General features: G+C 53.6%; 1 protein-coding gene across 4 annotated transcripts; it reads left to right on the plus strand.

Annotated features, from left to right (window-relative positions):
• Positions 1 to 20,112: 20,112 nt before the first annotated feature.
• TTLL1 (tubulin tyrosine ligase like 1) lies at positions 20,113 to 50,153 on the plus strand. 4 transcript variants are annotated; one of them, XR_004958406.1, is made up of 13 exons: positions 20,113 to 20,169; positions 24,837 to 24,913; positions 29,053 to 29,169; positions 33,820 to 34,028; positions 34,721 to 34,901; positions 36,269 to 36,403; positions 37,833 to 37,941; positions 39,160 to 39,303; positions 43,726 to 43,812; positions 46,200 to 46,363; positions 47,139 to 47,278; positions 49,147 to 49,247; positions 49,869 to 50,153. XR_004958406.1 is itself a non-coding variant. In XM_036253074.1 (11 exons), exons 3-11 carry the CDS (start codon positions 29,057 to 29,059, stop codon positions 47,266 to 47,268), a joined length of 1,272 nt encoding a protein of 423 aa, XP_036108967.1. In that variant the 5' UTR covers positions 20,151 to 20,189; positions 24,837 to 24,913; positions 29,053 to 29,056; the 3' UTR covers positions 47,269 to 47,373. The 4 variants fall into 4 exon arrangements, 1 of the variants encoding a protein (XP_036108967.1); XR_004958405.1 differs by having other exon boundaries at positions 20,151 to 20,189; XR_004958407.1 differs by lacking the exon at positions 20,113 to 20,169 and adding an exon at positions 24,156 to 24,180.
• Positions 50,154 to 69,897: the final 19,744 nt, after the last annotated feature.

Genomic DNA, 69,897 nt, shown 5'->3' on the forward strand with positions numbered 1-69,897 from the left:
TTACCATCTTAACCATTTTTTTCATCCTCACCCAAGGATATTTTTCCATTGTGGAAGGGAAGGAGGGAGAGAGAGAGAAACATCGGAGATCGAACCTGCAACTGAGGTATGTGCCCTTGACTGGGAACTGAACCTGAGCCTCCGGTCTGCAGGCTGACGCTCTAACCACTGACCTAAACTAGCCAGGGCCCATCTTGATGTTCAGTGGCATTAATAAATACATCCAAAATGTGCAACCATCACCACCATCCATCTCCATAACTTTCCATCTGGTAAAAGAAACCCCATACCCATGAAACAACCTCCTTTCCCACCTGCCCCCGCCCCATTCCCCTCTCTCCCTGCTGCCCCCTACCCTTCCTGTGGCACCACTCACAGCACCCCCATTTTCCTGCCTCCCACAGTGTGGTCTACCAGGCCTACTCTGGGGATCCTGGGCCCAGGGGAAAGTGGGGGGCAGAGACCACCCCTAAAGGCCCTGGAGGGGGAGAAGAAATCAGAAGGTTCCAGGTGGGGCGGGAGGCCCTGGGGCAGGTTTGGGAGGGGCGGGCTCTGGAGGGGTGGGTAGGTCTGTGTTGGAGGTGGAGGGCGGTTAAGTTACAAAGTAACCTTGTCCCAGGAACACAACAACAAGGCTTGTTTACCTCAGTCCTGCAGCTTCTGAGGACAGGGGAGCAGCAGGGCCCCAGGGGGTTCCCCTGCTCCTAGTTCTGTCACTTGCTACCAGTTGGGTCCCTCCACCCTTTCCCACCTCTGGAGCGGTGACAGTGTTACCCACTTTTCCCTCTGTGTCCTCATCTGAGAAATGGGATGACCGCCGCGACATCCCCTCCCACCTCCCACCCCGACCCATGCCCATCCCAAACTGGGAGAGGGAGAGTCAGAGGAGATAATCCTAAATGTTTACTAAACTCTGAAAATTTAAGCTCCAAGTCCCCTCCCTTCCTGGGGGCTCTTCTGGCCTCCTATGATTTTCTAATCCTTTCTTTGAGGGTCTCCCCCAAATCCCACTATCTCCCAGCCTCACAAAGCCAGGACAGCACTGACCTTCCCTAGTAGCCACAGGGTGTCTTCCAGGCAGGAGTGAGAAGCTAAAAATAGGGGGCTGTCTCCAAATTCACTCTGCAGATGAAAAAACAGATGGAGGAGGCAATGACACAGGATCTCCTGGGCCAAGAAGACCCCAGGGTGGGAGAAGCTTCCAGAGCCGTCGGAGGCTGAAGGCACAGTGCCGGCACACAGTAGGTGTTCAGTAAACACTAGCAAAACTGATGGACGAAGGACAGCTTGGGACAGATGAGGCACAGGAAGGCCCAAGGTAGGGGTGGGTGAGAATATTTGCCTTGCAAGGCCTCAAGATAACAAGATAACACGTGCTGATCAAATGGACAGGAGGAGGAAAACACCTTTTGAATAAGAACTGGGCTTGTAGAAGACCCTGGTTTCTTATCAGTCCACAATAAGCCTTGGGGTAGATGGCCAATGATAACAGCAATAGCAGTAATATGGCAGCCACCACCATCTGTTCAAGTCCCCCTGTCTCAGGACTAAACACTTTCTAGGATCCCCTGTAATCCTCACACCTGCTGCACGGGGATGGCCATCCTGTGTGACAGACACCGGAGCACCCACAGGGCTCTGGGCACAGGCAACAGAGAAGTTGTAGCCCCATTTTACAGATGAGGAAACTGAGGCTCTGAGAAAGGAGGCCACTTGCCGGCGCTCACCCAGCCTGTGGCAGACTCAAGCCCAGGTCTCCCTACACCTCCTACCCTTTCCGCCCCTCCGCAGCAGGCCCCCGACGCCCTGCTGGAGTTCCCCTTTCTCCACTGGGAGTTGCTGGCCTGTCCCGGGCCATCGGGCTGTGTGGATCCTGCCCTCTAAGAGGAGGCCTTGACCCCATGGGACAGCCCCTTTCTTCCCTGGGGACCTCCATCCCCAGCGGCCTCCATGACACCAATGTAGGGTTGAGTTTTGTCCTTGATATGATTATTTTTATCACTCATATAACAAATATTGATTGGCACCTATAATATGCCAGGCAGGTGGGTAGATGATGGGGACCTAGAGATGGCACATTCTAGTAGGGGGCTTGTATCAAAGTGAGGGAGACAATGGAGCCAGGGTGCTGGGCAGCCTGGCACACTGCCAGCACTCCAGGGAGAGTAAAGCCAGGCAGTGAGGGGACAGTTGGGGAAGGAAGAGGCTGTTAGCCAGGTGGTCAAGGGGAGCCTCCTGAGGATATGACCGCCTGCAGACTCGAGGGAAGGGAGGAGCTGGGCTTTCTGGGGTGAACAGCCCCCGTCCCCCGAGGGCAAGGAGGGGAGCAGCAGGCTGGAGAGCTGGCCACTGTGTGCCAAGGGCTGGCCTCAGCATCCAGGGCCCCCCAGGGGACCAGGCAGCAGCTCAGGCTTTCAATGGCCCTGTTTTCCCACTTGCCATCGCAGACTTTTGTCCTCAGCCTTTGGGACACCTTCTCTGGAAAGTCCTCCAGCTTTGAGACAGGCCTTGTAAGACCCGGAAGGACCCATCCAAGGGCTTTGCTGTCTCTCCAGAGTGGGTCTGAGCTTGCCAGGCTCTAGAGCAGCCCGACAGCCATCTCCACGGCAGCACCTCTGACCGCCCGGTGGGCGGCTCGTGGGGGCACCTTCCCAGGTGAGGCCATCGAGAGCCTCGCGTCACTGGTGACTCCTCGTGCCCCTGCTGGCCCCCTGCAGGGAAGGTCTCCCCGCTACACAGGTGAGGCAACTGGACCTCAGAAAGGGGTCCTAACAGGTCCAAGGCCACACAGCCAAGCAACTGGACGGTGGGGCTTGAACCCAGGTCTCTCTGGCCCATCTGACTTGGGGTCTGTGGCTGGGCTTCAGGGAAGTATGTGAACCCCTAAAGTGAAGCAAGATTGTGATGGGGCATCAGCCTTTTCTGGAGGGGAAACCTGCAGCCCGGCAGAGGGCGGGCTCACTCAGCCCTGGGTTTGGAGCTTGTCTTTGCCTCGCCCCATCCTCGGGGGACGCCCCACCTCCCAGGGCTGCTGGACCGATGCGAGGCCGGAGTCTCAGCCCCGTGCCTGGCACGCAGGAGGTGGTGAGGCGTTTAACACTTTCACAAAAGAAACTGTATCTTAGGGATGTGTCATCTAGTAAATAAAATAACACACTTCACAAATCAATGTGTCCGGTACTGTTATAGGAAAGGGGACCTGTCCCTGAGCGGGTCTGCCTAGGGCCCAGCGGTGGCGTGTGAGTTCTTGACTTGGTGCAGGAAAAACTTCACAGCACGAGCCCAGGTGAATTTTAGAGGACATTTATGAAAGCTGGGGACAGCCCTGGCTGGTTTGGCTCAGTGCTGAGAGGGTCGGCCCGTGGACCAAGGAGTGGTGGGTTCATTTCCGGCCAAGGGCACATACCTTGGTTGCTGTTTGTCCCCAGCCCCGGTTATGTCTCTCTCACATCGATGTTTCTCTCTCTCTCTTCCTCCTTCCCTCCCTCCCACTCTGTCTCAAGATAAATGGAAAAATATCCCTGGGTGAGGATAAAATAAAAAAAGCTGGGGGTGCCCAGCCGGTGTGGCTCAGTGGTGGAGCGTTGACCCATGCTCTAAGAGGTCGCCGGTTCGATTCCTGGTCAGGGCACATGCCCAGGTGGTGGGCCCAATCCCCAGTGGGGGGCATGCAGGAGGCGGCCAGTCGATGTTCTCTCTCATCGATGTTTCTCTCTTCCTCTCCCTTCCTCTTTCTCTAAAAATCAATAAAGAAAAATACATTTAAAAAATAAATAAAGCTGGGGACAGTGAAGCAAGGAAGGCTTAGCATAGAAGCAGCAGGAGAGAGCCAGGTGGGGCTGCTTTCACTCACTAAGAGGCAACAGGAGAGTTCGCGCAATGGTTAGAACCTGGCCCCAAGTCTCGGGTTCGATTCCTAGTCAAGGGCATGTACCTGGGTTGCAGGCTCTGTGGGAGGCAACAAATCGATGTATGTCTCTCTGCCTCCCTCCCTCCCTCCCTTCCACTCTAGCTAAAAATAAATGGAAAAATATCCTCGGGTGAGGACTAACAAAAAAAAATTATTATTAAGAAATATATAAAAAGAAGCCACAGGAGAGACCTGGGGGGGGGCTGCTTTGGCTCACTGAGAAGTCAGAGAAAAGGGGGGCCTTGGGGACAGGTCCAGGGGGTTTGCCTGAGATGAAGGGCAGCTGCCCTCTTGGCAAGTCTCTGGGGTCCCTTAGGGCTTAGGAGATGGGGCAAGAAGGGGTGGGGGAGGTGCTGGTGTGCTCCTGAGAGGGACAGCCCATCCTCGATCTTCCTTTTGAGGGGTTTTAAGATGGCATTTAGGGGAGGATTTCAATAGAATATCCATCCACTTTATGCTGATATCCCAAAATAGATTTATTCTCCACATCATCTGTCCTTGGGTGTGGTTGGCAAATGGCACTATTAGATTTCTGTTATCTGTCTCCCTGAGTAGGGTGATTGAAACTACTTACCCTCTGGTTGGGGAGAAGTGCAAACCATTTACTCTTAAGTGTCCCTGGTTTCGGGAAGGTGGGATTTACTAGATGGCTGCAAACTATTTAATTATCTCAGTTTCCCTATGCCGCTTGTCCTGGCTTACTGGCCTGTCTCAATACCATGTCACATGTTTTTTAAAAATCCATGTCTAACCCGTCCGGTGTGGCTCAGTGGTTGAACATCGACCCAGGTACCAAGAGGTTGCCGGTTCGATTCCCGGTCAGGGCACATGCCCAGGTTGTGGGCCAAATCCCCAGTGGGGGGCATGCAGGAGGCGGCCAATCAATGTTCTCTCTTATCAGTGTTTCTCTTCCTCTCCCTTCCCCTCTCTCTCTAACATCGATAAAGAAAAATAAAAATTAAATTAAATTAAGTTTTAAAATCCATGTCTAAAAAGCTTGGAAGGAAATACAAAATAGGAATAGTGGTCATCTCTGAGCATAAACGTGATACGTGTGTTAGTTTTTCTCCTTTTGTTTGTTTGTGTTTTCCAAATTTTCTGAATAGATGTGTTTTAACTTGATAAACAAAAAAACTTTTTTTTAATCCTCACCCGGGGATACTTTTCCATTTTTGTTCAGACAGAGAGGGAGGGAGAAAGAGGATGAGAGGGAGAGAGAGGGAAACATCGATGTGAGAGAGACGCATCGACTGGTCACCTCCCGCAGGACCCCAACCAGGGCAGGGACAAACCGCAACCAAGTACATGCCCTTGACCAGAATCAAACCCGCGACTCCTTGGTCCGCGGGCCAATGCTCTAACTGCTGAGCCAAACGGGCCAGGGTTTTTTTTATTTTAATTTTTTTCTTTATTGATTTTAGAGAGAGAGAAAGGGAGAGGGAGAGAGAGATAGAAACATCGATTGGCCTCCTCCTGCATGTCCCCCATTAGGGATCGGGCCCACAACCTGGATGTGTGCCCTGACCTGGAATCGAACTGGTGACCTCTTGGTGCATGGGTCAAGGCTCAACCACTGAACCACACCGGCCAGGCCCACCAAGGCTTATTTTAAGAAGAGGAAGAAAACCATGTTTGGTCTTGCCCAGACCAGAGCTGAGCCAGAGACAATGGCAAATGCCTAGCTCCAAGTGAGACAAAACCAGGACGAGAGGACATACCGGGTCTCAGACAGAACATGTCGGGTCTCCAGGAGAGGGAAAACAAAGAACCAGCTTCTACAGAGGCCAAAACATATCAGGAACGGCTTCCTGGAGGAGGAGGTATTTGAGGGCACCTGGGCTTTCTATGGGATCAGAAAGGGTTTGGCCCTGTTGTCCTGTGGGTACGAGGGAGCCATGTGGAGGGATATTGGGGAGGCGATGATTCCCAGAATCTCTGAGAGTGCCCAGGGCTCCTGAACGGGGCATCCCAGCCTCCGTGCAACTGGCAGAAGTGCCCAGGCTGCCCCCTCCCCTCGCTCGGGCCAGCAGCACCTTCTTCCCTTTGCGCTCTGCACATCTGGCCCTACTGCAGCACATCTGGCCCTACTACAGCAATCGGGGCCCTCTGGAGGCTGAGCTGTTGGGAAGCCTCTGGGAACACTATCACATTCCTATGTCACAGTCCAGGAGACTGAGCTCGAAGAGGCCAGCTGAGCTGCGGGGTGGAGAGGCGTCGATGCTGGGGGTGAGGGCGGGGGCTTCCCTTCCCAGCACGGCTTAATGCATCGAGGCCTCAGTTTCTCTCCCTTGCTGGGGAACGGGGAGGGCAGCACCCAACTCAAGCGGTCGTGGTCAGGATGGCAGACAGTATGATCGTCATTTCTGTCCGAGGTCACTCAGGAGTTGGGGGCCATTGGGTCCCTCTCCCCTCGCCCCTGAAGCACCTACTGACCTCCTCACTTGTGTGTCTGACTCCCGCCCCGCACTGAGACCGGCTTGTTTGCTCCCCACATAGCAGGTGTGCCCTCGGCATCTGCTGAGCAAATAAACGCGTAGGTAGTTTCCTCCCTCCGTCCACCCCTCCTGTCTCCAGCACCCAGACCCTTCTCCCCTTGAAGGACATTTCAGATAGCTTGGTGGGGGCTCAGCTTCCCCTTCTGTGAGGAGCACGGGGAGGGGAGGTTCGACCCGGAGAGCGTGGGCACATTCACACTCTCATCTGGGGAGCTCTGGGCTGGGGGCACTCACGAGAAACTCGGGGCTTGGTCCCCCTCGGACCACGTGGTCGTCCGGGCTGAGCGAGCGGAACCTGGGTGTGGTGCGGGCACCGGGTTCTGAGAGCCGACCAGGCCAGCTCGGCCTAGAAGTGCTGCCGGTCAGGTGCAGGCCGACCCGCTCACGAGGGCCTGAGGTTCGGGAACTCGTTTCTCATGAACAGGTTGTGGCAGAAAAGGCTGCTCTGACATCTCCAAAGCCAGACGCTGAAAGGATGGTTCTGACCCGGTTCTCGTCCTCTGGGATCACTCACTCGGTCTGGGGGCAGCTGACCGCCAGTCCTGAGGACACTCAAACAGCCCAGCGGAGGGACCCTGTGGGGGGAGCAGCTGGCACATGTGAAGGCGGGAAGGGTCCTCCAGCCCCAGTCAAGCCTTCAGGGGACCCCAGCAGCCTCATGGAGACCCTGAGCCAAAACCACCCAGCTACTCTGCTCCTCAATTCCTGACTCATTTCAACTGTGACAGATAATACATGTTTACTATGGTTGTTTTTTTAATTATTTTTTTTGTTTGCTTTTTCATTTTTTTTTTCCTTACTGATTTTCAGAGAGAGAGGAAGTGAGAGGGAGAGAGAGAGAGAGAAACATCGATGAGAGTGAACATCGACTGGCTGCCTCCTGCATGCCCCCCACTGGGGATCGGGCCCACAACCTGGGCATGTGCCCTGACCAGGAATTGAACCGGCAACCTCTTGGTGCAGGGGTCAACGCTCACCACTGAACAACACTGGCCGGACTGTTTACTGTTGTTTTAAGTCACTAGACTTGGCTGTAATTTGTTATGCAGTGATGGAAAACTAATGTGCACCATACCTCATTCTTCAGCAAACCCTGTGGCACCATCTGTAAAATGCATCTGGAATTCGACCGCTTCTGGCTCGTTTCTCACCTGCGTCGTCGTAAGTCTCCTCGCTGGCCTCTAGGCTTCTAGTCCTGCCCCGCTAGGCTCAGCATAGCAGCCAGACTGATTTTAATTTTTTTTGTTGTTTTTTTTAAAATATGTTTTTATTGATTTTTTTTTTTCTAGAGAGAGAGATAGAAACATGGATATGGGAGAGAAACATGGATCGGCTGCCTCCTGCACGCCCCCTACTGGGGATCGAACCACAACCCAGGCATGTGCCCTGGCCCAGAGTCGAACCGTCACCTCTCAGTCCATGGGACGATGCTCAATCCACTGAGCCACGCCAGCAGGGCCAGAGTAATATTTAAAATAAAACTCTGATGGATTCCTCCGTTGTTTACATCCCCCCAGGGCTCTCTATCTTACACAGAGTAAAGGCCAAAGTCCTGCCCTAGCGGGGTAGCTCAGTTGGTTAGAATGTTGCCAAGGTTGCAGGTTTGATTCCTGGTCAAGGTACATACAAAGAAACAACTGGTGAATGGATAAATAAGTGGAACAACAAATCAATGTTTCTCTCTCTCTAAAATCAATAAAAATACAAATTAAAAGTAATAAATAAGCTCGGCTGGTGTGGCTCAGTGGTTGAACGTTGACCCATGCACCAAGAGGTTGCCAGGTCGATTCCTGTTCAGAACACATGCCCAGGTTGTGGGCCAATCCCCCGTGGGGGGCATGCAGGAGGCGGCCAGTCGATGTTCTCTCTCATTGATGTTTCCATCTCTCTCTCCCTCTCCCTTCCTCTCTCTCTAAAATCAATAAAGAAAAAAAAACATTTTTTATTTATTTTTTTATCCTCACCCAAGGACATTTTTTTGATATTTTGTTCAGATAGAGTGGGAGGGAAAGAGAGAGAGAGAGAAACATCAATGTGAAAGGGACACATCGAGTGGCTTCCACCCTCACGACCCAACCAAGGCCAGGGACAAACTGCAACCGAGGTACATGCCCTTAGCGGGAACCAAATCCAGGTCTCTCCAGACCGCAGGCCAACACTCTAACCGCTGAGCCAAACCGGCCAGGGCAAAAAAACAACAACAACATTTTAAAAAATAACAGATAAATAAAAGCCAAAGTCCTGAAGGTCATACATAATCTAGCCTCATTTTTACCTTTCTGTCCTCATTTTCTATAACTATCCTCATTGCTCATTCCATTCTGGCACACTGGCCTCCCTGCTATTCCTCAAATACAGGTCCATGGCTGCCTCAGGGCCTTTGCACCTGCTGTTTCCTCTGCCTGATTGTTCTTCCATCAGATATCTGCAAGTTTTTTCTCATCTCCCTAAGCCTTGGCTCAAATATCACCTTCTCAGGGAGGCCTTCCCTGACAATCCCATTTAACTGTGCAGTACTTGGCCCCTGGGTTCTTTATTTTCTTCCCCTGTTATTACCTCTCATACACACAATAGTTTACTTCTTAACTTTGTTTAGTGTCTGCTCCCCCATGTGGCATACAAGCTCCACCAGGGCAGGGATCTTTGTCTATCCCCCACCCCCTTTTTTCCTGCTGTACCCTGCAGAGCCTAGAACAATGCCTGACATAGGGTCAACATTAAAAAAAAAGACATGCCCTGGCTGGTTTGGCTCAGCGGTTAGAGCGTCGGCCCACGGACCAAAAAGTCACAGGTTCGATTCTGGTCAAGGGCATGTACCTTGGTTGCAGTTCGGACCCTGGCCCTAGTCAGGGTCGTGTGGGAGGCGACCAGTCAATGTGTCGCTCTCCCATTCTGTCTGAAGATAATTGGAAAAGTGTCCTCAGGTGAGGATTTAAAAAAAAAGACATGTTGGCCCTGGCTGTGTAGCTCCGTGGGTTAGAGTACCGTCCGGATACACCAAGGTTTCGGGTTCAATCTCCGGTCAGGGCATGTGCCAGAATCAACCAATGAATGTATAAAGAAGTGGAAAAACAGATCCCTCTCTCTCTAAAAATCAATAAACAAAAAATGTGCTGAAGAAAGTAATACAATACAAAGGCTAGACAATGAATAAAACGATATTTTCCTTCGAGGATAATTACAGAAATGTAACTGAAAACATTGATGAGCTGTCCCTTCTCAGCCAAAGGAAGGGCACAAGAGCTCATGGTACCAGTGCCAGGCCGGGCAGTGGCCTTGGCCCTTCCAGCCACAAGGGCGTGCGCAGGGGCTCCGCGAGGACACGGACCTCTTTCCCCAGGGTCCCCAGCCCCTGGAGCAGTGCCCGGCACTGAGCATGTGTTCAGTATCCATTGGCGGAATGAACACGTGAATAAATGAGTCTTTCTGGAAGATAGTTTGGCAATTTCTAACGAAAAAAATTAAGAATGGGCATTTCTCTGGGGCCAACAATCCCAGTTTTAGGACTTTTCTTGCAAATGGAACCAAAGTGGTTTGCACAGAAGGGTGTCCATTGCAACTTATCTATCCACTGACTCACACACCCCTTATGTGCTGGGGAGACAGTAGCGGACAGTCAAGATTTATGCTCCTATAAAGCCTACTGTCTAGGGACCCAGAGAGACGGATAAACAAAAAATCAAATATGAGAAAAGACCTCACTCCATCGGCAGGGAATGAGCACTGTCACGCTACGCAGAGGAAGACGCACCTGTGTGGACACAGGGAGATGCGTGTGCCTGTGCCACGTTCAGTGAGGAAAAGATGATAGAATAATAGGTACAATCGGAGTTGGTTCAAGTGGAAAAATATTTTTCACCTGCCTTGAAAGGTCTGTAAGGAACACCCTAGAAGGTCAAGAGTGATTAACAGGTGTGGATCTTAAGTGGTCTTTTCTTTCTCTTGTAAATTATGTGCAATTTCGCAACGGACATGTATTCTGTTTCTGGTCATAAACAATAACTTTTATAGACGTTATGTTCAGTGAAAGAAGCCAGACGTTTATATGAGGTTCAAGAACAGCACAACTAATCTCTGGTGATAGAGGTGAGACTGGTAGCTACCTCTCGAGGCGGGGGTGCGCCCTGGCTGGGCAGGGCCATGAGGGAGCTTTCTGGGGTGATGTGGGTGGTCGTCACAGGGGCCTGTAAATAGGTCAACGTGCACTGAGCTGAATGCTTACGATTTGGGCATTTTTTGCAAATTAAAACTCAACGAGATACTACAAACTAAAATTAAACAAAGCACAGCAAATCAGACCTGAAACAGACAAGAGGGAGGATTTTAATTAAGACCCAGATTTACGGCTGCCAGGGGCACTTGGCACGCGGAGCCCAGGTGGAACGCGAGAGGCCAGTTTTGCTGGTGACAAGGGTCGTATCACAATTGAAAACAGGACCAGCGCGTTGCAGAGCAGATTACGGAGGCTTAACCAGCCTGGCCACTCAAGTCAGTGCCACAACAATTTAATAGACACACGCTCGGGCCAAAAAACCAAATGGCCTGTGTGACCAAAATAACCTAATCTCCTGCAGCCTGTCAGGGGGACAGAGAACAGGCCTCCAGTCCATCAGACAATTGCAGGAATCCGGGTCAGAGGGGAGGTGGTATCTGCCCCCAAAGCATTGTGGAGCCCCGGGCAGCAGGCCGTGAACATTCTGCAGTGACGGCCACAGCTGTCCCCTCCTGAGCAGGCGCGAGGCCCCAGGTTATCGTGAGAGGGACCAGGCCCATGTGGGTGCGGGCAGGAAGGAGCCCCAGTCCTGCAGAACCTCCTTTCATCCAGAAATAACATCCCTTCTGACAGCTGAGTTTATCAGTGTGATAGCAGATTTGTTCTAAACAATGACAGGGTCCGAGCGCCTCAGGCAGCCCGCACGTGGTGTCAGCAGCCGCTGCTGTCCACACTTCTGCTCTGGGGGTGGGGACACCCCGGGAAGACCTGGTCCATAAGCCCCGACAGGGCTGGGTCTGCGTGCCATCTCACTCCCTGGCACGCCACCAGGGGGCCCCTCCATAGATGCTGCTTCTCGGGTGGGTGAGTGTTCCCCTCACCATCCCTTTCATCCCACAACAGCCTCACGGGTTCTCACTTTACAGAGGAGGAAACTGAGGCCAGGCAGGTGAGGTGGTGCAGGGAAGCTTCTCATTAGGCCCACAGGCCTCTTGTCTCATGGCTGCTAATCACCTTCGCCCCAACGCCCCTCTTCCTGCCTTGAAGAATGAAGAGGGCCTGGTACACCACAGCATTTGGGGATTTTTATTTCTCATGGGAACTCATTTCTTAAAAAAAACACAAAACCCAAACAGCCTGGCCAATGTGGCTCAGTGGTTGAGTGTCGACCCACACACCAAGAGGTCGCCGGTTCGATTCCCAATCAGGGCACATGCCCAGGTTGTGGGCCCATTCCCCAGGGAGGGGCGTGCAGGAGGCGGCCAGTTGATGTTCTCTCTCATCGATGTTTCTCTCTCTCCCTCTCCCTTCCTCTCTCTCTCAAATCAATAAAGAAAAAATTAAAAAAAAAAAAAAAACCCAAACAGCCTTGGCTGGTTTGGCTTAGTGGTTAAAGTGTCGGCCTGTGGACCAATGAGTCGCGGGTTTGATTCTGGTCAAGGGCATGTACCTCAGTTGCGGTTCAGTCCTGGTCCAGGTCGTGTGGGAGGCAACCAATTGATGTGTCCCTCTCATATCGATGATGTTTCTCTCTCTCTCTCTCTCTCTCCCCTTTCCACTCTATCTGAAGATAAGTAGAAAAGTGTCCTCGCGTGAGGATTAAAACAAAAGAAGAAGAACCTGGAGGGCCCAGGGATTCAGACCTTCGAAAGAGAGAGACAGAGGAGCCCCAGGCCTGGGAGGAGTCTTTGTTCCGTCCTTTCCAGTCCTTACTGGTCACCTTCCAGGGACAGGCCTCTGGGGCACAGAGATGAGCAGACCCAGGAAGGGACGGGAGGGGAGGGGAGGAGAAAGGTGACTGGCCAGGCCCATAATATGGGCTTCCTGAGCCTCTATTCACTGTCCACAGCACCCCCACACCACCCTCACCCGGACCTCTGCCCCCACCCCCCTGCCCATCCACAGCCCAGTTGCCTCCAGCTGATACAGAAGAAAGAACATCCAACCTGGAGCCCCCCAGACCTGGGCTCAAATCCCCACAGGCACCTGACGCTCGCCCGGTCCTGCAGCGGGCAGCGGGCAGACGCTGGGGCGAAGGGTATGCAGTTGGCTCAAGAGCTCCATTCCTGAGCCCCACTGGGCACTGGGGGGGCCTGCAGGACCCTGGCTCTGGGAAGACTAGCCCCGTCTCCCCTGCAGTCTTCTGGGTCTGTGCTGGGGGCCTCTAGCAGGGGGAGGGGGCGAGGGCAGATTTCCCCCAGGGATCTGAGATCTGTCTGATAGAGAAAATTGGACTCTAGTCCCTCCCTTTCCAACCACTCATCACACACGCGCGCACACACACACACACACACACACGCTCACACACACACGGCTGTGGTTCTCATCAGTGCTTCTCTTTCATGAATAATGTATAATAATAACAACGATACTACTACTACTAATGGAAACTGCCTCTGTGCCCGGCTCCCTGCTGCACTGTCCCCTGTGTCACCTCACTGAGCCTCCCCACCCCCTCGAAGCTGGTTCTGTTATGAACCCCCTTTGCAAGAGGAGGAACTGGGCACCAGGAGGTTTCAAAGTCACAGTTCGTGGGCGGCTCTCCGGCTAGAAATTCATCCTCTTGCCATTGTCCTTCCGCCACCGCCCACTGAACAAGGTACCTCCTCCGCTTTACTGGTGGAGGGTCTGAACACCTGGGAGCCCCCAGGGCTTGGGGACAGCAGGTGGGGGAGGGAGGGAGCCCAGCATGAGGGCAAAAGGGTGGGGTTCCTGTGGGCGCAGAGATGGGGAGAAGGGAAGCAGAGGGGACAGGATGGAAAGCTGGGCCCCCACGGAAGCAGCCCACACAGCCGGCTGGTCCTTCTAGGAACAACAGGTGGGGAGCGGCCCTTGCCTCCCACCAGCTCTGGGCCTGGAAAGATTCTTTTACGGTCGCACGGAAGTTGTAGGCCTGCCTCTCAGCCTCTCAGCCTTGGTGAATTATCTCCACTCTGCCTTAGCGCCACCCCAGGTGTCCCCAAGCCCCTGCTCGTATTCCCCATTCAGCTGCTCGTGCCTGCCCTGGCTTGGGGCCTGGAGGGGAGGGCCTCCCCGCAGCCCAGGCTCCTGGCCAGGACACATGGCATTCTAGGCCCCTCCAGGCCTGGGATGAGGGACATGAGCTGGGAGACCAAGGTGTTCAGGGCTTGCGTTGTCTGCCCAGGGTCACACAGCCAGCAGCAGGGTGGAGATTCGAACCCAGGCCTGTGGGGCTCCCAATCCAGTGCTCCTTCTGCTGCACCATATTGAAGGTGAGGAGGACTCGTCCTGTGGGAGGTGGATGGAAACGCCCCTGGGAGCAGCTCGGCGGAGGGGGACCGTCCTCAGGGGTCCGGCCCGAAGACACAACCGATTTCGAAGGAAAATAAGGAAGAAAGAGGTTGTGACAGAAACTTGTAGACAAAAAGGAGTGGGATGAAGGAGGCCCGTAGCAGGCCTGGGGGCAGCGATGGCTGGCCCATGGGCCTGTGTTCTGTTACACAGGACGCAGTACAGATGGACTCAGGAATGTGTGTTCCCGCTGGGGCCCAGCATGGGATGGGCGCTCGGTGATTATTTGTTGAGTGAATTACTGTTTGCTTATACTGCTGGTCACTACCCTCTGAACCAGTGGTTCTCAACCTTCCCGATGCCGCGACCCTTTCATACAGTTCCTCATGCTGTGGCGAACCCCCAACCATGACATTATTTTCGTTGCTACTTCATAACTGTACTTTTGCTACTGTAATGTCTTAGGTGACCCCTGTGAAAGGGTCGTTTGAACCCCAAAGGGGTCGCAACCCACAGGCTGAGAACCGCCCACCAAGGGGCTTTCTTTACTCTTGGGCAACCATGGTATCAAGGAAAGACTATTCCTGAGAGGGCTCTTTCCCCCCGGGGCCAGCTTTCAATTTTCAGTTTTCTCCCCAGGGCTCTGTTTTCACCCGTTTCCAAGCCCACAAGGTCTCTCTCCTCTCCTTTGGCCCCAGGCCAGGCAGCTTGCCCTCTGGGTCTCAGCTGTGCCCCCCACTCCCCACCTGCCTGGACAGAAACAGGCTTGGCAAAGCCAGAGCTGGGTCCTAGTGTCCAGCCTCTCCCTGACCCTCAGTGGATGCTCAGTCTGAACCCTGGTTCCCTCGTGTATGAGATGAGGATGGGGGTGGGGTGGGTGCTAGAGACCCTGGGAAGCCAGGGCCTGAGGGCAGCCCTGAGGCTGCTGGAGGCTCCGAGGTGGAGGTGGGGCAGCGCCTGGGTGGGGCACACGGTCCCTACACACTGCGGGGCGGGCCAGGTGCTGGGTTCCCATTGTAGCATGGAATGCCACTTGGGGTTCATGATAGCCTCAGGGAGCAACAGGCTGGGGTCCATCAATGTCCTTGAGTGTGCTTTTGGCTGGCACCTTGATTATAGCTACCAGGCCTCTCGGTGGCAGCATGACTCGGGTAGGGCATTCAGCAGGTCACAGTCAATTAATGATATTAATAGGATGCATGGCCTCAGGCAAGTTATTTACTTGTTTAAAAAGTGGATATAGCCCTGGCCGGTTTGGCTCAGCGGTTAGAGCGTTGGCCTGCGGTCCAGAGACACCCAGGTTATAGTACCTTGGTTGCAGTTTGTCCCCGGCCCTGGTTGGGTCGTGCAGTGGCAGCCACTCGATGTGTCCCTTTCACATCGATGTTTCTCTCTCTCTCTCTGTTCCTCTCTCTCCCTCCCACTCTACCTGAACAAAGATGGAAAAATGTCCTCGGGTGAGGATAAAGAAAAAAAAAGTGGCTATAGCCCTGGCCGGTTTGGCTCAGTGGTTAGAGCGTCGGCCTGCGGTCCAGAGAGACCCAGGTTCGGTTCCCGCTAAGGGCAGGCACCTCGGTTGCAGTTTGTCCCCGGCCCTGGTTGGGTTGTGTGGGTGGCAGCCACTTGATTTGTCCCTTTCACGTCGATGTTTCTCTCTCTCTCTCTCCCTCCCACTCTATCTGAACAAAATATGGAAAAATGTCCACGGGTGAGGATTAAAAAAAAAAAAAAAGTGGATATAGCCCTGGCCAAGTTTGGCTCAGCGGTTAGATCTTCGGCCCTGGGATCAAAGGGTCGCGGGTTCAATTTCCAGTCAAGGGCACATACCTGGGTTGCAGGTTTGATCCTGGTCCTGGTTGGGGTCATACAGGAGGCGAATAATTGATGTGTCTCTCTCACATTGATCTTTCTCTTTCTCTCCCTTCCTCCCTCTCACTCTATCTAAAAATCAGTGGAAAAACCCGGCTGGTGTGGCTCAGTGAACTGAAAGGTCCCAGTTAGATTCTCAGTCAGGGCACTTGCCCAGGGTTGTGGGCTCGATCCCCAGTAGGGGGTGTGCAGGAGGCCGCCAGTTGATGTTTCTCACATAGATGTTTCTGTCTTTCTTTCCCTTCCTCTCTCTTTAAACAATAAATAAACAAAATACATTTAAAGTGTGGGCTAACACCACTCCCTGGGCAGGTTCCTGCGAGGGCCCAGCGAGTGGCGTTCTGGCCAGGTTCTCAGGGCAGCGTCCTGCACACGGCAGGGCCCGCTTCACGGAGCTGCAACCTGGGCAGCGGCACAGGTGCCTCGTGCTCAGACCGGCCCTGCAACGCGTGTAATGCTGCTGGAGCTAAGTTAAAATTCTTAATAATATATATTTTTTTATCCTCACCCCAAGGACATTTTTCCATTTTTTGTTCAGATAGAGTGGAAGGGAGAGAGAGGGAGAGAAAGAGAGGCGTGAAAGGGACACATCGAGTGGCTGCCACCCACACAACCCAACCAGGGCCGGGGACAAACTGCAACCGAGGTGCCTGCCCTTAGCGGGAACCGAACCTGGGTCTCTCTGGACCGCAGGCCAATGCTCTAACCGCTGAGCCAAACCGGCCAGAGCTCTTAATAATTTTTTAACAAGGGTATCTGCATTTTTGTTTTGCATGGGGCCCCTTAAATTATGTAGCTGGTTCTGGCCATCAGCCAACGTGAAACTGGTAGTTCTTAGTAAAAAAGACCCTTGGGCCCTGGCTGGTTTGGTTCAGCGGTTAGAGCGTCGGCCTGCGGTCCTGAGAGACCCAGGTTCGGTTCCCGCTGGGGGCGCGGACCTCGGTTGCAGTTTGTCCCCGGCCCTGGTCGGTTGTGTGGGTGGCAGCCACTCGATGTGTTCCTTTCACATCGATGTTTCTCTCTCTCTCTCTGTTCCTCTCTCTCCCTCCCACTCTACCTGAACAAAAAATGGAAAAATGTCCTCGGGTGAGGATTAAAATAATAATAATAATAATAATAATAATAATAAAGACCCTTGGACAGGCTTTGTCACCAACTTTGGGCAGGACAAGTTTGGTGAAGGGACGCACTCTAGTGGGGGTGGAGAAGGGCCACGTGAGGACAGCACCCCTCTCTGGGGGCAGAGGGGCAGGGAACACAGGCTGAGAGCCATGGAGGCACAGCGGTAGCTGTGGGGTGTGACTTCGGCCAGTCAGACTCCAGATTAGTGCTGGTTCCACTAGATGGTGCTAAAAGGTAAACGATGAACGAAAATAGTCTTGGAGAGGCTTGTGGGAGGTTTCAGGACTCCCTGTAAGTACAGCTCAGAACATCACCCAGAAAATGCAATCTTTCCAGAAGGCAACTCGCTACATACTTTCCAGGGAGGCAGCGGTGTGAATGGGCAGGTTTTCTTGGTTCAAATCCAGGCTCTGCCACTTACACATTCCACAAAATTTTATAACTTTTCAGATGAAATAAAAAATATAATAATAATTGAGTATAACTGGCTCTGGCCGCTTTATCTCAGTGGTTAGAGCATTCGCCCAAGGGTGGACTGAAGACTCTTGGGTTCGATTACTGGACAAGGGCACGCACCTTGGTTTTGGGTTCCATCCCCGGTCCCGGTCAGGGTGGTGTGGGAGGCAACCAATCGATGTTTCTTTCTCTCTCTCTCTCTCTCCCGGCCTCCCTCCCACTCTGTCTAGAAATCAATGGAAAAATATCCTAGGGTGAGGATTAAAAAAAATTGAGTATAATTCTTTTGTAATACAGGTCTACTAATGAGAAAATGGACCTGTTTTTGAGGAGGAGGTGGGATAAATTTCACTTAATTGGGGTTAAAAGTTAGTGTTCGCTATCATCAATTGATTGCAAATGGTCATTGGTATAGACCAGTCTTAGCTTTGAGTTACAAAAAATAGGTGGAAGGCTGGATGTGGCCAGTGATTTGCTGACTTCTGATCTAGAAGTTTCTTTGGCGCTCAGTTTTCCTTTGCTGATTTGTGTGCCTTTCTTTCTTTTTTAAAAAAATATGTTCTTATTGATTTTTTATAGGTTTATTTATTTATTTAAATCCTCACCCAAGGATATTTTTCTATTTATCTTCAGATAGAGTGGGAGGGAGAAAGGGAGAGAGAAACATTGATATGAGAAAGACACATTGGCTGCCTCCTGCATGTCCCCCACTGGGGATTTGGCCCACAACCTGGGCATGTGTCCTGACCAGGAACCAAACTGGTGACCTCTTGGTGCATGGGTCAACGCTCAACCGCTGAGCCACTCTGGCTGGACTGTGTGTCTTTCTCGAATGTTGTTGGTCTTTAATATTTTTGGTTGGATGTCTAAACTCTCTCTTTATGAACTACTCTCACAGTACAATGACCAGGTTTAGGCCTCCTCAAATTCATGTGGTGAAATTCTAATCCCCAGTGCGATGGTATCAGGAAGTGGGACATTTGGATGGTGGGTAGGTCATGAGGGTGGAGCCCTCATAAACAGGATTAGTGCCCTAATAAGAGAGACCCCAGGGAGCGCCCTCACTCCTTCTGCATGGGGGACCCAGCAAGACAATCATTTATGACCAGGTAGCAGGCAGGCCCTCATCAGACACCAATCTTCTGGTGCCAGAACTGTGAAAAATTAATTTCTGGAGTTTAGAAAGTACTCTGTCTCTGGTGTGTGTTGTTATAGCGGCCTGAACAGACTAAGACACAGGGCTTCAGCTTAAACGCCACAGTGAGGATTCAATCAGGTCTGGCTTCAGTTTTGTTTCTCATTATATCGGGCTACTTATTCCTAACAGAGGGAGATTTATTTATTTATTTATTTATTTATTTATTTATTTATTTATTTATTTTTATCCTCATCGAAGGACATTTTGGCATTTTTCTTCAGATAGAGCAGGACAGAGAGAGGGAGGAAGAGAGAGAAACACTGACGTGAGACACATGGAGTAGCCCCACCCACACAACCCCAACCGGTGGGTGGGGAGGACAAACTGCAACCGATGTTCGTGACCTTAGCGAGAACCGAACCCCAGGACTCCCCGGTCCGCAGGCCGACGCTCCAACCGCTGAGCCAGACTGGCCGGGGCACAGAGTGAGTTTTAAAAATACTGTATATAGTTTGAACTCTGGCTGTTTCGGCTCAGTGGTTAGAGTGTTGGCCGCAGACCAGAGTCGCAGGTTCAACTCCAGCCAAGGGCACATACCTCGGTTGTGGTTCCTCCCCAGCCCTGGTCAGGGTCGTGTGGGAGGCAACCTGTCGATGTGTCCCTCTCACATTGATGTTTCACTCTCTCTCTCTCTTTCTCCCTCCCTCCCACTCTATCGGAAGATAAATAGAAAAATATCCTCTGGTGAGGGTTTAAAAACATAATATATAAAGAACTAGACCTGTCCCATACTCAAGGGAACACTTCACAAATGGGCTGACCTTTGAGTGGGCCATTTATGTACTTAGTATTTTTTTTAAATATTTTTAATTGCCCTGGCCAGTTTGGCTCAGCGGTTAGAGCGTCGGCCTGCGGTCTGGAGAAACCCGGGTTCGGTTCCCGCTAAGGGCACGTACTTCGGTTGCAGTTTGTCCCCGGCCCTGGTTGGTCGTGCGGGTGGCAGCCACTCGATGTGTCCCTTTCACGTCGATGTTTCTCTCTCTCTCTCCCTCCCACTCTATCTGTACAAAAAATGGAAAAATATCCTCTGGTGAGGATTAAAAAATAATTTTTTTTTTAATATTTTTAATTGATTTTAGAGAGGGGGGGGAGAGAGACATTGATTTGTGTTCCACTTATTTATGCATTCACTGGTTGCTTCTAGGATGGACCTTATAACCAACTGGGCTGCCAGGCCAGGGCTGAGTGGGCCATTCGCTGACTGTTATTAAGCAGCATGTCCAAGGAGGTGGAGCACAGTCCCAGTTTCACAGAGAAGCCGAGCAGCAGGGGTACAGGGCGGACTCAGTGCACAACCATCACGCCGCTCCGCCTGTGGCCGTCAGCCTCAGCCCCGCGCCCACCCTCCTCGACCTCATCTGCGGGCCCTGAGCTTGCGCGGGCCGGGGGCTAACCGACAGGCACACCCCGCTCTCGGCCCTGGGGGGCCTGGAGACGGCCGGGCCGGTCTGACCCCGGAAGCAGTTGCAGCGCCGGGGGTCGCGTCTTGGTTGCCAGGACGCCGCCCCGGAAGTAGGGCGCGGCGGGCCGGTCCGCCGGGCAGCGGGCGGCGTCCTCCGGCGAGCGCGGGGAAGGCTGGAGGCGGGGCCGGGGCGCGGTGCGGGGCCGCCCTGCTCTGTGCCCCTCGGCGCTGCTCCGCGCTCTGCGCCCACAGGTGAGGCCCCGCGCCCACAGGTGAGGCCCCGCGCCCGGGCTGCCGCCTCCCGGGGCCGAGGGTGTGGCTGGCTGGGTGGAGGACTGCGCATGCGCGAGGGAGCGTGCGCGCCCGGGCTACCCCGCAGCTGCCGAGAGGCGCAGCTGCTGCGAGTCGGGCCCGCGCCCTCCAGGAACGGTGCTGACCGCTGTGCCCCTCTTCCTCCCCCGAGTTCCTGTGGCTTACCTGGTGCCGCCCGATCCTTTCATTCATTGCATTCTTCATATGCTGGGTTTTCCCAGCACTTTATCGTTCCCGGGCTTCTGCTGCCAGCGTAAGGTTTCTGCTGGCATGTTGCAGCGCGCGGTGCACCTGCGGCGAGAGGGCTGCGCGGCGGGCAGGAGACGTGTGTTCCCCGCGCTGCGCCCCTCTCTCTGGGTCTGGACCTAGGCATCTCCCTGCCCCGTGTCCCCATCAGTTAGAGTGGGTGTGGGCAGAGGTGGCCGTCCGCCTCGTCGAGTGGCTGGGGCATTACAGGGGATCCCTTCTAGAAGTAAAAGTGTCGTGCCGGGATAAGCCGTGCAGGGTTCGCAAAGCGGTTCTTTGTTCCGGAAACATCTGTTGAGCACGTTTCAGTGCTAGGCTGCGGCAGTGCAAAAGATCGGCCCTGCCCTGCCCTCAGTTCCAGGCACGGGTGCACAGTCGCGTGGAGCGTGGCGCTGTCAACCGATGAGGGTGAGGAGGTGCAGGGTGGCCATGCAGCTACCAACGAATACACTGTGCTGATGCGAAGTCATTCACCTTACTTTATTATTGTTAGAGATGGCACTTTTGGCCCTGGCCGGTGTGGATGGCTCAGTTAGTTGGGTGCCCTCCCATGCACCAAGAGGTTGCCAGTTCGATTCCTGGTCAGGGCACATGCCCAGGTTGCGGGTTTGAGCTCTGGTGGGCATGCAGTTGATGTTTCTCTCTCACATCGATGTTTCTCTCTCTCCTTCCTTCCTCTCTAACAATCAATAAAAATACTTTAAAAATAAAATTAAAACAAAAATAAAGATGGCACTCTTTCCTTTTCAAAGAAGGCTAGCTGGAGACAAATCCAGATGCCCTAGACTCCTGGCCTTGTGGGGACTTCATGAAAGCGCCGGTGATGGTCTGGGGTAGTGGGTTGAGGGCAGAGAGAGCTCTGGTTTTAGATGGCTGGACCAGAGGAGCGAGATGAAGCCTGCCCTGCTCGCTGTTTCTCCTGGAAGGTTGTTCCGGCTTTGCCTGAGAGTAGTCATAATTCCAGGATATGAAAGGCCTCTTGGCAAAGTTCTGTCCTGTGGGGTTGTAGGCATGGATGTTCCCTGCGGTGGTCCCTTACTCAGCGGAAACCAACCAAGCTCTCAGCCCCCACTTCATGCGCTGGTAAAGCTGTGGCACTTTGTGGGTGATGGTGTTCAGGTTTCCCTCCCCAGCAGGGCCAGGTCGGGCCCATTCACTGCTTGGTCCGAGCGGCTCTTGTCTGATGGTGTGTGCTGGGAATTCACAGCTTTATTTGTGTTAATTCACTGAATGTTGGTTGAGTGTGTGCTTTTACTAGACACTGTTCTGGGGACTGGGGATTCAGCAGGAGATAAAAGTGGAACCGCATTCCTGCTCTTATGATATGACAGGTCTGTGTTGAAGACAGGTAATGCCCAAGGACCGAATGCATGAACTAGACCCATGCCTTTTAAACTCCAACATGTGTAAGTAAATCACCTGAGAGCTTAAGACACGTTGCTGCGTCCCATTCTTGGAGTCTGAAGCAGCGCATCATAGGCAGGGGGGGGTGTCAAGAATTCACACTTCCAACAAGTTCCAGGTGATGCCCATGCCGCAGATTCACGGACTTTGCCTTGAGTTGGCACCAGCCCAAACACCTGCAATGTGAGTGCTGCAGAGTAGGGACAGTGCCGTGGTAGGGAGGGTTGAGGTGGAGATTGGAAAGCCGCTCCGAGGAGTTGACCTTTGAGAAGGGCAGACATTCTGGAAGAGCAAAGCCCAAGACAGGATGCAGCTTGGTGGGTATGAGAAGCTGCAGGAAGGCTCAGGGCTGGCGAGGGGTGGTGATGGGTGGGGAGGGTGCCAGGAGACAAGGCCCGAGAAGTGATGGGGACCCAGATCACTCAGGGTGGCCTTTTAGGTCGTGGACAGATTGCTAGGTTTTCTTGTGTGTTTTTTTAAATCCTCACTCGAGCATATTTTTTCATTTATCTTCAGTTAGAGTGGGAGGGAGGGAGAGAAACATCGATGTGAGAGAGACGCATCGATTGGTTGGATTCTGCATGACCCCAACCAGGGCTGGGAACCGAACCACAACTGAGGTATATGCCCTTGACTGGAATCGCACCCGCGACTCTTTGGTCCTCAGGCCAACGCTCTAACCGCTGAGCCAAACTGGCCAGGGCCAGACCGCTAGCTTTATTCTGAGTGCAGTGGGAAGCCGTTGTAAGAGCAGAGTGACCTGATTTGCTTTGTGTAGAAAGAGCAGTCTGCTGCTGGGTGGAGAAAGGGGTGCAGGGGGTGCGGACGGCACTAAGGAGACCAGATCCTGTGCTTGTCCAGGATCTCCGGGGTGCTGGGGAGAGGCGCAGAAGGATCTGGAATCTTCTGGAGTAGAACTGATATGATTTGGTGCTTGATTGAATTCCTAGTCACTGCCTCCTCAGGGCCACAGTGACTGGCTGGGTGGTCAAAGCACCCACTGAATACTTCTGTCTAGCTCCTCAGCCCTGACAGCCACGAAACGCCGTCTGGGGTGTGGTGCTCCTGAACGGTTCTGACCCAGGAAAGGAGGCAAGAGACGCAATCAACATGCTAAGTAAAGGGCTTAGTATGCCCTGGCCAGTCTGGCTCAGCAGTTAGAGCATTGGCCCAAGGACCGAAGAGTCTCAGGTTCGATTCTGGTCAAGGGCATGTACTTCGGTTGCAGTTTGGTTCCAGCCCTGGTCGGGGTCCTGCAGGAGGCAGGCAATCGATGTGTCTCTCTCATATCGATGTTTCTCTCCCTCCCTCCCTCCCACTCTATCTTAAGATAAATGGAAAAGTATCCTTGGTTGAGGACTTAAAAGGGGTGGGGGGGTGCTTAGTATGTCTTAGGGTTGGGAAGGCGTTTGCCCTGGCTTCTGTACTATGGGATTGGCCCACTGGTTCCTTTGTTCTGCAGATTTCTGAGCCAACTCACTGGCTGGGTGCTGAGGACAGAGTCAACGCACCCCCTGGCCTGCGGGGGGTCGAAGTCTGACATGGGACAGTTGACACCCAGTGTGGGAGGGAGGCAGGGTGGGTTGACAGCAGGTTGCAGTCTCTCCTCTGCCTCTTACTGTCGAACTCCCCTTCCTCCATCGTCCCCATAAATGGAGAGAATGCCTGCTCTGGGGCATCATGGGAGCCATAAATGAGGTACCTAGAAGAGAAGAAAAGGACAAGCTGCCCAACCCAGTGCCCCCCACTTCCTAGCACTTGATAAGTGGGAGCTGTTATTTCTAGCGATAATACAGATGTGTAATTAGTGCTTAACCCTGGGAGGCGGGTGGGTATCTCCAGCACCTGCCCAGAGCCCGGCAGGCTCAAGGTGTTGGCAGGGCTATGCTCTCTGAAGAGTATGGAGGAGGGAGTTCTTGCCCCTTCTGCCCTCTGGTAGCCTGGGCATCGGTGGCTTGTGGAGCCTAACTCTGCTCTCCGCCTCCGTGTTCACATGCCCGTCTTCCTGTGCCTGTGCTCCTGTGTGTGCATGGTGTTCTCCACCTGTGTGTCTGGGTCCCAGTTCCTTATAGGCACACCTGTCATTACTTAGGGCCCACCTGAATGACCTCATCTTAACCACATAGACCTTACTTCCAAGTAAGGTCACATTGACAGGTGCCAGGGTTAGGGCTTCAGCGTATGTTTTGGGTGGCACAGTTGAGCCCATAACACATCTCCGGAAGTGACCACTGAAAGCGAAGAGTCAGGTTCAAAGGACTGACCGACCCTGAGCACCTGCCCACAGTTCGCTCCCTCGCAGTGAGTAGTCACGGGGCGCTGCTCCCCTGCCAGTGGCCGAGGTGCTGGAGGTGGCAGGGTCGGGCAAAGGGACCGCGGGCTTTGCTGCAGGCGCCACACTTCAATCTAGACTCGATGGGATGAGGGGAACAGGTGACTGAGAGAGTCCCCGCCTTCTGCCCTTACAGGAGGAGTGCACACAGAACTAAAATGCAAGTAGGAAGTTCCGAGTACCCACAGAGGTGGCAGGGGAGGGATACAGATTTCAGGGCCGGAATATTCGTCCCCTGAAGGCGCTGAGGGCGGCCCCCTGGGGGGGGTGCCTTGTGTATGTGACTGGCCGGAGTTAAGATGAGGAGCAGTGGAGAGAAGGGCACCAGCACAGGCTGGCGGGTAGGAGAGTCACGCAGGTGAATGGACCGGCCAGAAGGAGCAGCGTGCGTGTCGGGGTGGGGTGGTGGCTCAGAAGGGTCAGCGGGAGCCAGTAAGGAGTAGCATTCAGGAATACTCATCGCGGCCAGAGAAGGACCTAAAGGCGTCCTTGGTGCACTTGTTAAACAGAAGACGCTTTCCACTGAGTGCTCTGCTCAGTCACAGTCCTGCTGTGTTCACAACTGTCAGCGTGTCTGATGATCTTGTACCATGTGCATTTCACCTGCGTGTTCATTTTATTTTAGGTACGAACACAAGGCGAGCGAGGCAAGAGTCGGTGAAACTGAAGAGAACTGGACGTTTGGCTCCATAAGGACCTATGGTAGGTCCAGCCTGAGATGTTCTCCCTGGGTGACTGCTTGTCACGATAGAGGGAGCAGGGCCGGGAAGAGGGCCTCACCTCCTCGGAGGCTCCACCTCCTGCTCAGTGAAGTCACAGCGCGTGCCTTCGTGATTTTCCGTTGTTGCTCTCCCTCTGCGTCATCCCCGGGGGTCAGTGGATGTGGGGAGGCCATCCAGGGAGATTTGATAAAGTGAGCGAAGGAATTGTGTGGCTGGGGTGGTGGTGGTGTGAGTGCTGCCTGGCTGGGGGTGATTCTCACCTGAAACCCGGCTTCTGCAGTTGGACTGCAGGGGGCAGGACAGGAGCAGGATTCGTCAGGACTGCAGGGCTGTGCTGGCTGAAATTGAATCCAGAGGTAGACTCTCTTCTGTGGTGGTGCTGACACCTGTGCGAATGGGTGTGCGAGGCGTGGGTTTTGCTCAGTGCTGGGACTCCGGGAACAGCATGCAGTGAGGAGTCCCTGTGATGCTGCCGCCGTCACTGCTGTGCGGGTACCGCTGATCCTGCACGTGGACCGTGACCCGTCGGCTAATAACCTTATATGGTTGTTAGATGGTGCCTTGTAGTTTGCAGAGAGGTTCCATTTATTCCTTACTTTGACCCTGTGGGTGTTGTCAACCTGGTGAAGGTCAAGTTCACAGAGGGAAGGGAAGGGCTGTGTTGAAACAGGTAGCACTTTAATGTAGGGTCTCTTGCCCAGTGGTGTGGCTCAGTGGATTGAGCATCATCCCATGGACTAAGAGGTCCCAGTTCGATTCCCAGTCAGGGAATATGCCCGGGTTGTGGGCTCCATCCCCAGTGGGGAGTGTGCAGGAGGTGGCCGATCGATGTTTCTCTCTTACATCGATGTTTCTATCTCTCCCTTCTTCTCTCTCAAAGAAATCAATAAAAACATATTTATAAATAAATAAAGTAGGGTCTCTTGGGTTTGAATCAAGGCACCATGACTCCCTTTGATCTGGTTCTTTTTTTTTTTTAAATCCTCACCCGAGGACATTTTTTGCTCTTCAGATAGAGCAGGAGGGAGAGAGAGAGAAACATTGATGTGAGAGAGACACATTGACTGGTTGCCACCCACACCCCCATCTGGGGCTGGGGACAAACTGCAACTGAGGTACATGTTCTTAGCGGGAACCGAACCCGGGTCTCTCTGGACCACGGCTGACGCTCTAACTGCTGAGCCAAACCAGCCAGGGCGGTTCTTTCTTTTTCTTTTTTTTTAATCCTCACCCTAGGATATTTTTTTTCCATTTATATTCAGATAGAGTGGGAAGGAGAGAGAGAAGCATCGATGTAAAAGAGACACCCATCGACTGGTTGCCTCCCACATGACCCCAACCAGGGCCAGGGACTGAACCGCAACTGAGGTACGTGCCCTTGGCCAGAATCGAACTCGTGATTCTTTGGTCCATAGGCTAATGCTCTAACTCCTGAGCCAAACCAGCCAGGGCTGGTCTGGTACTTTACACAGGCTCGTAACCTTTGAACCTCAGCTTCCTCATCCATAAAGTGAGGACAGTGATGATATTAATGTCAAATATTTCTTGAGTGTTTTCCCTGTGTCAGGCCCGCCCTGTTCTCAGTGCATTATGTGTGTTCACTCATTGAATCTTTTTTTTTTATCCTCACCCGAGGACATTTTTCCATTTTTTGTTCAGGTAGAGGGAGAGAGAGGAAGAGAGAGAGAGAGAGAGAGAAACATCAATGTGAAGGGACACATCGAGTGGCTGCCACCCGCACAACCAACCAGGGCCGGGGACAAACTGTAACCAAGGTACGCGCCCTTAGTGGGAACCAAACCCAGGTCTCTCTGTACTGCAGGCCGACGCTCCAACTGCTGAGCCAAACCGGCCAGGGCCACTCATTGAATCTTCACAGTCACCAATGAGGTGTGTAGATACAGTTGTTACCCTCATTTTACCAGGGACCCAGAAGTTTCAGAAAGGTTAGGTAACTTGCCCAAAGTCACACAGCTAGTGAGTGGTGGAGCTGGGCCTCGAACCCCAGCTCAGAGGCCCATGCTCTGCCACAGTCTCACCTCTGTGACACGCCCAGTGCTGGGAGGTGACGAGGGCCTGTGCTGCCCTGCGTGAGCACTGCGAGCTCGGACTGTGTCACCGGAGTGCCTGCTCTGTCCTCTCGAGCAGGCCCCCTTGGGTCCCCATGTCACCTCACGTGCCTTTTCTGCCCTGCTATTGTAAGTCCTCGGCGGAGGTGCCTCCGTTCACAAAGGCCCCCTAGGCCCCTGGCTTTCGAGCCCGCTTTCCGAGGAACCCTTCAGATGCAGTTGCGCACAGAAGAGGAACAAGTGCAGCCTCCTCCGGCTGGCGCTGGGCTCCTGCACTGCCGAGCAGTTTGAAAGCCAGACTCCTCATAGCAGGACACCGGTCCAGACAGGTTAAGGAACTTGCTCAAAGACGCATGGTGGTGTCCGGCCGGTGCGGCTCACTGGTTAAGCATCGACCCTGCACCAAGAGGTCGCCGGTTCAGTTCCCGGTCAGGGCACATGCCCAGGTTGTGGGCCCAATCCCCAGTGGGGGGCGTGCAGGAGGTTCTCTCTCATCGATGTTTCTCTCTCTCTCTCTCTAAAAAAAAAAATCATAAAGGAAAAAAAAGATACACGGTGGTGCTGGTAGTTGTGGGGCCACAGTCAGCCAGTCTGAATGGAGCGTCACCACGTGCCAGGCATGGTGCTAGGTCTGGGCACAAAGCAGTGAGGAGGAAAGCCAGTCCCCTGTCCTCCAGGAGGTTCAGAACTGCAGGGGGCCCAGGGGCTGTGTGTCTGGTCTGAAGAGTCAGGGAGGCTGTGGAGCAAGTGACATTCACCTGTGCTGGCAGATGAGTGGCAGGTGGCTTGGCCAGGCAGAGAGGGAGGCGGGACTTCTGCAGGCAGAGACATCCGGCATGTGCCAAGGTCCTGAGGTAGAGGAAAGCTTGCCAGAGAAGCCCAGTATGGCAAGAACAGGGAGGGTGGAGGGGAAGGGGCACAAGGTGTGCCTGGACAAGCAGGGGCCAGGGGTCTGTGTTGTCAAGGGTACTGGAGGGCCATGGAGGTTATTAAACACAGGGGTGATGACTGTGTCAGTGGAAGTCTCCTTCAGGCCCCGTTACATTAATTTTTTCCTAAAGAAAAACAGGGTAGTAGATCTTTCTATTAGAGAAATAATGAAAAAAATACGTAGGCAAAGGGAAGAGAGAATGGAGTTGCCCTTAAGCAACTTTCTGCACTCTTTTATGTCAAAGAAGATCAGTCATTCAACAAAACAGGCCACATGCGTGCCTTTATGTCTTCTATTCATGTTGAAAAGTAGAATCATATGTAGGGCCCGTGCTCAGTTCTACTGATGAAGGGAGACGAGTCCGTCAGTGTGTACACCCTGACAGTGCAGTGTTAATTGTCTGCACACAGATCGTGGGGACACAGAGAAGGGCATCTAAATTGATTTCGAAATTAGGGAGGACCTTCTGAAGAAGTCAAAGGTGGCATTTGAATGTGAATATTACGATCTGTTCATTTTTGTAAGCCAGGAAAATGGGCTGGTTGGAGGGAGAATAAACAAACAAACAAACAAACAGGGGTGATGATACCTCAAGGTCCCGCCCATAGAGAGAACTGAAGTCGGGCAGGGGAGGAAGCAGGGGGCTAGGCTGCCCTGAGGTGGGTGCTTGCACTGGGATAGGTGCTGCCCCCACCAGCGGAAGTCAGCTCCTGGCCGTCCTCCTGCCCCCTGCCCCCTGCCCCCTGCCCCGGGGCCTCTCCTTTGGGCTCCTGTCACAATTGCAATAGAACTTTTAGTGGTGATTAGTTGCTGCCTTTATCTCCCACAGGACCAGAATTTCTCAGTTTTGGCACAGTTGACATTTGGGCTGGATAGTTGGTTGTGGCGGGGGGAGGGGGCGTCCTGCACATTGCAGTGTGTTGGGCAGCATCTCTGGCTTCTATCAGTAGATGCCAGAAGCATCCTTACCCCCAGCTGTGGCCAACAAAATGCCTCCTGACAGTGCCCAGTGTCCCAGGGGGCTGCACTGGGGGCAGTGTAAGCCCCGAACGTGAAGGGTCCCTGGGGTGAGGGGAACTTGGTGAAGTGTCACAGCCCTGAAAAGTTGATCTCTTCCAGGATTATGGCAGGAAAGGTGAAGTGGGTCACTGATATCGAGAAGTCCGTGCTGATCAATAACTTTGAAAAGAGAGGATGGGTCCAGGTGACAGAAAGCGAGGACTGGAATTTTTACTGGTGAGTATGAAAAGCAGGACGATGGTTTCCTGGTTATCGGTGTCATGAACTCAAGGCCAGTCGCAGTTCGTGGAGGGCCGTGTCCCAGGGGAGGGTGTCTCCAGGCGGCCGTGGGCTCATCACACTTCTCTTTCCGCGGCACCTCCCCAGCACGAGAGCCCTGGGCCCGTGTGTGCTGTTTCCCCCAGTCCCGTTCATCAGACAGCCGAACAGCCCACCGCACCCGGGTTAGTGTTTCTCAGAGCAGCTTGCTGCCCAGCGCCCAGGGTCTGTCTGGGGTGGGGGCGGGCGGGTTCGAGGTTCTGTGCTTCCGTAGACCTCCCTCTCAAATGGCAAGAGGGTGCTATTTGTTCTGGGTTAAAAACGCCACCTGGAAGGTGCGTCGGTCTGGGAAAGCAAGAGCAGTGATCCGGCATCGCCTCCTGGTGGTACTCCGCCCACCCAGGAGCCTGGCAGTTGTCCTGGCCTCCTCCACCTCTGCCTTCCTGGGTCCCGCCGGTCTGCCCCTGCCCTCACGGTGACAGCTCCCTGCCTCGGCGGCCCCTCCTTCGGGCAGGGCCCCTCCAGTCGGTCGTTGCCCCTGCCGTCCCTGACCCTCTGCAGACCTGGGTCAGCATGGCAGGGGATCGTTGAGGTGGGGGCACGTCAGGGTCTCTGGGGCCTGTTCACCCTGCACACCCCTCCCCAAGGCTCACTCTGCTGCGGGTGCCTTGAGCGATGTTAGGGCCTGTTAGCCACCTCCCTTCCAGTTCCTGGCCCTGCAGCAGCCACATTTCCCCTGTCGTTCTTGTCTTGGGGCGCGCTGTGCTCTCCACCCCGTCAGCCCCTCTTGGAGACACACACTGGGCACCCAAGAGTTAGAGTAGGTGTGATCTGGCTCCACCCAGCTCCTCTTCTGCTGTCTGTGTGGCCGTTCACAAGGGGCTTGACTTGTGTCCACAGGTTCGGTTGTTGAGGTTGAACTGAGTCAGTAGAGCCGAGTTTGGAGCCGTGCCTGGCCTGTGGCAGCTGCTCCGTGGGCAGGTGCCATGCTGTCCCTTATGCACCGTCCCGCGTGCCGCCTGCCCACACCCTCCGGTCGGGGTCGTGCAGCACATGCTGTGTGCTGTGGTTCCCTGCCTGTCCCCTCGTGCGTCTGCTGTCACCTGGCAGGTCCCTGGGGCTTGGCTCGTCTGGGCCGCCCATGGCTAGGACAACAGGCTTCTCTGCACACACCCCTCACCTCGCTCCAGCCGGCTCGCCTGGGCTTGTTCCTGTGATGGTGGCAGGGCCCAGGAGGGAGGGTGGGAGCTCTCGGCCTTCGGGCTCGTCTCAGAAGGGTGTGCCGTCGCTTCTGCCACTCTCTTTGGCCAAAGCAAGGCCGGGGGGATAGGTGTCTGGGCCCAGGCCTTACAAAACGAGCAGCTTCCACTTCCCCCGCGGGAACCCGTGCAGGCGCCCTGAGCTGCCGTCAGGGAGGGGGAGGGGTGTTACCTGGCAGTGTCTCCTTGGAGGAGCTGCCTGTCGGTGCTGCGTGTGCCCAGCCCTGCCTGCCAAGGTGCCAGCACATGAATGAGCCTTCCTGTGCCCTCCAGACCAGCTCATCCGCTGGCTGAACACCGCCCAGTGACACTCGGCTGAGCCCTGTCCACATTCTTGACCCACACGACCATGAGATGTAATCCAGGGGTTGTTGTCGTAAGTTGCTGCCACTGGGCAGTTTATTTTGCAGGAACAAGTACTCAGAACAGAGCTGGTCACACACCTGGCGATGGTGGGGGAGCAGCTCGTATGTGAACGGCCAGTGAAGGGAAAGAATCACATAGGTTCAGTCAGTCTTTCCTGTACGGACTCTTTTTGTTGACGAAGGGAAGTTTCTTCTTGTAGAAACATTCCCGCTAATAATGGAAGGAGTGAGAGTAGAATGTCACCATTCTGTAACCCGATGAAATACGGATGCAGGCCCTGGTGGTGTGGCTCAGCGGTTAGAGCCACAGGTTCCATCCCTGGCCCCGGCCGGGGTTGTGCGGGAGGCAACCAACCGATGTGTCTCCCTTCCAGCGACATCTCTCTCCCTCCCTCCCTCCCTCCCTCCCACTCTATCTAATACTCCATGGGAAAATATCCTCAGGTGAGGATTAACAAAAATAAAATAAAGAAATAAGGATCCGGGCCTGTCCCAACAGGAGCCACTGACCACAGGGCTACTGAGCTCTGAGCCGTGCTGGTCCCAGTGGGCTGCATGACACGTGTGACACACACGCCCTGCTTCGGAGACGTGGCGTGAAGAAACCAACAAGGTTTATAAGGTTTCTCGTCACTAATTTTTATGTTGCTTATGTATCAAAATGGTAATATTTCTGATATATTAGGTTAGATAAGATATGTTATTAAAATGATCTTCACCAATTTCTTTTCACCTTTTTTTTTAATGTGACCACCAGAAGAGTCACAGTTACCTATGAGTCTCATTATGTTCACTGCCCTGGCCAGTGCTCATCGGTCACTCACCGGCCAGTGGCCATATCCACCACCGAAGACTCGGCCCTGCCCCAGAATTGACCTACAGCTCCTGACGATTTTAGGTCTGACTCCCAGTGTAGGAATCCCAGACCAGGGGAGCACACCAAACAAGGAACGTGCGAGAACCCAACAGGACAGCCAGCCCAGCGTCGTCAACAAAGTTAATGGGAAAAAAGCAAAGGAGGGAGAATGCGTGAATTTAAAGAGATACGGGGCCCGGCCGGTGTGGCTCAGTGGACTGAGCGTTGTCCCATGGCCTGAGAGGTCCTGGTTCGACTCCCGGTCAGGGCACATGGGCAGGTTTCGGGCTTAATCCCCATTAGGGGGCGTGCAGGAGGCAGCTGATCAATGCTTTTATTTCTCTGTCCCTTCATTTCTCTGTAAAAAAAAATCAATAAAAACATATTTAAAAGAAAGAAAGAAAGAGACCTGGCCGGTTTGGCTCAGCGGTTAGAGCGTCGGCCTGCGGTCCAGAGAGACCTGGGCTCAGTTCCCGCTAAGGGCACGTACCTCGGTTGCAGTTTGTCCCTGGCCCTGGTTGGGTCGTGTGGGTGGCAGCCACTCGATGTGTCCCTTTCATGTCAATGTTTCTCTCTCTCTCTCTCCCTCCCACTCTATCTGAACAAAATATGGAAATATGTCCTTGGGTGAGGATTAAAAAAAAAAAGAAAGAAAGAGATGTGAGAGCCCCGGCCGGTGTGACCAGTCGATCCCGTCAGAGCACATGCCCAGGTCGCGGGCTCCATCCCGGTTGAGGGTGTGCAGAGGGCAGCCAATCAATGTTTCTCTCGTGCATAGACGTTTCTCTCTCTTCCCCTCTCCCTTTCTCTCTCTCTCTAATCAATTTTTAAAAAAAGATGTGAGAGAAAGAACAACTGATTTGCACAGCTGTAGGAAATAACAGACAGTTAGGGAAATTTAAACACTGGTTCATATTTGATGATATTCAGGAATTGCTGCTGCTTTTTTAGTTGTGATAACAATATAAAATGGGATATTGTATGATGTAAAAAGGAGTCCTTAGCTGCTAGAGGTTCCTACAGGAACATAGTTTGTTTTGTTTTTTGTTTATTTTTAGAGAGAGCGAGAGAGAAGGGAGAGGGAGAGAGAGAGAAACATCGATGAGAGAGAAACATTGATCGGCCGAGCCCACAACCTGGGCATGTGCCCTGACCGAGAATCAGACCGACGACCTCTTGGCGCATGGGTCAACACTCAACCACTGGGCCACACTGGCCAGGCTTACAGGAACATTTTGGATGAAATAATATGATGTCTAAGAATTGCTTCAGAACAAGACAGTGCTGTCAACTATAATTAAGAAATAAATGAAGGAGACAAAACAGCAGGTGGGTGTGTGGGGAGCTGGGTGGAGTACAGGCCGGCTGGGTACTGACAGCTGCCGGCTGGGTCTGGCGTTCTGTTAGACTTTTCTCCCTACTTTCATGTAAGGTTGAGTTTTTTCATAATAAAAAGTAAGAAAAAAAATCTGTCCTAATGATCATGGGTGCTCCAGACCTTCTCTCTAGGTTAGTGCCCTGGGTGGCGGCAGGGGGTGGGACCACAGAGTGAGGGGCACCAGCTGCCTTGTCTCGTGCCTCTGGTTCCCGTGTGGGGGCCAGCCCTTCCTTCCTCCTCTCTCCCTGCCTCGGGCTGTGGCAGGGACACTGGCTTTCCTGGAGGGTTAGAAGGATTCATTTCTCTTCCTGCTTCTCCTCACGTCAGTAGGCCGCAGCCCAGCTTAGTGCCGACGCGGGGTCGTAACCCCTGGGGTTCTGTGTGTAAGGGGTCCCTGTCCTTCCTGATTTGAGGGGAAATATTGTGTAGATGCCTTTCCTGACTTCAGAGTCTGTTTTCCGTTAGTTTGTTATTAATAATCAATGTTATCGCTGATTGATAAACAGTTACAGAGAGTGAAAGCATTCAGGGCAGTCAAAACAGCTCCTGCCTCAACAGTTGATGTCACTGCTGGTCCCTGGACATGTTTCCTGTGCCACTGTGGGCCGTGGGCTGTGGGCTGGGCGCCCCTGGCCCAGGTGCTGGGGGGGCGGGTAAGGGCTCTGGGGGAGCTCCCGGCGTAATGAGGACCCTCCACGTGGACAAACGCGAGCGTCCGCCCTGCACGTCCCTCCTGTGCTTCCCTTTCAGGATGAGCGTGCAGACCATCCGAAACATCTTCAGTGTCGAAACAGGCTATCGGCTCTCAGACGATCAAATAGTCAACCACTTTCCCAACCACTACGAACTGACGCGGAAGGACCTGATGGTGAAGAACATTAAAAGATACAGGAAAGAGCTGGAGAAAGAAGGGAGTCCTCTGGCAGAGAAAGATGAGAATGGAAAATACCTCTATCTGGGTGTGTGCCTTTCGCTGGCCTCGTTTAAATATAAATAGTTGAGGTTTCTAACTCCAGCCACACACAGCACCTAAGCGGCACCTGCCGGCTTTGCGGGGCGAATGTGTTTATGCTCAGGGCGCTGGGCCTGCCGGCTTTGCGGGGCGAATGTGTTTATGCTCAGGGCGCTGGGCGCCTCTTTCCAGCCAGTCTGGGGTGGGGGGCTCAAGTTCAGAATCCGAGTGATGGCCTTAGGAGTGTGCTTTGTGTGGGGGAGAGAATGTCCCCAGCGCTCAGCATGTGTGACCACTTCCTGAGCTACAAAGGGCCGTGAGGGATCCAGCGGCAACCAGGGAGAAGTGTCCCTGTCCTAGGGTAAAAAGCTGGACTGTCGGGTAGTTTCAGAATCCCTTCGCATACCTGGGCACAGTCATGTAAGGGACCTCTCTGGGCCTCAGTTTCCACATCTGAGCAGTGGGAATGTGGTCAGTCTGCAGCTCACAGGTGCTGTGAGGAGTAGAGGACACAGCTTGCAAAGTGCTTAGCGCGCAGGTACTACAGGTAAGTTAACTGCACAGGAATTGAACTGCAGAGGTCCCCGTTCCGTTAGATGCTGGGTTGGGTGGGGGTGGGTAATGACACAGGCCCCCGGAAAGGCAGTGGCAGTATTTTCTGTTCGTGGCTCACCGTGTCCTCTTTCCTTGACCTTTCAGACTTTGTCCCAGTCACCTACATGCTGCCTGCCGACTACAACCTGTTCGTGGAGGAGTTCAGGAAAAGTCCCTCCAGCACCTGGATCATGAAGCCTTGTGGCAAAGCCCAGGGCAAGGGCATCTTTCTGATCAACAAGCTCTCGCAAATCAAAAAGTGGTCCCGGGACAGCAAAACATCCTCGTGAGTGAGGGAACCACCCCCATTCCGTGTGCCTGCTCGCTGGCCGTTTCCTGTCATCCGTCGTCTGTCGGCCACGGGCTGGGTGGCCCTCGCTGGCGTTCACAGGACAACAGCATTTGTCTTGTGGCATCAGGGCGAGGCCCTGTGGCTCGAGAGTGTCATTAGTCATAGACTGTCCCCCGAGGAGAGAGGCGGTGGGAAATTACGTGAGAACCAGCACAAGGTCGCAGAGCAGGAGCCTCTGTCTGGGAGCTGGGGTGCGACCAGTGCAGTCATCGTATTTCTAGGTGGTGAAGCGTCTGCTTAAGACCTAGGACTTGACTCCCTGACACTTACTGTCCTCGTCTAGGTGCAGCGAGGACACCGACAGCACTGCCCTCACAGGGCGGGTTGGGGGTGGGCCGGGTGGATCCGCACCTGAGCTTCAGTCAGTGGGAGGAGTTGCATTGGGTCAGATCCAGCCTCCTCCCTGGGTTTGGGGGTCTCCTTGGAACTGAGGATACCAGGGCATTTCGTCCAAGGCTCACTCTCTGCCTCTGTGAAGCCCTCCACTGCTGTCACTGTGATCCTTTCCCGTGGGCGGTGGCTCACCTGTCAGTCCCCAGGACTGGCGGGGACGCCTTCCTGTGTAGTACATTTAAATTGGTGACAGCCCGGCTGGTGTGGCTCAGTGGCTGAGTGTCGACCCATGCACCAGGAGGTCGCCGGTTCGATTCCTGGTCGGGGCACATTCCCAGGTTGTGGGCCTGATCCCCAGTGGGGGGCTTGTAGGAGACGGCCAATCTATGTTCTCTCTCATTGATGTTTCTCTCTCTTCCTCTGTCTCTCCAATATATCAATAAAGAAAAAAATGTTAAAAAAATAAATAAATAAATTGGTGACAGCCCTGGCCGGTTTGGCTCAGCGGTTAGAGCGTTGACCTGCGGTCCGGAGAGACCCGGGTTCAGTTCCCGCTAAGGGCACGTACCTCGGTTGCAGTTTGTCCCCGGCCCTGGTTGGTCGTGCGGGTGGCAGCCAGTTGATGTGTCCCTTTCACGTCGATGTTTCTCTCTCTCTCTCTTCCTCTCTCTCCCTCCCACTCTTTCTGAACAAAAAATGGAAAAAAATGTCCTCAGGTGAGGATTAAAAAAAAAATTAAAAATAATAAATCGGTGACACGTTGCTAGCCCCCAGGTGGGTCAGCCAGCACTCACCTGATGGGCTCCTAAGAGCTGCTGCCATGCCACTGTCCCCTGGGGCAGGGCTGGGGGGGCTCCTCCTGGGAGCATCTCACCCCTGCTTTCTCACTTAGAGGGAGTTGGTTCCCAACCGACTAAACGCACCTTTGGTCTTTGCCGTCTAAGTCTGGCTTTCTCTGCCACATTCAGGTTTGTGTCTCAGTCCACGAAGGAAGCCTACGTGATCTCTCTCTACATCAACAACCCGTTACTAATCGGCGGGAGGAAGTTCGACCTGCGCTTGTACGTCCTGGTGTCCACGTACCGCCCGCTGCGCTGTTACATGTGAGAGCCCTGGGGTCCTGTTTCCATCGCAGGTGGTGCGGCCACGCGCTGCTTGTCCCCTTGCGCCGGGAGAAGGGGGTGGGGCACAGCGGGCACAGCACCTGGCACGCGGCAATGTGAGCGAAGCCGGCAACCTTGGCGCTCACGTGAGTCTGCCCAGAAAAGGCAGCTCCTTCCCTTGCAGACGCCTCAGGGGAAGAAGCAGATGCAGACAGCCACGTGGTCCCTGTTCTGGGTGTATGAGGTGCCCGGAGTAGGCCATCTGTAGAGACGGAAGGTGGATGGTGTCTGCCTCCCACTGGGGTGGGGGTGACTGCTAGTGGTCACGGGCTTTCTGTTTGGGGTGATGCACATGCTGTAAAATTGACAGTGGTGGTGGTCAGTCGCACCGCTCTGGGTTTACCAGAAACCGTGGGCTCGCGTACTTCGGGTGGGTGAGTTACACGGTGTATATGGATATGTGTTCAAAGCAGTCTTTTATTTTATTTACTTATTTACTTATTTATGTTGGTTAATCCTCACCTCAGGATATTTTTCCATTGATTTTTTTACATAGAGTGGAAGGGAGGGAAGGAGGAAGGGGAGAGAGAAACATCAATGTGAGATACATCGATGGGTTGCCTCTTGCATGACCCTGACTGGGGCCAGGGATCAAACCTGCAACCTAGGTACGTGCCCTTGACTGGGAATCGCACCCATGTCCCTTTGGTCCACAGGCTGGTGCTCTAATCACTGAGCCAAACCAGCCAGGGCCAAAGAAGTGCTTTTAAAAGTTTAAAACAGCCTGGTCGGTTTGGCTCAGTGGTTGAAGTGTTGGCCCATGGACCAGAGAGGCCTGGGTTCGGTTCCTGCTAAGGGCACGTACCTTGGTTACAGTTTGTCCCTGGCCCTGGTTGGGGCTGTGTGGGTGGCAACCACTCGATGTGTCTCTCTCGCATCGATGTTTCTCTCTCTCTCTTCCTCTCTCCCTCCCTCCCACTTTATCTGATGATAAATGTAAAAATGTCCTCGAGTGGGGATAAAAAAAAAAAAAGATATTCCGCTTTCCACAATGCATACATAAATCAAAAAAATAATAATAAAAAATAAATAAAAGTTTAAAACAACAGCCCTGGCTGGTTTGGCTCAGCAGACCGGAGTGTCCTGGATTCGGTTCCCGCTAAGGGCACGTACCTTGGTTGAAGTTTGTCCCTGGCCCTGGTTGGGGTCATGTGGGTGGCAGCCACTCGATGTGTCACTCTTACATCAATGTTTCTCTCTCTCTCTCTCCCTCCCACTCTATCTGAAGATAAATGCAAAAATGTCCTCGGGTGAGGATAAAAAGAAAAGTTTAAAACAACAAAACATTCACAGCTCCTTTTAGAGAAGGAAGTGTTGCGTTTTGCGAGCTTCTCCTCAGAGCTCTGAGCTGATCTGAATTCCCACCCAGGTACAAGCTCGGCTTCTGCCGCTTCTGCACAGTGAAGTACACCCCCAGCACCAGCGAGCTGGACAACATGTTCGTGCACCTCACCAACGTGGCCATTCAGAAACACGGGGTGAGTGTGTGTCCCCTCGAGCCCAAGGAAGCAGGTTGATTGTGTGGGTGTCTTTCTGTTTCTGTTTCTGCAGGAGAGTGTGAGGTGGGTGTGGGGGTGATGGCAAGAGGCCCTGGCACCGACCGGGAGTGGGAGCCCTGGGAGTCCAGTCTGGGGTGGACGAGGGGGACACGGGGACCAAGGGAGCCAGGGGCAAGCCCTCCCCTTCTGGTTCTGTGGCCTTGGGCAAGTTAATTTGGCTCTCAGAGCCTCAGTTTCCCCAACCGTAAAAGGGGATGCTGTTATTGCCTTAGAGGGTTGTTGGGAGGATTACGTGAGAACACTCATGCCTAGTCATTCATTCATTCAACAAATGCACTGAGCACCTACCTGGGTCGGTCCCCGCTAAGTGCTGGGGCTATACAGTGATGGGCAGTTACTACCTTGGTCCCTACTCGTGGAGCTCAGAGCCTGTGGGGGGAGACAGCCATCAAATGATCTCATTGAGCCCTGGCCGGTTTGGTTCAGCAGTTAGAGCGTCGGCCTGCGGTCCTGAGAGACCCGGGTTCGGTTCCCGCTAAGGGCACGTACCTCGGTTGCAGTTTGTCCCCGGCCCTGGTCGGTTGTGCGGGTGTTCCTTTCACATCAATGTTTCTCTCTCTCTCTCTGTTCCTCTCTCTCCCTCCCACTCTACCTGAACAAAAAATGGAAAAATGTCCTCGGGTGAGGATAAAAAAAAAAAAAAAAGATCTCATTGAAGAGCATGTAGTCAGACTGAGACGTGTGCTCTGAGGTACAGAATGCGCTTCTGGAAGAGCGTGGAATGGCAGGGTCCCCTTGTCCTGATGGTTGGAGAAGGCTTCCCTGCAGGAGCTTGAGCAGGGGTTACCCAGGGGTCGGTGGGGAAAGAGCCTTCTAGCAGAGGGTGAGGCATGTGCCAAGGCCCTGTGGCAGGAAGGAGCATTGCAGGAGCTGAAAGGAGGTCAGGGTGGTTGGAGCCCCCAGTGCATAGGTGTGGAGTAGAGGTGCCTTGGTCTTAATGGGGGGGTCTGGGTGGCCTCCACAGCATGCACTACAAGGTATACATGATTAATTGTGAGAATATTCCAGAGCTGAGTATTTAAAAAATGTGCACATGAAGGAGGCCCAGACACCCTGGGCCAGGTCCACCTGGAGGGGGAAGGGCACTCAGTTCTCTGGGGGGCATTGCCTGAAGCCCGCCCCCTTTCCCATGGCCAGGAGGACTACAACCACATCCACGGGGGCAAGTGGACAGTGAGCAACCTGCGGCTGTACCTGGAGAGCACCCGAGGCAAGGAGGTGACCAGCAAGCTGTTCGACGAGATCCACTGGATCATCGTGCAGTCGCTGAAGGCCGTGGCGGTGAGTACAGGGCACGGGGGCGGGGTGCCCAGAGCAGAGAGAGAGAGGGGGGAAGACAGCCCAGCAGGTGCTTGGGAGCCGGGGGTGCTTGTTCTTTGCCAGAAATACCTGTTTTCAGGGTCTCACGTAGTTATCTGCTCAAGGCTGAGGCAGGTTCCAGAACGAGGAGGGGCCACTTCCAGCCAGGTGCTGCCCAGGGTGGGCCTGGAGCCATGCCCTCTGCTGTAGCCAGGGGCCTGAGAACGTCCCCTTGACGTCATAGTCATCAGCTCTTCTGCGCCCATTGAGTTGATAAGGACTGTTTTGGCATAAACTGATGTTTTGGAGGTGGACTTTCAGCAACCTCCTTGTCTTTAGGCTTCTTGCTTTGCTATTTCATAGACATTTAGGGGTGGAGATATCCTGTCTTTCTTCAGCTCAAACCTCCTATTTGTTGCTGGTGTGGTTTTTCTGTTTGTTTGCTGCTCTGCAGCAGGCGCGGGCTCTCCAGGGCCGGGAAGGGATGAGCCCTGGAGCCCAGCCTCAGACTGCCGTGTCCAGTGGTTCCTGTGAGGCTCTCTGAGGTGTCTGTCACCCCCAGTGGCTCAGAAGCAAAATGGGGGCTCAGGACTCGGAGCCAGGATGTGGAGGGACAGGTGTCAGGGCCCTGGCCTGCTGAGGGGGCTCCTGAAAGACTGGCCACTGGGTGCAGGACCTGAGGACCACAGCCTGGGCCAGAGTTGGGGACAGGTCCAGTGGAGTGCATGTGCGTGTGGTGGGAGCTTCCTGTCCTTTTTTTTTATCCTCACCCGAGAACATTTTTCCATTTTTCGTTCAGATAGAGTGGGAAGGAGAGAGAGAGAAACATCGATGTGAAAAGGACACATCAAGTGGCTGCCACCTGCAGGACCCAACCAGGGCCGGGGACAAACTGCAACCGAGGTACGTGCCCTTAGCGAGAACCGAACCCAGGTCTCTCTGGACCGCAGGCTGATGCTCCAGCTGCTGAGCCAAACCGGCCAGGGCTTTCCTGTCCTTTTCATAAAACTTCAGACGCGTCCCCATGGCCAGGTGGCAGTGGGCGTCCCACATGCTGTCAGGGAAGGGCTCCCCAGCCCTCTGCCCCACACCCCGGGTCAGGAATGCGTGGACAGCTGCTCTGGAGAACGTGGTACGGCTTTGGCAGCCGTGTGAAATATTTGTGTGAAGTATTTACGTGAAGCCTTCTCGTGAAAGATTAAGACCTTCTCTCTCATTTTTACCTTTGAAAATGCCAACTAGCCCAGGCCGGTTTGGCTCAGTGCTTAGAGCGTCAGCCCGCGGACCAGAGTCCTGGGTTCGGTTCCCGCTAAGGGCACGTACCTCAGTAGCAGTTTGTCCCTGGCCTCGGTCGGGGTCGTATGGGTGGCAGCCACTCGAATCAATGTTTCTCTCTCTCTTCCTTCCTCTCTCCCTCCTGCTCTATCTGAAGATAAATGCAAAAATGTGCTTGGGTAAGGATTAAAAAAAAAAGAAAACGCCAACTATACTGATACCCCGTGTGTGAAAAGCTTTGTTGGAACAACCACATAAAGGAAATTACGGACAGCCAGAGGCGACACATCTGGTGGGCACCCCGCCTTTCTCATGTCCCGAGCTGAGCGCTTCCCGTTTCGCAGAGTGCTGCAAAGCACCTCGTGAGTTCCTCTGTGTCTGGTTTACAGGAGGGCTGATGGGAAAGGACAGCCAGGACCTAGTGCATCCAGTCCACTGCTGGAGACGTCCTGGGGCCTGTGCCACCTCTCCTGCCCCACACGGGAGCCTTCCTGTACCTTGAAGACCTGGGGGTGGGGGGCCGCATGGGGGGTGAGTGCGGAGCTCTGGGCTCTGGAGAGATTTCTGGCTGGGCCCCAGCATGCGCTTGCTGACTCTTGGCCTGCCAGGGCTCGTCGCAACGCAATGGACTCCAGGCAGACGCTGCTGGGAGTGATGGTGAACATCACACGGGAGCAGATGCTCCAGATCTCTGGATGCAGCCCAGTTTATTTGCAGAGTGGTTCCCTAGGTTGCATGGTGTTGTAGGTATCGCGTCTCTGCTGACCTTACAGGCAAGCCCAGCATACTCCCTGTTCCAGCTGTCTCTGCTGTTTTCAGCGGAGACACATAACAAACACATTCACGCTTGGGCGATAAGCCCATTGGCGCTTTCAGGGCGGCTTTCCGAACCCAGCATGCACCCTCATCTGTTCTCATGCATGTCGTACATTCAGGGCAGGTTCTGGCCTTATCATGCATGCTTTGATCATACTTACAGGGTGGCTTTCTGAACCCAGCATGCACCCTCCTCTGTTCTCATGCATGTCGTACATTCAGAGCAGGTTCTGGCCTTATCATGCATGCTTGGATCATACTTACAGGGCGGCTTTCCGAACCCAGCATGCATCCTCATCTGTTCTCATGCATGTCGTACATTCAGGGCAGGTTCTGGCCTTATTATGCATGCTTGGATCATACTTACAGGGCGGCTTTCCGAACCCAGCATGCACCCTCATCTGTTCTCATGCATGTCGTACATTCAGGGCAGGTTCTGGCCTTATCATGCATGCTTGGATCATACTTACAGGGCGGCTTTCCGAACATGCACACCTGGTCTGTTCACGGGTATACTTTGATCCCTGGCTGGCCAGGCCGCCAGAATGCATACCTCAAGGTTACATTTTGTTCGTCCACTAAACCCCCAACCCTACATGTGCTGACAAGCAGCTTTGCACTGGTGCCCACCCTCTCGGAGCCTCAGAGGCCGCCTCTGTGAAACGGGGTCCCAGGCACTGATGTCACGGGGTTGTCGTGTGACCATGCTCTGCAGATGTGGCCTTAATGGTTGGGACAGAGGTGTAGCCGGCAGTCTGTCCATCCAGGCGACAGGGCTCTTTGTGCTTGATTCAGCCAGGTTTTCCGTCCCTTTGGGGCCCCTGCTCTGGCAGAGCTGTGTGCTGGCCCAGCCGTCACCTGTCACAGCTGGGGCCTCTGGCCGGGCCTCTCCATGTCGCCTCCTGGGCCTCGGCTTCCAGAGCCCAGAAGCTGTTGGATTTCTGAGGCTCCAAGGGTTTTGGGAGCAGGGGTTTATTCTTTCAGTTTTTCTTCATTTACCAAATATTTAGTTGCCCTGTTATTTTTTTTTACAGAGAGGGAGAGATAGAAACATTGATGTGAGAGAGAAACATCGATCGGCTGCCTCCTGCACGCCCCCTACTGGGGATCAAACCTGCAACCTGGGCACGTGCCCTGACTGGGAATCAAACCGGGACCTCTCCGTCCACGGGATGATGCTCAATCCACTGAGCCTCAGCGGCCGGGCTAGTTGCCCTGTTTTTACCAGATGTGTTGCCTTTGGAGAATCTAGGAGATGGCAGTTGGCTGCCATGACTCGTGAAGTAGGCCTGGTGCAGAGCAGGAGGTGGGCTCCTGGCCCACGTGGGAGGGCCCCAGACCCTGAACATGGGACAGGACAGAGGAGCTGGGAGCCACAGCTTGGGGGACAGAGTGCTCAGAGAGCCAGAGACAGCAGGGTTGGAGGATGAAGAAGGGTCAGTAACTCCCTGTCCTGCGGAGGCTTTCTGGGGCTATGGTGCCAGCCCTGGACCGGCGGGGACACCAGGCTCTCAGTGGGAGTGCAGTTCCACCCAGTCACGGGGTGGGACAGCCCACTGAGCCTGGTTTTCCTCTGGCAGGGAGTGAGGGCTGGACGGGGCCCTCTCCCACCTTAGGGGTCTCCTGTGTTACATGCAGTCAAGTCCACGTGTCCACTGGCGTATCAGATGGCCTCACTGCCGTGTCCATGTCCTCCCTCGTGTATCACACTGCCACTGGCTGGGCTCTGCCGCAGCTTTAATCCAGGCAGCCCGGGGAGGCCCGAGTCTGCATTGTAAGCAAGCACACGTGGGGGTTTTTGTGCACCTGGAGACCCGTTTATGAAATGGAACTGAACATTGAAAACCCCCAAATTTAAGTAAACAGACTGACTTGTCACAGGGAATGGAGGTTCATAACCTGGCTCCTTGCATCCCTGAGGCCCGAGAGGGGACTGATAGCCAGGTGGACAGTGTTGGTTGGTTTGTGACACGGCTGCTCAGCCTTCACTGCGGGTGCCCAGGCTGCAGCTGGACTTCTGCTTACTCCAATGACAGTCTCATGCCGACAGACACGTTCAGTGCTGGTCACTGAGCCTCTGATGAATGGGAGCTGGGGACACTGATTGCTTCACAAATCCCTCTCTGGGGTTGTGGAAAGCGTCCACTTCTGAGCCCCAGAGGGGGATCGAAGGAAGGAGATGGGGTGAGGTTGGAGGTTGGGACCCACTGGTCACAGAAGAGAGACATGGCACGTCACAGCTGTGCAGGGTTTTGCCACTGTCACGTCCTGCGTCTCAGATGCTGGCCGTGTAACCGGCTTCTCTCTCTGCAGCCGGTGATGAACAACGACAAGCACTGCTTTGAGTGCTACGGCTACGACATCATCATAGACGACAGGCTGAAGCCCTGGCTGATCGAGGTAACTGCAGACCGAGACCTGCTGGCCGCAGCCCGCCCCGAGGCCGCTGCCCCGCTTCAGGTCCACTGCCCCAGCCTCACGGCGCTCAGGCCGGGCGGCAGCACTGGGCCTTGGATGAGTTTCTAATGTGGTGGGGATAGAGGGCCAGGTGTGTCCGTCTGCTGATGGTTGAAGATGAGCCCATTCCAGGGCTGTCACCTCTGGTGGCCCAGGCAGGAGCTCCGTGGCCCGGATGCCCGGTGCTCCAGGGTGCTCCCGGACCCGTCCATGCTCGGAGGCCTGCCGCGTTCCCTGGGGGATGCCGCTCCCATTCAGGAACGAGCCCACGGATCCGGAAGCCCTTGGGAGGTGGTGGCATACTGTCCAGAGATAAGGAACCTATCTTCTTTGGATGAAGGCAGAGTTTAGAAGTAGATTTGTCTCCCTGTTTCAAGGCATTGACAGATGTGGTGGCTATTCTAGAAAGTTCTAGAAAGGGCAAGGTGCATACACCCCTTTTTCCATGACAAGCCTGGGTGATGCTGCCTCAGCGGCCGTGGGCACTGGCGCACCCCTGAGGCCCAGACCTGGAGCCCGCCTGCTGGGCTGTCCTGCTTTGCTTTGCAGCCAGGAAGAGGAGCTCAGGCCTCTGAGGGGACACAGGGTCAGACGTGCCGCAAGGATGAAGGCCGTCCACTCGGCTCCCCTCCCTGTGCCCCTGAACACATGTCTTCTCACCGTGCTCACTGACAGGCGGGCAGCCCGAGCCCACTTTGAGCCAGGCACGCCAAGTTCCAGAGCAAGTTGTGGCAAGTGGTCTGTGGAGGGAGTCTGAGGGGACCCTGCAGGAAGCTGCCAGCAGAGCCAGGCTGTCACAGAGCGAGTGTGCTCCACACCGCTGCTTTCCAGGCTGCTAGTTACACTGCCAAAGCTGTGCATGTGTCTATGTGAGCATGTGTGCACGTGTGTGCGTGCATGTGTGCACTGTGTACATGTGAGTGTGTGTGCACGTGAGCATGTGTGTGCGCACGCATGAGTGTGTGAGCATGTGAGTGTGCGCATGTGTGCATGGGAGCGTTGTGCACGTCTGTACGTGTGTGCATGTGAACGTGTGTGCACATGTGTGCATTGTGCATATGAGTGTATGTGCATTGTGCATGTGAGTGTGTGTGCGTGTGTGTGTGGACATTGAGGTGGGGAGATACGCGTACAATATTTGTTTTCTTTCCTTCCATCTTAAACAGAGTATTGAATGGAAATCAAGCTTTCCTTGATGAGCTAGGATCTTAACTGAGAGTATTACTTCTGGCATAGTAACATCTGGATTTTAGCACATTTGTAATAAGAATCGTGTCTGATGCTGTGGTACAGGAGCCGTTTGAGGGATACCTGAGGCCCACACAGTCCCTTGCACGGTGCGCAGCCGACACCCTGCCAGCAGCACAGACAGTCTGGCTGTTGGGAGCCCCTGAGCAGCGTGCGTTGTGCTGTCTCTGCTCTCCCGGGTCCCTGCCACTGGGCCTGCACAGGAGTATGGAGGTGGAGACTGAGGGCCGGGGACTCTCCACGGAGTCCATGTCTGCTTTGAACGTGTGGATTTTGTGACATTGCTTAGCTCCTCGGAGGCCTTATGAGACTAACTTCCCATATAGCAGGTGGGTTCCTCATTTGATCAGAGTGTTGCTTTATGGGTGAGGTATTACTCTCCCAGCAAAACAGGGCCCATTACTGTTTACTTCAACCGCACGATGCTACTTGTTCAGGGTCATTTGGTTCGCTGGTCTAGCAAAGCTCTGGGTGGCATTTGGTACTTAGGACAGAGCTCATCACACAGGTAGACAGACACTCATGTGTTTGTGATATCCATTGGCCTAAACGTTTTATTTGTATGGTGACCAATTTGTAGATCACAATCCTAATCCTGCCTTTAAGTATTATTTATGTTTCATCTAACCGCTAATAAAAGTAGATCATAAAATGCTTCCTCTGAAGGTGCCCTGAAGATACTGGATATTAACAGTACGAGACACGCCCTGGCCAGTTTGGCTCAGCGGTTAGAGCGTCGGCCTGCGGTCCGGAGAGACCCGGGTTCGGTTCCCGCTAAGGGCACGTACCTCGGTTGCAGTTTGTCCCCGGCCCTGGTTGGTCGTGCGGGTGGCAGCCACTCGATGTGTCCCTTCACGTCGATGTTTCTCTCTCTCTCTCCCTTCCTCTCTCTCCCTCCCACTCTATCTGTAAAAAAAAATGGAAAAATATCCTCGGGTGAGGATAAAAAAAAAAAAAAAAAAAACAGTACGAGACACAACCTGACCTCAGTGCCTGGTAGCTGTGTTCTCTTCTGCACTGTGCACTTTCGTTCCACAGGAGTAAGCGATGCAAGTGAGGGACGTGGTTCTTTCCTCTCGTAGGTTAACGCGTCCCCGTCGCTCACCTCCAGCACGGCCAACGATCGGATCCTTAAGTATAACCTGATCAACGACACCCTCAACATCGCAGTCCCTAACGGCGAGATTCCAGACTGTAAATGGAACAAGTCCCCCCCGAAGGAGGTCCTGGGCAATTACGAAGTTCTGTGAGTCTGCGCACGGCTGTGCCCTCATCCTGGGTGTTTCAGACTGAGTGGCCATGGCCCCGCTTGGACTTCTGGCCATATGTGGACTTACCTCATGTGGGCAGAGCATCTCATTTATCAGTGATGTTATTTTTTTTTTTAAGCAGGAGGGAGAGCTGGAGGAAGAGAGAGAGAGAAACATCAATGTGAGAGAGACACATCGAGTGGTTGCCACCCATATGACCCCAACCGGGGCCGGGGACAAACTGCAGCCGAGGTACATGTCCTTAGCGGGAACCGAACCCGGGACTCTCTGGTCTGCAGGCTGACGCTCTAACCGCTGAGCCAAACCGGCCAGGGCATCAGTGATGTTACGGGATAGATCATATCATCGCAGAAAAGGCCAGGCCTTTGTGTGGTCTTAGTGTCATAAATGTTAATGAAGCACTTACCACATGCCAGGCCCTGGGTACCCCTGAGCCTTGTAAAAGTGGGGTTAGTCATACCTGCCCCGCAGGTGCTGCGGGCAAAGTGTCCCCAGACATCACTCTCTCCTTCACTCCCCTGATGTCTCATCCATGTTTCTATGTGGTCATTGCCGAATTCCATATGGTGGCCTGTGTGAAATTAACTGTGGGGCAGGGATGTCCACAGTAGTACTTTAATTAAGTTGTACCCCGTGCCCCATGGCCACTGGGCTGCCAGGACCTTCTCTGGGTGACGTGGGATTTGCCACACTGCAGCCCAATGACCTTGACACCAGGTCCTGGACATTTTGTTTTCTTTGTGTTTCCAGGTACGACGAAGAGCTGGCGCAGGGTGACGGGGCTGACCGTGAGCTGAGAAGTCGTTCGGGCCAGTCGGTAGGGCCCCGAGGGGGCCGCTCGAGAGACTCGGGGAGAGCGGTCCTCACCACCTGGAAGTGAGCGCAGGAGGGTGAGGCTCCACCCGGCCCAGCACCTGCTGCACCCAGGCCCTCACCCAAGACCTACTTTGAAATTTCCTTTTTCTAGAGCTTTTTTTTTTTTTTTCCTAAGCCCTGTAAATAAAGACATTTCTTTGGAAGGTTAAGGAGTCTATTCCCAGGGAAAAACTCTGTTTCTCCTTTGCTCTCATACTCACAAACTCCGGAGACCAGATGTGTGGGATTTTGCCCACACCAGGCATTTCTGTACCCTCCAGCGGGCTCTGGGCGCCCAGCAATTCCACTCAGTTCTGCCGCTGCCCCCCTGCCGATGGCAGCAGGCCCCGCAGGCGACGGGCTCAGGCCCTAAGACTGCTTCCGCACAGGTCCAGGTTGCCACCTGTGCTTCTGACCCACAGACAGTCGTAGGGAACCACCCCCTCCAAGGGTTGGATTGATGTGTTAGAGCGGTTCCGGAACTCAGGAAAAGCTGACTGGTTCATTACAGGGGATCCCGCCCAGGAACTGCCGCATGGCAGAGATGTGAAGGTCACGTGTGGAAGGGGCCACGGGCTTCCCTGCCCTCCCTGGGGGCCACCCTCCAGGCCCTTCACGTGTTCATCAACCAGGAGCCCTCCGAATTCCACTGTTCGAATTTCATAGTTCGGGATAGTTATGGAAGCTTCATTACATAGTTGTGATGGATTAAATCATTGGCCATTGGTGATTGATTCAACCTCTGGCCCCTCTCCCCTGCTGGGGGTTGAGGGGTAGGCCCCAAAGTGCCAACCCTCTGATCATGTGGTTGGTTCCTCTGGCAACTAGCTCTCCCCACACACACCCCCATCTGAGGCTATTCTGAGTCCCCACGCTAATCATTCATTTTTTTTATCCTCACCCGAGGATATTTTTCCATTTATCTTCAAATAGAGTGGGAGGGAGGAAGAGAGAGAGAAACTGATGTGAGAGAGACATATCTGACTGGCTGCCTCCCACACGACCCCAACCAGGGCCAGGGACAAACCACAGCTGAGGTACGTGCCCTTGACCGGAATTGAACCTGCAACTCATTGGTCCTCAGGCTGACGGTCTAACTTCAGAGCCAAACTGGCCAGGGCCCCAAGCTAGTCATTAGCACAAACCCTGGGAGGTGCAGGGGCTTGTCCTGGATGACGAGACACCCATTTCACCTTTATGTGCCGGAGCCCTTTCAAGAACTGGGAACAAAAACATAACACAATGGCCCTGGCCGGTTTGGCTTAGCGGTTAGAGCGTCGGCCTGCGGTCCAGAGAGACCCAGGTTCGGTTCCCGCTAAGGGCGCGTGCCTCGGTTGCAGTTTGTCCCCGGCCCTGGTCGGTCGTGTGGGTGGCAGCCACTCAATGTGTCCCTTTCACATCGATGTTTCTCGCTTCCTCTCTCTCCCTCCCACTTTATCTGAACAAAAAATGGAAAAATGTCCTTGGATGAGGATTAAAAAAAAATTTTTTTTTTTTGCTCTGAATTTAAAACAAAACAGACCTGCCCTGGCCAGTTTGGCTCAGCAGTTACAGCATTGGCCTGCGGTTCGGAGAGACCCGGGTTCGGTTCCCGCTAAGGGCATGTACCTCGGTTGCAGTTTGTCCCCGGCCCTGGTTGGTCGTGTGGGTGGCAGCCACTCGATGAGTCCCTTTCGTATCGATGTTTCTCTCTTTCTCTCTCTCTCTCTCTCTTCCCCTCTCTCCCTTCCACTCTGAGAAAAAAATAGAAAAATGTCCTCTGGTGAGGATTAAAAATAAATTAATTAATAAATAAATAAAACAAAACAGACCTAAACATCTCACAGAATCACGCTGCCGCGAGAAAGGAGGGCTTTGAACCCGACAGCTGTTTTGGTTTCAATCCTTTTGACTATGATTTCAGGGAAACAGGCAGCCGAAAGTATTCCGCAGTCACCTGCCTTTACAAAGACCTCTGCCTCAGTGCGCTCGGAAGACAGCAGTCTTGTCATCCCAGCTTTGTGGGTGAGCCACTGCCGATGAGCCCGACCGTCCTACCGGGTGGCTATGGGACGTCAGCGCCTGGGTTGGCGGCAGGGGAGGTTCACGGCCTTGGCGGGAACGAGCCCTTGATGTGAGGACACGGTGGCTTACGGAAGAGTCTGGGAGGGAACCCCAGCTGGTTGGGCAGAGAGATGGAGGCATCGAGTAATCCCCGAGGTGGGCGTGAGTGAGCCTTGACTGAGTTCGCAGTGACGCCGTTGACTTCACTTCATTCACTGTCTTGACGCTGAAGTCCCCTCTGTTGTGATGATGCTATAACGTGAGTTCGTTCTCACAGTGTTATGCTGAGGCCGGACTTCAGGTAGAGGCCGTTCTCGGACCCACGTGTGAACACGCGTCACATTTACACGTCAGGCCGTGTGTGTGGGGGTGCTCATGTACGTTTGATGACGTTTCACTGCCAGCTAGGGGAAGGGGCTACATGGAGATAGTGCCACACAAAGGGAGAGAAGCGTCATACAAATGGTGTCAGCCAGAATCCACATAAACCACAGTTTGGGGGGAATTTGCCTGCTTTGTTTACTTCAAGCCTCAGATTGTTCCAGCTTACTGATCTGACTTGTCCGTGTCCTTGATGTTTAGGTGGACATCTCGTGCTCTGAGCCTCTGCGTCGGACCGGGCTGGAGGCCTGGCTCTGCCATTCACTAGTTAGTCCCAAGGCTGCCGGCGGCTCTTTGGACCTTGGTTTCCTACGTGTATCAAAAGGGTGTTAATTCCACTTGCCTGAGAAGTCACAGGTGCCAGTGCCGGCCCCGCCCGGCTAGGGACAGCGACTGTCTTCCTATCCAGGGGGGTGTCACCCCTGTGGCCGTGGCCTCCACCTCGGCTTCCACAGCGTCCACCTGCTGGTTCTACAACCCAGCTTCCTGGGTAGGTTTTTTGTTTGTTTGTTTTCAATTTTTTTTTCTTTATTGATTTTAGAAAGAGAGGAAGTGTGTGTGGGGGGGAGAAACATCGACTGGCTGCCTCCCGCATGACCCCGACCAGGGCCAGGGACCGAGCTGCAACCGAGGTTCGTGCCCTTGACTGGAATCGAACCCGCAGCTCTGTGGCCTGCAGGCCGACGCTCTAACTGCTGAGCCAAACCAGCCAGGGCAGGTGGTTTTATTTTTGCCTCTTAGGCGGACCCGGGGAGGGTGGGGTCCCTGGTGAGGAATGTGGGCCTCAGTCTGAGTGGGGAGAGCGGTGAAGTCCTGTTTGCTGGTGACCAGGTTGCTAGGGGAGGACAAGTGTCTGCAAATAGACTCGTGTCAGATGCTGGCTGTCAACGTTATGATGTCGTGTTCTGGGCAGGTGCTTCCTCCCGCCACTTCCAGAACACCCACGGGGAGGAAGAGCGCGGAGTCCGGAACCGGGGCGGGGGCGTGGGGGCTGTGAACAGAACATGCAGCACTGCCCGGCCCGGCGTGGCTGTCCTGATGACAGTCTGCTTCCTTACCAGCTCCCGTTGCCTGCTTTCCCTTGATGAGGGTTGCCTCCTCCGGTCATCTCACAGTGATTCTTTTGTTTGATTTCTTTCATTTTTCCTAGAGTAAACGCATCATTTGCCTGCTTCCCACACGGGTGCTCCCCCATATTCTTTGGTGGGTGCTCTAGACGGGAACGAAGATGTCTTCCTAAGGGTCCCCCATCTCCCAGCCCAGCAGTCCCCAAGCCAGGTGACAGGCTCCTCACTGGGTCTCCCACCTGGAGCCCCCCACCCAGGCTCCCGCCCTGTGGCATCCAGTTGGGCTCCACCCTCTGACCAGCAGGGTTTTTCTGATTTGTGGTGGTTTTCTCCCCACACGGTGGTTCCTCTGAGCACTGCATGCGGCCTCCCGTCTGCGGAGGCTCCATACACACTGTCCGGCAGCACCGAGCTCACCTGACTTCTCTGCCCACATCGTTCTTCCCCAGGAGACTGGCCAATTCCAGCCTCCTTCCAGGTCCCATTTCCAGCTCTGCCGTCTCTCCCAGCCTGAGGGCGGCCTGAGCCCCCCGCCCCAGTCTCCCCAGCTGCAGGCCGTCAGCCTCCCCTGGTCCAGAGAGGCAGGGTCTGCTGCAGAGACGATGGCCGCTCCCCTCTGAGCCCAGTGCCTGCTGCTGCTCGTGACCAGGTACCCACAGGGTGTTCACGGTGCAATTTAACATGAGCTGTGCCAGGTGGGATGCCCTTGGGGCATTGCAGGTCCCTTTGTGAGGAAAGAGGAGCTCTATCCAATTTTGTTTCTTGTTTCTCATTTAGGAAGATGAAGTATTTTTATGTCTTTTTCTGATTTGTCCCAGCCTGGATCATATTGTACCTCATATGCTCTTAAGTTTAAAATAGCATTTCCAGCCCTGGCCGGTTTTGCTCAGTGGTTAGAGCATCAGCCCGCGGACCTGAGAGTCCCGGGTTCGGTTCCCGCTAAGGGCACATACCTCGGTTGCAGTTTGTCCCCAGCCCCGGTTGGGGTCGTGTGGGTGGCAGCCAGTCGATGTCTCTCACATCCATGTTTCTCTCTCTCTTCCTCCTTCTCTCCCTCCCACTCTATCTGAAGATAAATGCAAAAATGTCCTCGGGTGAGGATAAAAAATTAATAAATAAAATAGCATTTCCAGCCCTGGCTGGTTTTGCTCAGTGGTTAGAGCGTCAGCCCTCGGACCAATGAGTCGAGGGTTTGATTCCAGTCAAGGGCACGTACCTTGGTTGCGGTTCACCCCCAGCCCTGGGCAGGTCGTGCGGGAGCATTTCCTACTTCGGGCCTGGGATTCCAGTCCTCTCCATCTCACACTTAGCAGGGACAAGCCTGGGCACTGCAGAGTCGCCTACCCGCCATTTGTCCAATGTTCTTTCTTTTTCAAGTTGAACTCCTTTGATTCTTCTCATATAAAAATGCTGCATCATCACCCGGCCAGTGTGGCTCAGTGGTTGCACATCAACCCAGGCACCAAGAGGTCCCTGGTTTGATTCCCGGTCAGGGCACATGCCCAGGTTGTGGGCCCGATCCCCAGCGGGAGCCACACAGAGCCATGGTGCCAGGGGTCAGCGGGGACTTGCTGGCCTGTTCCCGGTGAACCTCCACACTGGAATGTCGGGAGCTTGACCCTGTACTTGACCCCCACTGAGTAGCCTCAACTGCCAGCCAGGGCTTTGAACCTGGCTGCCGAGTCTATTTCTGCAAGGGTGTCAGGGACCCTCGGACATCTTGGTTGTAGTGGGTTGAATAATGCCCCCCATTCAGTTCTACACAGAACCTCAGCATGTGACCTTATTTGGAAACCAGTTTTTGCAGGTGCAGTTAGTTAAGGACCTCAAGGTGAGCTCATATCGGATTTAGGGTGGGCCCCTGTTTTGTGCTGTTTTCAAAACCAACGCGGCTGGATCAGCCCTAGTAGTTCTTACTGGGACCACAGGATGCCCTTGGGCAACAGCCGTCAGGGAACCTTAAAAAAAATACAGGTTTTCTTTTTTTTTTTATCCTCACCCGAGGACATTTTTCCATTTTTTGTTCAGATAGAGCAGGAGGGAGAGAGAGAGAGAGAAACATCGATGTGAAGGGACACATCGAGTGGCTGCCACCCGCACGACCAACCAGGGCCAGGGACAAACTGCAGCCGAGGTACGTGCCCTTAGCGGGAACCGAACCCGGGTCTCTCTGGACCGCAGGCCGACGCTCTAACCGCTGAGCCAAACCGGCCAGGGCAAAAAATACAGGTTTTCTACTCCTACTCACAAGGCATGGAAATTCCCTGGGGCCACCCAGCAAAGTCTAGGGACGTGGGGAGCGCTCGGGCCTGGCGTTCTGCTTTCACAGGGGTGGACGATGGGGGCCTAGGCTTTCACAGGCTCCTCTTTACTGGTAAATTTAAAACATAAGAGTGGGAATTTAAAGCAAGGGACGAGAAAACACACAATCAGCCCAATGGTCAGTGACTGAAATCAACCAAAATCTCTAAAACAAAGGTGCCTCAGTGGGGGAGGTGGCCTGGCCCTTTATCAGCAGACACCGTCTTTGAAGTGGATGTCTCCTAGTCAAAGCACAAGCCAGGCACTTACATTACCAAAAAGGAAGAAACAACACAAGACAAAAGGTCAGGGTTAACACAATGACTGTGCGAATCCCTATCCGAGGAAGAGAGGATGGGGGAGGAGAGGGAGGACAGTCAGAGAAGATCCACTGGTGACAGGTGACTCACCTTGTTCTCAGGTTGCCTGCAGCGCCCCAGGCCTGGGCTCCGCCCGGCCTCCCGGTGAAGCCCCATAGCTGGGCCGTGCAGTGGCATGGTCTACGGGTGGTCTGCAGGGTGGTCTTGGACAAGAGTCACATTTTGTACCTTCTCTCTCAGGTCTTAGGCTCCCACTTCTTTTTTTTTTCCTTTTCATTCTATTTGTTGATTTTTTTTTTTTTTTTTAGCGAGAGGGAAACATGGACTCGGTCACTCGTTCACGCTTTCCTTGTTTGGTTCTCGCACGTGCCCTGACCAAGGATTGAACCCACAACTCCGGCATAGCAGGACAATGCGCTCGCCAACTGAGCGGCCTGGCCAGGGCTGGGCTCCCACTTCTTCGCACCCGGACAGCCGGGCCCCACTGTGTCCCGGTCCTCTAGCTCCTCTGACCTAAGCAACTACCAAGGTGGTGCTGCAGAGAAAGCCGGCTTTCTCTGGGCGTTTTCAGTAGCTGCTTGCTACGCAGGGACACAATTGCTGATGTCGGCTGCGGCGACTTCCTTGCCTGAATGACAATAACACAGCCACTTTATTTTTAGTTAGTTAGTTAATCCTCACCCGAGGTTATTTTTTATTGATTTTTTTAGAGTGGAAGGGAAAGAGAGAGAAACATCGATGTGAGAGAGACACATTGCACGATCCCGACTGGGACCAGGGATCGAATTTGAAACCCAGGTACGTGCCCCTGACTAGAAATCAAACCCTCAACCCTTTGGTCCGAGGGCCGACACTCTAACCATTGAGCAAACCCGGCCAGGGTGAGCGGAGCCACTTAGAATGGAGTCGGGGCTGCCGTCCCAGAGGAACTGCCTTGCATGTCCTGTGCCTCAAACCTTCGGAATGTTATGAACGGCAGAATAACCTCTGCACTGGGCCTAAGGCGACGTTGTCTCCCAAACAACTACTTGCAAAGATAACAAGAAAGCAGATTCTCGGACTGGCAGACTGATGACTATTGGACGGAAAACGCCGCCCCGCCCCGCCCCGCCCCGCCCCACGGACTGAAAAGTTAAAAAGTTGTTTAGAATTGGCGTCACTATGTTAGCCTCTCTGCTACGATAGAAATGCCTCCCCTCTATTAATGTCATTGTTCCCTTTCCTCTCTCTCTGTGAGTACCTCTTGCCTTTGCCTCCTAATTGGAAAGCTATTGGGTTTCTGCCTGAGTTGGCGAACCCGGAGTAGCTGTTGTGATGGATCACACATAAACGGCGAACCCGGAGTAGCTGTTGTGATGGATCGCACATAAACGACGAACCCGGAGTGGCTGTTGTGATGGATCGCACATAAACGCGTGTCTGATTTAAGGCCATTGTCTCCCTCATCATTTCACTCCGGTTGGGAATCGAGGCTTCTTGGGTTTTGTCTCCTGAATTATGTCTCCTCTGTCACCCCCGACCCTCATTCTACCACCTCCCCATCCCCCATGGCTTCCAGCCTTCCTCCTCCCTTGCCCCAGGAGCGGCCTTTCCAAAGAGCACACCTGGAGGGTCTGGGTCAGGTGCTGCTGCTGAGGGCCTCCCGGCAGAGGAGGCTGGAGGGCTGTCTCCTGCTGGGTCTCCCGTTACGGCCCACGATTCTGGACAGGCTGGGCCATCTCAGCTCGACCTCGGCGCCCGAGTCCCACCTGCCTGGACCAGTGCACTGGCCCGGAGCCCCAGGTGTCCCTCCCAGCCACCACCCACACACAGAGCAGGGGACTGGGGCCCATTCACCTTCGGCCTCCAAGCCCCGGGCCTGCCAGTCTGGTCCACAGACGACTGTCACGTGGTGAGGGGTGAGGGAGAGACATCTCCAGAGGGGTCTGCTCCAGCTGGAGAGACCACGAGTGCTGAACTCTGTCCTCTGGCTCTGTGCCCGAGGAGGAGGAAGCAGTCCTGACTGGCAGGAGCCGGCCTGGCCCTCACCGCTTGGTGTTCTCCTGTGGAACGTGAACAGACAAAATGTGAGCATCGTCCAGGCCACAAAAATGAGCCCTGGCCGGTTTGGCTCAGCGGTTAGAGCGTCGGCCCGCGGACCAGAGAGACCCGGGTTCGGTTCCCACTAAGGGCACGTACCTCGGTTGCAGTTTGTCCCCGGCCCTGGTTGGGGTCATGTGGGGTGGCAACCACTTGATGTGTCTCTCACATCGATGGTTCTCTCTCTTTCTTCCTCCCTTCCTCCCTCCCTCTCTATCTGAAGATAAATGCAAAAAAATGTCCTTGGGTGAGGATAAAATTTTTTTTTAATGACCCAAGCTCCCCAGGCCCTCCAGGAGCCCTGCTGCCTCTCCAGTCCAGCTGTGGCCTCATGCCGGCCTCCGCTCCCTGCAGACGAAGTTAACTACAAACACCTCGTCACGGAATCGCCCCTCTGAAAGCATCCAATCCAGAGCGAAACCTCCTCCTCAGAGCCTCCCACAGCACCCAGCACACACCCCGCACCCCACAACAAGTCCCCTCTAACACCCTCTGCGCGCCCAGGGCTCCCAGGGTGCGTTCTCCCTCTGGGCGCCAAGAGAGCTACCCGTGGTCACCCACAGGGGTGCTCCCGGCTGTCTTTGCGGGGAGAACACGAGGATAGAAGAGCCCTTGATGATTTAACGTGGGGCATTTCACTGGTTCTGACGTGGCTGAGTCTTCAGATCAACTTCTTCCCTGAGGTCAGCCGAGGTCCTGTTGAATCTTGGATAACAGGTAAACACATTTTTCTCCTCAGCGGTGCTGCAGGCATAACCACGGTGGGAGCTGGTGAAAGCTGACCCTGGGCATCGGCCTCGCTGCACAGGGACACCCGCCCTTCCTACTGCAAGGTCGGGGGAGAACCAGGCAGGCCCAGGCGCTGGTGGAGGCAACGGTGTCGTTATTAAACTTTCACAAATTACAGTTCTCACAAAGCCTTAGGGGCCTACTAAATTAAAAAAAAACAAACAAGCAAACGGCTCCCAGCACCTCATTTGACAGCCCTGGATGCTGCCCAGTCCTGCACACGTGAGGGGCTCCCCTACACCCAGGTGTTAAAGGGAAGAGGCTGCATGGGGACCTGGGGCTTCCCACCTGGCTCTTTCCAGGGAAGGATGTGGCCCCCTGTGGAACAGGCAGTGATGGAGATCTATGAGCAGGGAAACCCTAGGTCACTATGGCAACTGGACCTCGCCCAGGGATTCAAATAGGAGATTATAAAATTGACAGATATTGGCCGTCACCTGTCATTGCTAAGGTTTGAGAACTCAGAAGTTCACAGGGCGACTGCAGGGGGAATGGAACAAGGACAGAAAGGCATCCGAAGACCCCGCCCTCTCCCTGCCCTGTGCTCGCTGAGTGACTGCAAGTCACCTCGCCTCTCTGAGCTTGGCGCCTTCCTCTGCCAGGTGGAGCTCGTAACCTGGGCACCACCTGCCACACACGGCCCCCATGGAGGGAAGATGATAATGGCAAAAGTGCCAAACCAGTGTTGCAATTTTCACTATAACTTTTTTTTTTATCCTCACCCAAGGACATTTTTCCATTTTTTGTTCAGACAGAGTGGGAGGGAGAGAGAGGAAGAGAGAGAGAGAGAAACATCGATGTGAAAGGGACACATCGAGTGGCTGCCACCCACATGACCAACCAGGGCCGGGGACAAACTGCAACTGAGGCACGTGCCCCTAGTGGAAACCGAACCCAGGTCTCTCTGGACCGCAGGCCGACACTCTAACCGATGAGCCAAACTGGCCAGGGCTTCACTATAACTTTTGTTTTAAGACCTGGTGCCTGTCAAAGAGATGATAGTGTTCCTTGTAAGGACGAGACATACACAGCAATGAAAGACACGGCATAGACCTGGCGCTGGACAGGCGGCGTGCGCAGTGTGTTCTGGTTCGGCAGTCATGATCGGGGCTGGCTTCCTCACGCTGTGTCTTTTTATTTTTTAAAATTTTTTCTTTATTGATTTTAGAGAGAGAGCTAGAAACATAGATGAGCAAGGAATCGATTGGCCGCCTCCTGCATGCCCCCCACTGGGGATTTGGCCCACAACCTGGGCATGTGTCCTGACCAGGAATCAAACCAGCGACCTCTTGGTGCATGGGTTGAAGCTCAACCACTGAGCCACACCGGCTGGGCTCAAGTTGTGTCTAACAATGACTGGAGCCCAGCCTCTATGGCTCAGTTGTTTGAGCATCATCCATGCACCAGGAGGTCGCTGGTTCAATTCCCAGTCAGGGCACATGCCCATGTTTCAGGCTCGATCTACAGTGGTGGGCATGTAGGAGGCAGCCAATTGATGTTTCTCTCTCATCAATATTTTTGTCTCCCTCTCCCTTCCTCTCTCTCTAACATCAATAAAAAGATATTTAAAAAACAAGATACAGAATGACTGGAAACTGCATTGGAGGCAGGGAATGGTGGGGAGTAATTTCAGAAAAATGGATCAGGGCCAGGTTATGAAGGATCTCGGATGCCAGGCTAAAGAATTTGCACAAATTCCATAGGTACTAGGGAGCCATTGAGTGTTTTTGAGGAGTAGAATGACAAGATGGGTGTTTTCAAGACGTGATTCTGGGGTAGTTCAGAGGCTGGAGGTGGGGAGAGGCTGGAGGGAAGCATAGTGAAGGGCTGAGGATGAGAACTAGGTGGGGGTGGAGGGGGCCTCCCCACTCCTGGAGGAGGGAGATCTTCAGAGCCAGGATCAATTTGCAGTTGCCTAGCAGGGGGCACACTGTAAAAGACGTTCAAGCCTTGAAAGTAGAATTAAGTAAATTTGGCAAAGTTGCCTTAACTAAAATACTTTCCAGGAGCTGTTCGGTGAGGTCTGTTACTACAAGGTTATGAAGTTATACTGCCTCGATGTAATGACCGAATAGTGAGAACGTCATTGTTTGCTTCAGTTTCCGAATCTTGTACTAGTCAAAAAGAAATCAGAATTTTCAGAATAAGATTTAAAGCAAGTCTATAGAAAAACTGACTGATAAGCAAACTCTTTTTTTTATCCTCACCTGAGGACACTTTTCCATTTTTTGTTCAGATAGAGTGGGAGGGAGAGAGAGAAAAACATCGACGTGAGAGGGACACATCGAACGACTGCCACCCGCACGACCAACCAGGGCCGGGGACAAACTGCAACCGAGGTACGTGCCCTTAGCGGGAACCGAACCCGTGTCTCTCTGGACCGCAGGCCGACGCTCTAACTGCTGAGCCAAACCGGCCAGGGCAAGCAAACTCTTCTTCATACATGTGTGCCCCAGGCAGAAACCTCTCCCTAGCAGGCAGAATCCCCTGCTTTTCCATAAAATCGCCCCAAACTGAAGGCGCTGTCTGACCAGCACTGGAGCTGGAGCACAGCATGAACAGGACAGCCACGTCCTCCCTCTCTGGAGCTCAGTCTAGCGAGGAGACAGAAATGAGAGGAACAAGCCCAAGGGAGGGTAAGAAACGCTGTGACGAGGAGGACAGTCCCCACCCCCACCCCAAGTGGCCGCTAGGAGGGGCCTTGAAGGCCTGGAGGAAGCTGAGCCCAGCTGGGCGGAGGTGATGGGGGTAAGAGAGGCCCCTCAGGGCTGTGTCTGGACTGACCGCTCAGATTAAGGAAGCAACAGGATGTGCTCAGGGGCACAATTCAGTGACATTTCAGCAAATGTACAGAGTTGCACAATCATCACCACAATCTACTTTTAGAACATTCCCATCCCCCCCCCCCCCCAAGATCCCTTATGTCCATTTGCAATTTCCCCCCTTTCTACTCTCAGCCCCTGGCAACTACTAACCTGCTTTCTGTTTCGATAGAGTTGGCTTTTTTGGCCATTTCATGTAACTGGAACTCTACAGTATGTGGGGGTTTTGTTTGTTTGTTTGCACCCAGCTTCTTTTACTCTGCATGTTTCTGAGGTGCATGCCTGTTGCAGCCTGTAGCAGCATTTCCACAGATACACCACATCCCACTTACCCATCACCAAGTTGATGACATTTGAGTTGTTTTCACTTATTGGCCATGGTGAGTACTGCTGCTATGAGCACTGTGTACAATTCTTCATGTGGAAAAATGTTTTCATTCCTCTTGGTAGACCTCCAGGAGTGGAGCTGCTGGGTCATAGGTAAATCTATGTTTAGCTTTTGTGAGTGTGAGAAACAGTCAAACCTGTGAAGAGCATGTGTGAGTTTATTTGAGCCAAAACTGTGGACAGTTGTCGAGAAGCAAAACCTCAACAGATTGAGATCATGTTCCGGAGAATGGTGGTTTTGCATCTTATTTTACAGATAACAATCCAAAGAGAAGATGCAAGTGGGTTACTTGAAATCTACTGGTGTTGGGTTAGGGAGGAGGGAGAAAGCAAAGGGGCAGGGCTCTGGGATTGGATGAAAAGGAAAATGATAGACACTTGAATCTCCTACATAGGTGGGCACAGGACAGTGAACAGTCAACAATGAACTCAATAACAATGAGGGGTCTGTGGTCGCTGCAGAGGGGTGTCTGTGCTTTGAGGGGTCCAGAAAAAGGAAAATTACATGACATTCCAAAGATATGTTATTATAGATGCAAAAAGACCATAGACAGGCTCAGTGAAGTTAAAGATTGACCTGTCAGGGAAGATGCTGGCCCAGGGCATGACTACCTGCCATAAACTGTTTGTAGTTAAAAAGTTTTCATTTCAGCCCTGGTCGGTTTGGCTCAGTGGTTAGAGCGTCGACCTGTGGTCTCGAGAGACCCGGGTTCGGTTCCCGCTAAGGGCATGTACCTCAGTTGCAGTTTGTCCTCGGCTCTAGTTGGGTCATGTGGGTGGCAGCCACTCGATGTGTCCTTTTCACATCAATGTTTCTCTCTCTCTCTCTCTTGCTCTCCCTCCCACTCTATCTGAATAAAAAAAATGGAAAAATGTCCTCGGATGAGGATTAAAAAAAAAGTTTTCATTTCAGCCCCGCTGGTGTGGCTCAGTGGTTGCGCATCATCATCCCATGCACCAAGAGGCTGCTGTTTCAATTCCCAGTCAGGGCACATGCCTGGACTGTGAGCTCAATCCCCAGGGGGGGACATGCAGGAGGCAGCCAATTGGTGTTTCTCTCTCTCTCTCCCTCTCCATTCCTCTCTCTCTGTAAAAAATATATATATAATCAATAAAAACATATTTAAAAATAAAAATTGTAATTTCAGACCACTTTTTGTCGTTACTTTAGATCTTAGAGTTTGCAAGGCTGCCACGCAGGCCTCCCTGGAGTTTGTCAGGTTATCATGTGGACCCTTTTCGTCCACACTTTTTCTTTTTTTAAAAAAATATTTTGATTGACATTTTTTAGAGAGAAAGGAAGGGAAAGAGACAGATAGAGACAGTGAAGTGAGAGAAAAACAGTGATCACCTGCCTCCTGCACGCCCCCTACTGGGAATCAAGCCCGCAACCTGGGCATGTGCCCTGAACCAGGGCCTTCCAGTCCATGGGACAATGCTCGATCCACTGAGCCTCATGCGCTGGGCTGCCGTCCGCACTTTTAAAGAAACTGTCAAGTTATTTTCCAAAGCAACTGCACTATTTTACATTTTCACCAGCAGTGGGAATTTCTCCACATCCTTGTTAATTTGCTTTTTGATTATAGCCATCCATGTGGGTGTGAAGTGCATCTCATTGTGGGTCTGATTTGCATTTCCCTCATGACTAATGATGTTGAGCAGGTGCTTATTGATTACTCCTCTGTCTTCCTGGAGAAACCATTTTAAAGTGGTGAATCTTCCGCTGCTCGTAGGAGACTGTGACTTCTCTAATTCGGTGGCAGAAGGTTTCACTGACTTCATGAAGCCTCTCCTGGTAGCCCTTGTCCACACTGGTCTCTCCTTTCTCTTACATTTGAAAACAGTCAGATCATAGCTGAGATCTAGTGCCCTCCAGAGGAACTTACCCTGAACTTAGAATAAGCTCAAGTTTCTTGCCTCTCCAGCCTCATCTCCCACCATACTCTCCCTCTGCCCTGGCTTAGTTTGCTGGAGCCACAGCGGCCTTTGAGTGTGCCATGCACCTCCCTGCCCCAGGACATTTGCACTGGTGATGCCCTCTACCTGGAATTCTCTCCTCCTTGATCTTTGTGGGGCTGGATTTTATATACCTATTTATTTATTTTTTTAAAAAATTTATTATTGAAAGTATTACAGATGTCCTCCTTTTTTCCCCCATTGACTTCCTTCCTTCCCACTCCAACCTCCATGGATTTTTTTTTCTTTTAATACTCACTTGAGGATATTTTTCCATTATCTTCAGATAGAGTGGGGGCGAGAGAGAGAAAGAAACATCAATGTGAGAGAGATACACCGACTGGTTGCCTCCCGCACAACCCCTACCAGGGCTGGGGATGAACCGCAACCGAGGTACGTGCCCTTGACTGGAATTGAACCCGAGACTCACTGGTCCGCGGGCCGACGCTTTAGCCGCTGAGCCAAACCGGCCAGGGCATTTTTTTTTTTTTTTTACAACTTCTGTTTCCTGCAAAGCATTGCCACTCTCTGAAATGACCTTAGTTAGATGTTTACTTTCTTCCCCACCAAGTCACCAGGGCGTCTGCCTGGCATGTCGCAGGCACCAGGTGAACGATGGGCTGAAGCCACCTGAGGTGTCTGCTTACTTGTGACAGTGCTGCCTCTGCCTGCGTGGCTCCTGCCGCCTGCCTGGCTCTGTGCCCTCCGCCCCAGGCTGAGAGGAGGAAGAACTGAGCGTCGAGCGTTTCTGTCCCGCACACCCAGGGGCCCCACACACTCGGCCCAGCGTTTCTGGACAGTGTCAGAGGGCACGTCGGAGGCACTGACAAGCCAGACGTGTGACGGGTAGTGGGAAAACTGAAGACATTTATTCTCAAGAAGAGAAGATTTATCGGGGACCAAAGGGCCGTTGGCTGACAAGGAATGCTATATAATGGGGTGTTTCCAAGGGCGGGACCAGGAGCGCAGGCAGAGGAGATGGGGAGACACACGGTGGTTGGGTTTAGGGAGGACCTTCCTGTTGGCATTCTCTCGGTGTAGAAGGGCTCATCTTATGAGGTAGTGAGCCTCCTGTCGCAGGGAGAGAACCGCCCCCAGGGGTGGGCGAAGGGAGTACGTCATGAAGGAGAAGGGCAGAATGGGTGGCTTGTACGGACTTTCCACCTGGAGCTTCCAGGAATTGAAGGTTGCCCCAACCTTCAGGGTGACCTAGAATTCTCACCTAGTGCTTCTGGAGACGAGAAGAGCCGTGTCGGGGTCTGGGAGAAAACAGCAGCGAGCACGCAGCGGCTCAAGCGCCAGCGGCAGGGAGGGGCTGGGCCAAGCTCCGGTCCTGAGAGCAACCTTTCTGTTCACTTGCTGACTCCTTGAGTATCCCTCTCTGCCTTAGGAGGTTGTCCCCTGAGGGCAGGGACTTGTTTCATCTACCATGGTATTCCCGGCACTCAGAACAGTGTCCAGGGTATAGCAGATGCTCAATAAACCTGCGTATAACAGATGCTCAATAAAACCAGGGTATAGTAGATGCTCAATAAAACTTCAAAGCCCAGCTCTGGAATCTCTGCCCACTTGCTGGCTGTGTGGGTCTCAGGTTGGCTCCTTCACCTCTCTGAGGGTGTTTCCTTGTTTCCTAAGTGTGCATGATGACATGAGGGTGACAGTCATCCCTACCAGCCCAGTGAACAGAAGCAGAGGCTGAGCTCACACACATGGGCCCCCACCTGCTCTCCTGTTCTCAGCAGCAGTGACCACCTAGCCTTGTTCTTGAGCCCCAGCTCCTCCGTTCCCACTGTCCCCTGGACAGACAGCCTCCAGGTCCTGCCTGCTGGCTTTCGGAGAAGGGCAGACCAATTGGTGAAGCCAGAACAGGGCAAGTGCCAAGGGAGAGTGAGCTTGGGGCTGGCAGAGCCCTGGGCTGGGTGAAGGCTGAGTCACATCTATAACAACAGGGTGTGGGGGGGTCATGATGACGTGACACTCACTTCCGGTGGGGAGGGTGCTGTGTCTCGTGCTTCAAGGCAAGTGAGCCCGAGCAGAAAGGCTTTGAAGAGAAAGACAACAGGAGGACAAATGGAAATTTCATCCACTAGCCCCCCAGGAACCCCTTCAGCCACAGGAGTCTAGAGCATGAGCTCCCCACCTGTACCTGGCCCGCCTGTCGCCCAACCTGGATCAACTTTCCCATCTGCAGGTCGAGTCAAACCTCAGGCATCCCTGTTCACAGCCATCCATGTCCCCACACCCCTCTCACAGTCCTGCCTCAAGACCACTGCTCAGCCCTGGCTGGCAAGCTGAGTCGGTTGGAGCATCATCCCATACACCAAAAGGTTGTGTGTTCAATTCCCGGTCAGGGCAAATACCTAGGTTGCAGGGGGTTTTTTTCCCCCTAAATCCTCACAAATATTTTTCCATTCATTTTTAGATAGAGTAGGAGGGATGGGGGGGGGGGGAGAAACATTGATGTGAGAGAGACACATCAATTGGTTGCCTCCCGCGTGACCCTGACCAGGGCTGGGAACCAAATCCCAACTGAGGTACATACCCTTGACTGGAATCGAAACTGCACCTCTCTGGTCTGCGGGTCGATGCTCTAACCGCTGAGCCACACCGGCCAGGGTTAGGTTGCAGGTTTGATCCCCAGTCAGGGTGTATATGGGAGGCAACTGATCGATGTTTGTTTCTCACAACGATGTTTCTCTTTCTCTCTCTAAAATAATCAATAAACATATCCTCGGGTGAGGATTAAAAAAAAAAAAAAAGACCACAGCTCATGCTGTTCCTTCATCTGGCTTGCTCTTCCCTGCCCACGTCCACCTGCTGAAATCCTGCCCATTCCTGAGGCCCACCCAGTTGAAACACTGTGTCCTTGAGGCTTTAACCCACCTTTTGACCCAGCCCCTGCACTGTCCTCTGCCTGCCCCCCACATCGCAGGCCTTGCCGAGAGCACCCGGCAGGCCAGTCCACTTTCTCCACTTACCTCTTCTCGCCTCTTCTCGCCTCTTCTCGCCTCTCCTCCACCAAGTCCTCCTCCCTCCGGTGAATAAGGTGCTCTGTGGCCGCAACATTTCCCCGAGCCCCCGCGTGTTTGCCCACACTTCCCGTGGCTGCTTCTGTTCCCACAGTTCTGACACGAGAGGCGTAGGCACAAACGACTGCTACCCGAGAAATGGTATCGCCCCTCGGCATTTTCTCCAGCGAGCTGTGTCCGCACAGAAACCTGCACACCGATGTTTACCGCCACTTTCTGCACATCGCCAACACCTGGAAGCCACCAAGTGCTCTCTGATGGCCGGCCGGATAAGTACACTGTGCACATCCAGGCCGTGGGATGTCATCAGAGAGAGAGGAACAGAAACGAAAAGACACGGAGGAACCTTAAATGCATATGACTAAGTGAAAGAAGCTGATCTGAGGAGGCTCCATCTACAGGATTCCAACCCTATGACAAAAGTATGGAGGCAGTGAAAAGGTCAGTGCTTGCCAAGGGTTGAGGGTGGGGCGAAGGACGAATAGGTGGAGCACAGAGGATTTTTAGGGCAGTGAAACCATTCTGTATGACAGAGTAAGGTGGACACAGGTCACTATGCATCGGTCAAAATCCACAGGGCGTGTATCACAAAGTTCACCCAAAGCAAACTCTGGACCCTGGTGGATAATACGGGGCTGAGCCCAACCAGTGTGGCTCAGTGGAGTGAGCATCGTCCCACGGACTGAGAGGTCCCAGTTTGATTCCTGGTCAGGGCACGTGCCCAGGCTGCAGGCTCAATCCCCTGTAGGGGGTGTGCAGGAGGCAGCTGATCGATGTTTCTCTCTCTCTCTCTCAAAAAGTTAAAAAATATATACCTAAATAAGGTGCTGATATGGGCTCATCAGTTGTAACACATTTACCTCACTAGCATGGCTGTAAATAGCAGCAGTGCCGTTGGAGGAGAGGAATATAGGAAGGTGGGGACTTTCTGTATATATTTTTTAATTCCTCACCTGAGGATATTTTTCTACTTATTATCAGATAGAGTGGGAGGAAGGGAGAGAGAGAGACAGAAACATCGATGTGATAGAGCCACATTGACTGGTTGCCTCCCGCACGACCTGACCAGGGCCAGGGATGAACCGCAACCGAGGTATGTGCCCTTGGCTGGAATTGAACCCACAATTCTCTGGTCTGCAGGCCGACGCTCTAACCGCTGAGCCAAACCGGCCAGGGCTCTCTGAATTTTTTTATTTAATCATTTTTTTGTAAACCTAAAACTGCTCTAAGAAAAATTCTCCTCTTCTTTCTCTTCAGCACTGAGGTTCCTCCTTTGGGGACTGTGCCTCTGTTTTCTGTGTCATCCTGTCTTTCTCCCCCAGAGGCCTGAGAGGAAGAGGCATTCTCTGAATTTCCTACCATGCTGGGCGCTGTGATGAGCTGGCTGAGGGGCTTACACATGGAAGAGTTGGTCAGCAAATAGTTCTCAAGCTGCGGGTTGGGGGTCAGGGGGCGCTGGGAGGCCTGGGTCAAGCCTGCATTTCCAAAGAGAGAGAGGGTGCCTGAGAGGTCTTCCTGGAAGAGCCATGGCGGAGGGTCTGGAGGAGGAGTAGCATGTGTCTGTGAGGGAAGCTAGCAGGTGAAGGAGGGCGTGGGAGCCGGTGCAAGGAGGTGGGAGAGGGCGTCACAGGGCAGGTGCCTGGAAACAGCCTCCAACATCCAGGCAGGCTCCAAGGCCCTGCTCAGGGAGGCCCCAGGCCTGGAGACACCGGCCAGTGACAGGACCTCTTCTGTCCCCACGCCCTCTCCACTGGGAGACTTAGAGTGGCATGGGGTAGTGCAAAGGCCTGGCTTTGGAGCCAGACAAGAGCTGTATGACTTTGGAAAAGTCATTTTAATCTCTCAAAGCCTCATTTCCCCACGTGCAAAGTGGGGTTGTTGTGAGAGAGCAGGAGTTGCTATGTATAAAGCATCATCACAGGGCCTGTCGCCATGGAAAGGAGTCATTTGGTGGCAGCCGTGATTATTACTGGGGGTTGGGAGAAGCCTGGGCCCATTCAATTCCTTAGGCCCTCGCAGGAGCCCAGCCTGTGATCTGCCCCGGCAGGTGCTCTGGGAAGGCTGACCTGCCGACAGCATGAATGGGCAGGTGGTGGCTGGCTCCCAGGTCTTGTCCCGGGGAGGGCCTGGCTCTGGGTGCCTGCTGTCTGGGCACACAACACGACTTCTGTGACCTGTAATTAACCCAGGCCAGGCTTGGCAGGCAGGCAGGCGGACAGGCTCTCCTGTGCCCACATGATACTCCCATCAGCCTCAATGAGCACGTGCTGCAATCTGAAACTGAGCCACAGGCTAGAACCAGTTGCACAGAGAATAGAGTTGTCACAACAGGAAGGGTGGGTTCAGGAGGGACAATGGGAGGAGGCCTCGGCCCTGCTCTCCAGCACCCCAGGCCACCCAGGAGCTGCCAGGACCCAGATGCCTGGCAGGTGGCTATCAAGAGCATGACTTTGGCCGGGTGCTAGATCCAGCCCATGCTGGCTGCCCCTGCCCTTGGACTTAAACTGTAAGGAGGGTTGTTTGCACATGACCTTTAGGGACCTGCCTGTGCTTCCCCTCAGGCCCTCAACCCTTCTGCTCCCATTACCTGCCCCTCGAATATGACCTTCCAAGTCCTGCTCATCTTTGAGGATCTGCTCAAACCCTGTTTTTCTCAGGAGCCCACCAGGATCCTCCAGGGTACTGCTTGGGCTCCTCTCAAGCCCTGCTCCCAGCCTGCCTCCTCTGGCCCCCACACCCAGAATGCCTTGCTCAAAGGTGGTGCACGTTTCATTCATGCCTAGGTACCCAACATCATGTGCCTGCTGTGTCAGAGGGAGAGTCACGGAGGAGGGTCTCAGAGGAGGAGGAGCATGTGTGCAGGAGGGGACATTAGCAGGTGGCGGGGTCCGAGGGAGCCAAGCAGGGAGGTTGGAGGGGGCATGCAGACTAGATGGGTGAGGGCATCATGAAGCAGGTGCCTGGAAACCGCATCTGACATCCAGGTGAGGGAAAAGATGCTGGAGAAGGAGCCAGGAGGCCCAGCGTTGAGAAGGATCTGTAGCCCTGATGGCTGGCAAAGCTCGAGCAACCCCCTGACTTCCCTGGGCCTCAGCTTCCTCGGCTGGAGGGCAGGGCTCACTCTCAGCCCTGGGAGCTTTCGGCTTTGCCGCTCTCTGGTTCCTAATGCTCCACGCAGCCCCTCTGCCAATCTCTCCTCCTGCCCCACTCCCTCCCTGCCCAATACTGCACCTCAGTGCCAAACTGTCACCCCCATGCCTGTTAACCTGCGACCCCCCCACTTAAAAATATTTATATATTTTAGTCCTGGCCAGTTTGGCTCAGAGATAAGAGCACTGGCCCGTGGACCAGAGAGACCCGGGTTCAGTTCCTGCTAAGGGCACGTACCTCAGTTGCAGTTTGTCCCCAGCCCCAGTTAGGGTTGTGTGGGTGGCAACCAATTGATGTGTCTCTCACATCAATGTTTCTCCCTCTCTTCCTCCCTCTCTCCCTCCCACTCTATCTGAAGATAAATGCAAAAATGTCCTCAGGTAAGGATAAAATAATAATGATAATAATAATAAATATATACTTTATTGATTTTATTATTTTTATTTTTTTTATCTTTTTATCCTCACCTGAGGACATTTTTCTATTTTTTGTTCAGGTAGAGTGGGAGGGGGAGAGAGGAAGAGAGAGAGAAACATCGATGTGAAAGGGACACATAAAGTGGCTGCCACCCACACGACCAACCAGGGCCGGGGACAAACTGCAACCGAGGTACATGCCTTCAGCGGGAACCGAACCCGGGTCTCTCGGGACCGCAGGCCGACGCTCTAACCGCTGAGCCAAACCGGCCAGGGCTATTTTATTGATTTTTATAGAGAGAAATGGGGGGGGGGGGCAGAAACATCAATCAGTTGCCTCCCACACTGGAGATCGAACCTGCAACCTGGATATGTGACCTGACCGGGAATTGAACCCACCACTTTTTGATGCATGGGATGACGCTCAACCAACTGAGCCATGCTGGCCAGGGCTGACCACCCTTTCTGACCTATTCATTATTCATGCACCTGAAGAGGAAAAATAATATTCCTCCATCACACACACCTCTGAGCATGTGCCATGTGACATTCACAGTTCTAGTTAAGATGGTTCAAGTCCATCCATAACCCCCCTGGCAGCCTCTGCCTTGGATCTATTATCTGCTGACCAGACTGTGCAGAAAAGAGACAGTGGGAGACCACGGGCAGTCCACCGGGCAGAGGAGTTGCTTGAACTTGATGTGGGCTGTTATTGGAGGGTGGGTCTGATGGGGCTCAGACTTGGTTGGAGGCTCCTGCGGGGGGGGGGGGGGGGGGAGGGCAGGAATGGAGCCTGGGAGAGGCGAGGGCCGGGGGAGTGGGAATGCAGGCAGCAGGGCGGGGCAGCCTGTGAGCTGGAGAGATGGTGCCCACATTCCTGTGGGTGATAATGCCAATGAGCTGGGCACTAACCTGAGCCAGCAGTCCACCTTCCCTGAAACTCGTCCTCTCAGGAACAGCACCCTTAGCTCTGAGCCTCTTGGAGCTGGGAGCTAGCGTGTCTGTCTACTGCGGCCTGCCTAGCATACCACCTGCTCACACTCCGCTTTCCAGAGCAGGTGGCTGGGCTGAACCGTGCGTGGCGGCATAGGCTCTACCAGCAGCAGTGGAGTGAGCACCCACTGTGTGTTGGGCACCGTGCAGAATACTTCCGTCCATCACCACTTTGTTGTTGTTTAAATCCTCACCCGAGGACATTTTTTCCATTTATCTTCAGACAGAGTTGGGGAGGGGGCAGAGAGAGAGAGAGAGGAAAGGGCAGAGAGAGAGAGAGAGAAATATGGACGTGAGAGAGACACATCGACTGGTTGCCTCCCGCAGGACCCAGACCAGGGCCAGGGACTGAACTGCAACTGAGGTACATGCCCTTGACCAGAATCGAACCCACTACTCTGGTCCACAGGTCGACGCTCTAACCGTTGAGCCAAACAGGCCAGGGCCATCCATTACCACTTTAATTCCTCACTCCCCACCAAGTCAGGGTGAGCCATCATTCTTCTGTCCAGACAAGGACACCAAAGCCAAGAAATGAGGTGACTTGCCCAAATCCATAAACCTAAAACTGCTCTGAAAGATAGTCTATTAAAACAAAGCCTGGCTGGTGTGGCTCAGTGGTTGAGCATCGACCCATGTACTGAGAGGTCGCTGGTTCAATTCCCAGTCAGGACACTTGCCTGGGGTTGTGGGCTTGACCCCCAGTAGGGGCACGCAGGAGGCAGCAGATCAATGTTTCTTTCTCTCTCTCCCTCTCCCTTTCTCTTTCTTTTTTTTTTAATTCCTCACCTGAGGATTTTTTCTACTTATCATCAGATAGAGTGGGAGGGAGGGAGAAAGGGGGACAGAGAAACATCAACGTGATAGAGACACATCAACTGGTTGCCTCCCACACAACCCAATCAGGGCTGGGGACAAACC

Source organism: Molossus molossus, unplaced genomic scaffold (assembly GCF_014108415.1).
Source record: "Molossus molossus isolate mMolMol1 unplaced genomic scaffold, mMolMol1.p scaffold_m16_p_10, whole genome shotgun sequence".
NCBI lineage: Eukaryota > Metazoa > Chordata > Mammalia > Chiroptera > Molossidae > Molossus > Molossus molossus.

Bases quoted from the DNA above. Each gene is read 5' to 3' on its own strand.
- TTLL1 (XM_036253074.1), top strand. From the start codon at position 29,057: ATGGCAGGAAAGGTGAAGTGGGTCACTGATATCGAGAAGTCCGTGCTG. The intron at 29,170-33,819 runs GTGAGTATGAAA...CTTCCCTTTCAG, and splicing joins GAGGACTGGAATTTTTACTG to GATGAGCGTGCAGACCATCC. The intron at 39,304-43,725 runs GTGAGTACAGGG...CTCTCTCTGCAG, and splicing joins AGTCGCTGAAGGCCGTGGCG to CCGGTGATGAACAACGACAA.